The sequence below is a fragment of the Helianthus annuus genome, chromosome 10 (genome assembly GCF_002127325.2).
Source record: "Helianthus annuus cultivar XRQ/B chromosome 10, HanXRQr2.0-SUNRISE, whole genome shotgun sequence".
Classification (NCBI taxonomy): domain Eukaryota; kingdom Viridiplantae; phylum Streptophyta; class Magnoliopsida; order Asterales; family Asteraceae; genus Helianthus; species Helianthus annuus.
Window position 1 is genome coordinate 110314834 of NC_035442.2, and position 70895 is coordinate 110385728.

The 70895-nt window shown below is 37.8% G+C and overlaps 6 protein-coding genes, 1 long non-coding RNA gene, 1 other non-coding gene and 1 pseudogene across 26 annotated transcripts in view; 5 read left to right on the forward strand and 4 right to left on the reverse strand.

The window, feature by feature from the left end:
* The first annotated feature begins 5860 nt into the window (after positions 1-5860).
* Positions 5861-7404, forward strand: LOC110882225. The gene is made up of 3 exons (XM_022130303.1): positions 5861-5996; positions 6162-6874; positions 6955-7404. Exons 1-3 carry the CDS (start codon positions 5861-5863, stop codon positions 7402-7404), a joined length of 1299 nt encoding a protein of 432 aa, XP_021985995.1.
* A 3457-nt stretch (positions 7405-10861) lies between these two features.
* LOC110882227 lies at positions 10862-11950 on the reverse strand. The gene is made up of 4 exons (XM_022130304.2): positions 11513-11950; positions 11355-11429; positions 10935-11204; positions 10862-10870 (listed from the first exon to the last, which is right to left on the reverse strand). The coding sequence occupies exons 1-4, from the start codon at positions 11948-11950 to the stop codon at positions 10862-10864; spliced, it is 792 nt and encodes a 263-aa protein (XP_021985996.2).
* A 7391-nt stretch (positions 11951-19341) lies between these two features.
* Positions 19342-20690, forward strand: LOC110885475. 4 transcript variants are annotated; one of them, XM_022133185.2, is made up of 4 exons: positions 19342-19471; positions 19567-19713; positions 19955-20291; positions 20402-20690. In XM_022133185.2, the coding sequence occupies exons 3-4, from the start codon at positions 19995-19997 to the stop codon at positions 20546-20548; spliced, it is 444 nt and encodes a 147-aa protein (XP_021988877.1). In that variant the 5' UTR covers positions 19342-19471; positions 19567-19713; positions 19955-19994; the 3' UTR covers positions 20549-20690. The 4 variants fall into 4 exon arrangements, with proteins under 4 accessions (XP_021988877.1, XP_021988879.1, XP_021988876.1 ...); XM_022133187.2 differs by having other exon boundaries at positions 19971-20291; XM_022133186.2 differs by having other exon boundaries at positions 19370-19504.
* A 2216-nt stretch (positions 20691-22906) lies between these two features.
* Positions 22907-22978, reverse strand: TRNAW-CCA. Its single transcript has one exon. It is a non-coding gene; the product is annotated as a tRNA-Trp (tRNA).
* Positions 22979-33408: 10430 nt separating this feature from the next.
* Positions 33409-37422, forward strand: LOC110885476 (elongation factor 1-gamma 2). The gene is made up of 8 exons (XM_022133188.2): positions 33409-33519; positions 33622-33666; positions 35280-35429; positions 35498-35558; positions 35639-35682; positions 35783-35884; positions 35975-36467; positions 36931-37422. Exons 2-8 carry the CDS (start codon positions 33658-33660, stop codon positions 37308-37310), a joined length of 1239 nt encoding a protein of 412 aa, XP_021988880.1. The 5' UTR covers positions 33409-33519; positions 33622-33657; the 3' UTR covers positions 37311-37422.
* Positions 37423-40594: 3172 nt separating this feature from the next.
* LOC110885479 lies at positions 40595-45150 on the reverse strand. Of its 16 annotated transcripts, none has more exons than XR_004869008.1 (12): positions 44735-45143; positions 43896-44655; positions 43624-43687; positions 43343-43537; positions 43168-43239; positions 42483-43072; positions 42094-42193; positions 41877-41979; positions 41373-41512; positions 41198-41269; positions 41050-41112; positions 40595-40953 (listed from the first exon to the last, which is right to left on the reverse strand). XR_004869008.1 is itself a non-coding variant. In XM_035978485.1 (8 exons), the coding sequence occupies exons 1-6, from the start codon at positions 44831-44833 to the stop codon at positions 43501-43503; spliced, it is 345 nt and encodes a 114-aa protein (XP_035834378.1). In that variant the 5' UTR covers positions 44834-44853; the 3' UTR covers positions 42838-43004; positions 43170-43239; positions 43343-43500. The 16 variants fall into 16 exon arrangements, 3 of the variants coding, with proteins under 3 accessions (XP_035834378.1, XP_035834377.1, XP_035834379.1); XR_004869007.1 differs by lacking the exon at positions 41877-41979 and having other exon boundaries at positions 42483-42517; positions 42693-43072; positions 44735-45126; XR_004869012.1 differs by having other exon boundaries at positions 43896-43924; positions 44735-45118.
* Positions 45151-45179: 29 nt separating this feature from the next.
* LOC110885477 lies at positions 45180-47838 on the forward strand (annotated as a pseudogene).
* LOC110885478 lies at positions 47772-49147 on the reverse strand. Its single transcript, XM_022133189.2, has 3 exons — positions 48985-49147; positions 48465-48905; positions 47772-48379 (listed from the first exon to the last, which is right to left on the reverse strand). The coding sequence occupies exons 1-3, from the start codon at positions 49115-49117 to the stop codon at positions 47961-47963; spliced, it is 993 nt and encodes a 330-aa protein (XP_021988881.1). The 5' UTR covers positions 49118-49147; the 3' UTR covers positions 47772-47960.
* A 19940-nt stretch (positions 49148-69087) lies between these two features.
* Positions 69088-70895, forward strand: part of LOC110882264 — a 3203-nt gene continuing 1395 nt past the window's right edge. Inside the window, exon 1 of the long non-coding RNA XR_002560036.2 lies at positions 69088-69311. This is a non-coding gene — a long non-coding RNA (uncharacterized LOC110882264). The remainder of the gene's footprint in view (positions 69312-70895) is intronic.

Genomic DNA, 70895 nt, shown 5'->3' on the forward strand with positions numbered 1-70895 from the left:
CGAGTCGGCTTGGGCTCGCCCAAGTCTAGCTTAGCAAAAACCGCATATGGCATGAGGTTTATGCTAGCTCCAAGATCAGCCAATGCATTGCTGACCGACAAACTACCGATCAAACACGGGATAGTGAAACTCCCAGGATCATTCATCTTCTTCGGTAGTTTGTTCTGAAGAACCGCTGAACACTCTTCATTCAAGGTCACCTGCGAAAGCTCCTCAAGTTTCTTTTTGTTGGATAGGATATCCTTCAGAAACTTGGCATACTTAGGCATTTGAGCAAGTGCCTCGACAAATGGTAAATTTATATGAAGTTGCTGAAAAAGCTCGAGGAATTTACCATAGTGTTCTTCCATTTTCTGCTTCTTCAACCTCCCCGGATATGGAATGGGAGGGACATACTCTCTCACTGGCTCCTTGGGTCGTGCGGTACTTGCTGGGACTCGCCTCTGTTGCACCTCACCCGGAGACTCAGCCTCAATCTCCTCATCAACCTCATCGTCGTCATCCGGCTTTGCTGGAACAGCCGGAGGGATGGGCTGAGCGGTCTTGCCGCTTCTCAACGTGATGGCCTTTGCAGTAGCATTTGGATTTGGCTCTGTGTTGCTCGGAAGGCCCCCCTGTTGTCTCTCAGACAACATCTTGGCAATCTGGCCAACTTGGTTCTCAATGGCCTGCATGGAAGCTTTTTGGCTTCTCAACTCACTCTCGTGCCTCGTGAAACGACCGTCATACTCCCTAAAACGCTTCTCATTCTCTGCTTTTTGAGTGTTTTGACCAGCTAAGATTTGACTAAGCATATCATGCACACTAGGATCACTAGAAGGGGGCGTCTGCTGAGGACGAGGTGGACCATATGCTCCATGAGTCGGAGCTGTGGGACGTGGAGCAAATCCGGGTGGATGCTGGTTGGAAGCATCGGGCTTCCAACTAAAGTTTGGATGATTCTTCCACCCCGGATTATAAGTATTGCTGTAGGGATTGTTTTGAGGATGGTATTGGTTTCCCATGAAATCAACATGCTCGTGTGACATCTCTCCCGTCGGAAAATCACCTACCTGATATGCTCCCCCACTCGAAGAACCTCTCGAGTGCATTTCCATCACTCGATCAAATTTCGAAGATAAAGCATCCATACGTGCTGTCATGGCTGTGTAGTCGTCCACATGATGAACTCCCTGCCGAGAACTCTTTCCCCTCGGGGGCTGTTGCGTCCGGTTTTTCGCGGCACATTTTTCAAGAATCTCAAATGCCTCGGTGGCATTTTTCGTGCCGATATCACCACCCGAGTATGTATCAACCATCATCTGTCCCTGACTGTCCAAGCCATGGTAGAAGATCTGACACTGTTGCCACTTGGGCAACCCGTGATGTGGGACCTTTCTCATAAGCTCTTTGAACCGCTCCCATGCCTCGTAAAGGGACTCGTCCTCGTCCTAACGAAAGTTCAGAATCTTGGTTCTCAACCGAACAGTTTTCTCTGGTGGGAAATATTTCTGAAGGAACTTCTCAGCTAATTGATTCCATGTAGTGATAGATCCAGCTGGAAGTGAAAGAAGCCACTCCTTGGCTCCATCCCGTAAGGAAAACGGAAAGAGCCGAAGGCAGATAGCATCCGGTGATGCATCACGAATCCTAAATGTGGCACAAACCTCTAGAAACCCCGTGTTGTGAACACTAGGATCCTCGTGATCCTTGCCATAAAACTGCACCGCATTCTGCAACATCGATATGGTGCCAGCCTTGATCTCGAAATTATTATTGTCGATTGTCGGTGCATTGATGCTCGCAGACAAACCATCGAGTGACGGTTTTCCAATTTCATTCAAGATCCTATTCTCCTCCGCGTCCGCCATGTCTACCCGAACCTCGTAAAAAGTGTCGTCGTCCGCCGCGTCGGTCTCAATCGTCGCGGCTACCACGCGAAACCGCTCCCGCAGTCTCCGGTGAAGATCGCGCTCCGGCTCCGATGAAGGCTCAACGATATCAGTAGCAGGGGTTGAGGACATGCACGACCTGTAGGGAATAAGGAGCACAATGCACAAAATATATACAAAAACAAAAACCACTAGCAAATAAAACAAGTAGACAAAAACTTTGTACACTTTTCACAATGGCTAAATAAGTAACTCGAATCCTTTTCAAGAAGATCGCATCCCCGGCAACGGCGCCAAAAACTTGATGTGCGTGAATTATATATATTTTTAATTAAGTTTTTCTTCACACAGATTTAGTTTTAAAAATGGGTTTTCACCTAAAAACTAACTACGCACACAAAAGGGCAAGTGTACCCGTCGGGTGGTAATATAGCTAATCGGTAAGAACCGGATATCAATCCGTGGATGCGGTGTCTCGATACTAAACTTTTGCTACTTTAAAGCCTTTTCAAATGTTTGGGTTGATTTTTCTAACTTAGCTTGCAAATAAAGAAACTACTAAAAATTCTAACAAGAACAATATCTAAGAAAGGGTTGCCTAAACTAAGTTTCCACTAACAAGCATATGACAACAAGGAGGAAGATTTGTGATGATGCAAGTTCTAGATTTAACTAAGTCCCCAATCAAGGCTTCCTAGTCTATAATTCTTAGGAAAATTAAAAATGAATTAACATTCTAATCACCTAAAAATTATTCTTTTAAGCTCACTTGCTAAGTTGATGTTAATCTTTAATCATGAGTTATTTGTTTGTCAAAACTCCTAACTCTACAAATTAGGGAAAACTAATATGAACAACACACTAATCACCCTAACTTGGTTTCAAGTAGTTGGCACTATCATCATGTTCTTGATATGAACCACAAGCATAGTCATGCTAGCTAACAACTTTGGCCTAAATCATCAACAAAACATGAACACAAACTATAGAATTCATATAAACATACTTTTGATCTTTCCAAATCTAGATGCAAGAATTCACACACAAGCTCAAATCATTGTTCATATCACATTAGCACTCACCATTCCTAGTTTCATGCTATGAATCATACTAACAAGTTAACAAGATTCAATAATCATAATCTCTACATGGGCTTTCCAACACAACATGTAAATACTTATGAGCAAACATTCAAGAACAAGAACTTTAAGCATGCATATGAATTCCAAGAACAAGACTAAGTGACAACATGAAGATTAACAAGAACAATCATCACATCTACTTCCATATTATCATATGTTCATAAGCTTCAACATAGTTTAGACAACACAAGTGTTTAGCCCATAAGGCTCATGACTACCAAATCAAGCACAAATAAACATAAATTGTTCATAATGTAGTAAGCTAACCAAGTTAAAGACAAGAATTAAATGGTGTTTGAGTAGATCTTCAAGTGATTTAATCCTCTTCAAGGCTCCCTCTTGGCTCCAACAAGCTTCCAAGACCAGATTCTTGAGAGAAAAAGTCACCAAAATGCTCCCACTCCCTTGCAAATGAGCTAGAAACTCGTATTTAAATTGCTGGGCGTTTGGCACTACCATGCCACCTTTTGGCACGGTCGTGCTTGGCAAGTGTCAGAGTCACTTTTCGTCTGTCAATCTTGTTTGCTACCATTTCTGGAAAAATCCCGCTCAAATGTTCCCGAGGTCGCACGACCGTGCTCGATGATGCTCTGCTCGTGCGAGCCGATAGTGCTCGATGACGATTGAACTGATCTCGGAAACGGGCTGATCAGGGGCTGATTTTGGTCTGGCACGGTCGTGCCAGTGGTTGGCAAGGTCGTGTGTCTCCTGATTTCGATGGTTTGGCCGAAATGTGCTAGTGCTGGATGAGAGTGCCGACGTCGGAGGGCTTGGCACGGTCGTGCCACTGTTTGGCACGGTAGTGCCATATCTGGCAGTTTGCTGGAATGCACCATTTTAGCTCCATTTTGCTCCAAAAGCTTCCGTTTCATCACCGGGCCGAAGCCCGGACCTGTATTTTCACAAACAACTCAAATGAGTACCAAAATCAATGAAAATACAAAGAGTTTTCGCATAAACGGGGCGTATTTGACGTTTAAAAGATGTATAAATTCTTATACATCAGTCGCTTCTTCGCTTAATTGGGTCCTCTTTTTCTTCAACAAGATTTTTTCTCAATTAAATCTCGTTAAATTGTGTCAAATTACCCTCTTTTCCTTGGTTGTAGTCCATGAAAACATGGCCTTACCGGATTGTTGTTAGGTTTCGGAATCACGCTTTTTAGAATTCTTCTTTTTGGACAGAGGCACGCTCTTTAGAACTTTTCTTTTTAGACAGTGCTAGTTGAGTTTCGAGAATGATTTCAGGCTGGGGCTATTGGTTATGGTAAATATATTGATTACAATAGGCAAATGATAACTAGGGTGGGTGGTACAACAAGCAAACCAAGGGCGTGACTCCATATCAAGCAAGCTTAAGGTCATGTACTCTAGTGAGTTAGCGAGAGGAATCATTAATTGTCACCTTAGTATCATATCATCAGCCTTCTCATTTATTTACTCACTCAATTAACCTATGTTATAGCTCTCATTAATCATTCACCCTTTCACTTAACTTTTTTTTTGATATAATTAATAGTTATTATTTTAAAACAATTACGTAATACATAATACTATAAAACAAACAAAGACTAAAATCCATATCTTTTTGCAAAAATAAATAAAAAATTCAACAATATGACCATTTCATCTTTATTTTTCATCAGACTATCTTTGTGGTCATCATTATTTGGAATATTCTCTTTTGGTCGCTTCTTCGCTTAATTGGGTCCTCTTTTTCTTCAACAAGATTTTTTCTCAATTAGATCTCGTTAAATTGTGTCAAATTACACTCTTTTCCTTGGTTGTAATCAATGTTTTTAAAACCGGACCGGTCCGGCCGGGATCCGGGGCTTCATCCGGGCCGGTTCAGCTCTTAAAACCGTTCCAACATCAGGCCGGCGGTCGGGCCGGGAGCCGGCGGTTGGGCCGGCGGGTCTCGCTTATGGTCGGGCCGGTTCAGCTCTTAAACCCTCCCAGTATACGCTGCCAATTCTTCAATTCAGTTCATCAAACAAACACGCCTCCCTCCCAAGAAAAAAGAAGGAAAAGAGAAAATACCAGTTGACTGTGAATGCTCATACACGAAGAATGAAAATGGGAGAACAATCAAACGGCAATCGACGGCCGGAAAATAGAGAACGGTGATAACAAGGTGCTTGTAGAGTTATCTGAATTTATTGTTGCATAAACGAAAAAGAAGATAAACCAAATATTGGGAATACGCGACTGACTGAAAAGTCATTATTTAATGGGAAAATCACCAAAATGGCCACTGCAACGCCGTCTTTGCGAATTTGGCCACCGGACACCCCTTGCCGAGCCGTTTCAATATCCTGAAACGGCACAAGAATTTTGGTTAACGGCCACCCACTCGCCGTTTGACACGTGTCCGACAATGCCTGTAACGGCTTGAGAAGCAACCATGGAACGCCACGTGGCTGATAATGTAGAAAGATCTTAGCCAAGCCGTTACAATCGGCTCATGTACAAAGATCTTAGCCAAGTTCCTTCAACGAGCCAAGCCGTGTTCCTAGGATCTAGCCAAGCCGTTACCGTACACGCATGGACCCCACTTCTGTCATCCGAGCCGTTACAGCTGGGTCCGAGCCGTTTCCGTAAACTGCTTGTGCCGTTTCAACTGCGCCGATCCGTTTTAGCTGGCTCCAAGCCGGTACAGATGGTCCGGGCCGTTTCAACATACGGTTCGAGCCGTTTCAGCTGGCTCAGGCCGTTTCAATCCTTTATATTTAGTGAGTGGCCATTATATATTTTTCCCTATATTTTTTGTATTTGTTTGTGCAACAGATTTGCTTAAAGTTATAAAAACATTTAGCATTTTGTAAAAGGAAGTTTCCAACTTAAAATTATGAAGATTCGTTTGGTTGTATACAATGGCGGAAAGTGGGAAATCGTTAACGGAAAGTTGGAGTATGTTGCTGATGCTTATTCAAGTAGACGTGGTTTAGAAATTGAACCCAACCTTTCAGACACTGCTCTTCTAAGTAAAGTATCAAACATGTGTAGTTCTACAAACATTACGAAGTTATCGTATCGGTTGTCTTCCTTTAGTGATCCAATAGATATAATAAACGATGAAGATCTTGCAATTTTTTATAATTTTGCTATGGAAAATATTTTTGAAATTTATAAATTATATGTGATTGAAGGGTTTGGTGTTGGATCATCTAGTTTTTCAACTCCAAAAAAATTTTTAGTTCCGGATTTAAATTTCTGTACTGATGAAGAAAATTATGATGTTGTAAACGACTCCCAACCAAATCCTGATAATTCTTTTGAAAATTGTTCGCGATCTTCATCAATTACTTTTGAACCAGGTCACGTATTTAATAACAAAGAAGACATGAAACTTGAGTTGGGAAAAAAATGTTTGTTAGAACACTTTGAGTTTAAAGTAGATAGATCCTCTAAAAGTCGGTACCAAGTGTCATGTTTGGTGGACGGTTGCGGTTGGCGTTTTCGTGCAAGGAGTTTTGGAGATAGTGGGGTGTTTTTTGTTAAGAGTTTTAACGATAAACACACGTGCTCGAAGACGCTAACGTACCCACATGTTCGTCAGGCAAACCCAAATGTTGTTGCTCATTATTTAAAAGAACCTTTAAAAGATAGTGGAAGAATATATCGTTGTAATGAAATAGTGAAAGATTTTAGACAACGATTCCAAGTTGAGATAACCACTAGTCAAGCTTGGCGTGGAAAAAGTCTGGCACTAGAGCTTTTACAAGGATCAAGCAGAGACTCGTTTGTAGAACTACCACTTTACTGTTACAATCTAGAGCGGGCAAATCCTGGTTCTGTTACACATATCAAGACTGATGACGAGCGTCGGTTTGAGATGGTCTTTGTCGCGATTGGTGTTGCGGTAAGTTATAGGATTCTCTGTTTTTATTTTATTTCGACAAACTACATGTTGTTGACTTTTTTTAAATAATTTTGTTTCAGATTCGTACCTTTATATGTAATTTAAGACCGGTGGTGATCATTGATGCTGCACACCTAAAGGGTGAATTTAAAGGGACGTTATTTTTAGCGGTCGGGATGGATGGAAACAACCAAATTTTACCAATTTCCTATGGAATAGGAAAATCAGAGGATGGTGAATCTTGGACATGGTTTCTGTCAAAGCTTAAAGAATGTATCGGTGAAATACCTGAAATGGCCATAATTTCGGATAGAGCGAATTCTATACATCTGGCTGTTAGAAACGTCTTTCCACATGTTTATCATGGGTTATGTTGTCGTCATTTAATGATGAACCTACGTTTACCCTCTGATAAAAAAAAGAAAATGAGAAGCTGTGGTGGAAGACATGCAAATCGTATCGATTGTCTGATTTTAACGAGTCATTTAATTCTCTTTGTCTTGCCGTTCCTAGAGTACGTCACACTCTAACAAGTATTGGGTTCGGTAGATGGGCAAGGGCGCATTGTCCAGGCAATCGATATCATTATATGACATCTAACAGTGCGGAGTCTATTAACGCTTTATCGAGACACTCGCGTAAAATGCCGGTAACACAACTCTTAGAGTTCTTCCGGCAATCTGTACAAAAGTGGTTTTACGATCGCCGTTTGCAAGGTATACATGAAAAACATTTACTTACACAATGGGCACAGAAGAAAATTTTTAAAAAATTAAAGGGTCTAGAACATGGACGGTACTGGGATTGAGTTAAACAGTTATTCTGTAGCAGACAGTGGAAAGGGGGGTTTAGTGGACTTTGTTAATGGAACATGTAGTTGCCGAGTTTGGCAGGTTTCTGGTTTACCATGCGGGCATGTTATTGCCGTTTCAAAATTTTTAGGTGAAACCGATTGCAGTAAGTATTGCTTCCCGTGTTACTCAAACGAAGTCTATAAGAAAACTTATGAAGAAGCGATTTATCCTCTTCCTCATAGATGTGAATGGGAGACTCCAGAAGACCTTATTAATCTTCAACCGCCACATATGACAAAACGCCAGGCTGGTCGTCCTCGAGAAAACAACCGAATCTTATCCTGCGGGGAAGAACCTACTCCCCTGTATTGTTCCCGGTGTAACTCATATGGTCATCATCGGGATGTATGTCGGCAGCCCATGCCGTCAGAAGTTCGTACTCGCAAAGACCCAGACAAAGGGAAAGGGAAAGAAACCGATAATCCTGATCATTTTACACAATCTCCTGCTGATTATATATATCCGTCTTTCAACTTGGGAGACTTTTAATACTTTATTAATTTATTTTGTGAAATTTAATTTAATTTCTCGAGTTACGTAGTAAGTGTATTTAGTTGCAAATAATTAATATTGAAAATCATTTCATTAAAATATGTTATTAATTTTTTTTATATTACATGCATACATAGAACCATTAAACATTAACAGGTGTGAAGCGCCCGGTGTAGAGTTCATCTGCCATGTATCGTCTGTATCTGAAACAAGCATCCTGAAGGTTTCCTTCGGTCCATGTTAAAGAACGATTCCAAATAAGTTTTTCCATTAGCATACATATGATGACTCCTGAATTTCTGCCAATACGATTTGTTTGAGGAGGCCACACGAAATCCCCTACTATTTGCATGGAACGCGTCTCATTTATTTCTGACTGTTGCCAGTACGATATACGTCCGAGAAACCACAAAAATAGAGACTCAAATTCTAGAACAATTTGATGTACTCTTCTGTGCACGCAAAATGAATCTCCGCAATTAATCGTGTCACAAGTATTAGCAAAAAAAATTCTTAATTGTAGTGACTTTATATTTATTTGAAAAAGCAACCAATTTTGTTCGTTGTCCGGTATAGGAATGTATACCTGCAAAAAGTGAATAATCTTAGGTTCTAAATCAATGCTGCAAATAAAAAAACCTAAACAAAAATTCTTAGCAAAAAAATTAAAGGGAAAATTACATCAAACACGTTTAAGTTCTTATTTCAAAAAAAAAAACACCCTGACATTTAACTAATAGCCGGAATGGTCTTCCGCTTCAGAATCATACTCTACCCCTTTTTCCATTTCCGCACGATAAGCTTCAAAACGCACTTTATCGTACAGCCTTTCGAAACAAGATTCCTCGTCTGAGTCTTCGTCAGCAGTAACCGGCAAATTTTCTTGTGGAATAATCTGGTCCAAAGGACGCTGTTGTTCATCGGGGTTAGGTAACGGATCAACCGCCTCACACTGACCTAAACCGCTAAATGGTTCTTCATGTGTTGGCTGTTGCACCGGGTTTGGGGGGTTACGAGTTTGTGAATTGTTTGGTTCGGGGTTATCTGAGGGTGGGTTTGGGTGGTTAACCGGTTGGAAAATGTTGACGTTGATATGAAAGAGTAGATGAATGTTGTTTTCTTGATTTGCCATGAGGTAGAAAAAAGGGGGATGCCAGTTGAGTAGTGAACCAAGACGTGTTTAAATAGGTGTGGAGTAAGAGTGAGAGTCGTGCATCAATATCTTGTTTATTTAATAAAAAACGGATATAATAAAATAAAAAAAGGGATTTGATATAGCCTACCGTATCAATTTCCCAGAATGGAGGATATGTTGGTGTAGAACCATCTGCGTATCTGGTTGCATCAATATCTTGTTTATTTAACATGTCGAAGAAATTTGGCGGTAGAACTGTCCAACGATAATCGTTTGACGACAGTGTCCTTGCATTCTCTCGTTCATACATGAGTTTGTTACACCATGCTTTTACGTGCTAAAAAATAACGGTAATTTATTTATTACAAAAATAATGAAACAGATTTTTATTACGAAAATATTTATTATTAAGGTACCGTTTTTTGAATAAAACATGCTCCAGTAAATCCAAGCAGTCCCCCCCACCAATCTTTTCCTAGTGGTGTTAACCCCGTGTAAGAAGAATAGCAACTAGGAGTATCCCCATCGTAGTAAAATTCAAGAACATTTGGAGACCATTGGCGATCCCAATTCTGTTGATTGATCGAAACGGAAGGAGGAATACTTGTCATTGGTAATGGAGGATATCACATGTGTAATAAAGGTGGAAGTGACACATATATATATACACATAGAGACGAGTAGAAAAATATTTAATGTTTTTAAACCAAAAAAATACAATTACATTTCTAATACAGGATCATCACCATCATCAAGGTTGTTGTCAGTTGTAGTATCTTGTAAAACGGAATCATAAAATAGTAAAGCAAGTTGACGCCGCATACGTTCCGCTGTTTTCTGAGTATCTTTATCATCGTTCAACGGTTTTTTATTTATCAACCTATCAAGAAATATGCAAACCCAAACCCCACAGTCTCCCAAAAATCCGGACTGCTGAGGAGCATCGGTTGCATAAATAAGTCGGAAAGGGTAAGTTAACGGTAATGGTCTGTGGGCATTGTAACCATGAGTTCGTAGCCAGTGGTCAAACACAAAATTTATATGACACACCACATCCGTTCTTTCCTTTTCCATAGCATCTAAAAGGCTAAAAGAGCAACAAATTAACACAGTTAGTAACATGTATCTTGGAGTACTAATCAGTTAAATATGGCTAATACCTGTCGTATATCGTTAGCGTGTAATTGACAAGGTTGAAAACGCCTAAAAACCAGTGAGCACCTTCTATATACAACGGTACGTAAACCTATATAATTAGTAAGCAAAATATTAAATTAATTCAATACGAAATACATTTATTCAGTAATTAATAAGTTCGTTCAACATTACCTCGTCAACAGTATGTATTGATGGAAAAGGGTCAACCTGCCCAGTAAAGTAACCTTTACAGGTATGGTCGACGGCCGTGTACCGAAAATAATTTTGAAAATATGGGGGTAGAATACTCCACCGATCACTTTCATTTCTTGAATGATACATGTGGATCATCCACCCAAATATATGATGTTAAACATTCTAAAGTTAATTTGAATACAATATACAAAAAAAAATATAAATTATTTATTTTTTTATTACTTACATCATCGCTTAACCAGCCGCGACAGTCCATGCCCAGCAATGACTCCCAAAAATTTGGACCGACAGAATTCCCCGCTAGTAGGGAAAGATGTTTACTGCCACAATTTGGATACCAGTGCTTGATGAATTCAATTTGTCTATCCTCGTTTCTTAACCTTTTGGTTTTTCTATCTTTCAATCTTTTGTAAGCCACATACGGGGATAGCACAGCTGCTGCGGGCTTTACAAGCCTTTCGGATCGTCTCAGTTTGATTATTTCAGGATCCTCATTCTACAAATATTGTATATATGTATTAATTTAACTTTCTAAAAAATAATTTCATTAACTTTCATTTACACAATTTATACTTAATTTTTTTAAATTTATACTAGTAATAAAAAAATGATAAGTAATTAAAATATATAGATTGGAAAAACTTACAAAATCTTCATTCACCATCGGGCTCATAGAGACGTGGTAGGCATTATCGTAATTGATAAATGAATCGGCAACAGCCTACAAGAAAAGCATGACAGGTAAATTAACAGTTATTGGTGGATATTGTTATTATAAAAAAAATTATTCATAAAACACCTTACATTATCACTCTGAGTGTGTGCCTCTTCTTTTGGTGTTCGTACGGTCACCGGAGTCCTGACCGTTTTTTGCTTTGGAGAACATCGATATGATTGCGAAAACTCTCCCATGAACATATTGGTAAGTCTCCGGTTGTTCTCGAGCAGCCTCTCGTCCAAGACTGATTTAAACTGTGAAATCAGGTCATTCTCGTAATTTGATCGAAACGGGGACGGAGGGGGAACAAAATTCTGTTGTGGAATCTCATCTCGATCCGTTGCCGGATTATAACCTTCATTCGTCCCATCGGGACCAAACAGAGCCCCCATTACAGACGCAAGCTGTTCTTGTGTGACGACACCTGGGGCGGCCTGCATTTCTTGTTGATTTTGACCCGTGAATCCTGTGGGCATTTGAATGGGTATTTCTGTGGGAATTTGAACCGGATTCTCGCCCGGCATTGCACTGGCATACATCCGACGTTCAGCGTCTAAATAATCTGAACTAGACAAATACCACGCGCTTTGCAACTCATTTTGAGTTGGCAATATAACCAAAGACGGCCTAAATTCACGTTTCTGCAAAATGTTTAAAAAATATGCCCAATTATTAATATATATTAATATAAACAATAAAAAAGTGTATATTTATTTTTTTTAGTATATTTAAAAATAAAATGTATTACGTTTGCAGCTGTTTGTAGCAATGAATCGACACTGCTCCTCATAAACTTCTTGCCTTCTTTCCATCCTAAAAATCTTGGAATCGTCTCACCTTGATACCATTCCCTTGAATTCTTAAAATGAGGAAAAGTCTCCAACACCCACATCTACACAAGAGAATTTATTTAAGGGTTATTTATATTTAATTTTATATGTTTTCAAAAATAACTATATTAATAAACATTTACGGGTACCTTGAACGGCCACACAAATCCAGCTAAAGAAAAACCTTTAGCTTCATCCATTTTCCGATTGCACAAATTGTATATAGCATTATAAGTACTTTCCCAAAAATAATTACCCCATGGATATTGTCTGAATTCTTCTAAATTATCCACAAGGTCTAAAATCATATTATCAACTGCATTGGTTTTTTGCCAACCCAAAAAACCTTGACCGATTAGCATTAGAAGACATATCCTCGTGCCGTCAGCATCATTAAACTGGCTAATGTTCCCGAACATGTTCATTATTTGGCCAAAATTAACAGTTGATCCAGCTCCAAAGTATTTGTTCCTAAATGAGTTCGGATGGTCTATAGGTGACCAGGAACTGTGCCCAAAACGTAGCCCCGTTATTAAACAAAACTGTTTCGGGGTGAATGTAAATAGCTCCCCTCGTAATCTATACGAAATCCCAATACGGGGAAAAGGCGTCGGTATTTGTAGTTGTGCAACGCCATATAAAAGAAGGCTATCACATATGGTGCACCTATTATCTAAATATGGACCGAAACAAGTCTGCCTAATAGTTGTTTCAATCGCCGGAGTCATCACTTCACGCAAATTTTTTAAAACCAACCATTTCTCTCGTACTTTAATGGTTATTTGCTATATAAAAAGAGAAAAAAAATTAAAAATAGTATACGAATTCAAATAAAAAACTTATCTTTATTTTATCGGCAAACATTTTACCGGGCACAAAGGGGGGTCCATGAAAGCATCTTGCATCTCTTGGTCGTTTGGAATCTTCTCGAAATCATTCGGCATGTTCTCGTGTCGGTTGAAGTCCATAGTGGGGGGCCCACAATTAATGTCGAAGAAGTCAGATTAGTGGTCCCGGAAGAGTCAACGATCTTTCGGATGTTGAAAGTTGCGGTCTTCTACTCGTTTGCTTTGCTCCAACGTGGAGAATTGGTTTGAAAATGGGAAAGTGATGGTCACATGGGAGGAAACGGCACTCTCCTTTTGTGGACCCGACTTGAATTTTGTCTGATATGGGGAATAGTAGTTTATTGGAACACGCCGTCAAAGGGCTCGACGTGACATCGGAAACGGCATTACATGACAGCGGAAACGGCTCGTCCTGAAATCGGAAACGGCTCAAACTGACAGCGAAACCATGCAGCTGAAACGGCTCGGTGTAGCAGAGGAAACGGCACGGCGTTGCAGACGAAACGACTTGACATTGCAGTGCAAACGGCTCGGGATTGCTGTAACGGCATAAGCAGGAAACGGAAAAGGCTTGAATATTACTTTATTGAAGCACGTGCCACGAAACGGCTCGGCCAGTTACTTGTAACGGCTCGGGCAGTAGCTTTATTGAAAGTTGTGATGAAACCTATTAAAAAAAACAATTTTTTCATAAATTATTTTGAAGTTAAATAAGATCACAAAAAATTTTCTTAGAACGCCACTCATAGCACTTGAAACAGTCTTAAAACCAATAATGGCTGACAAAAACAACGTATACTGCTCTCAACCAGATAGTAAATCATCAACGTGGATTCTTAAGAAATGGAGAGCACCCAGACAGTCGGGTGAATCTTCCTCGTCTGAAACGGTTGTGCCGCAGGTGCCGGAAGAAAACAACTTTTTAAATAACCGTCAAAGCTTGCACTCAAACAGAGCCGGAAGATGGGCAATTCCAGACGACGAATCTGAGAATTGGTCAAAAGATGTTGCAACATTTTACAGTAATGGGGACGCCCCATTCTATTATTCAGCTGTTTTCACTCGTTATGTGGAGTTGGACAAAAAATTTTGGGGTACTTTGTTAGGCTATCGTTGTAATGGCTACCTAACAGCAACGGTAATTTCATTATAAATTTTTTATTACCAAAATTTGTATTTTTTCGTGTTTATTAATATATAAATATTCATTAAACAGCATATTGAGGGATGGACTGGACGACTAATGGCTTGGAGAAGAAGAAATTTACAAAGGGATCCGACGTTAAATTTGCGGTGGACAATTCTCCCACCTCAATTCTATGACACGTTACTACAATCGGTTCCTAAAAGCGTGGTTGGTTATGGAAATGGTAAAGAAAACCCATTTCCTTCCTTTGTTGACGTGGATTTTGTGTTTTTCCCACTGTCGATTGACAATAACGAATGGATGTTAGTACGGTTAGAGTTGGCATCCCAGGAATTAGTTTTGTACCCGTTTGAAAACTTTTGTGGACGAGGAGACAAATTTAGGGCAGTTATTATTCCACGGTTGACGAAGCTTAAGGTGTATTTAACTGGGTTGCTGGTGCATTTGCAGTATTGGAAAAAGACAGGCAAACCAGAATGCTGCATAACTCATGAGCTAAACGATAACTACGTGATTTCCAACAGGTCAGTCGTAGGAAATGAAGCTGTATATCTGTGTATGCTTATGGAGCATCTCGTTACAGACAAACCCATTAACATTACTGGAGACGTAAAGCAAATATGTTTGTCATATAGACGATTCATGGCTGATAAACTGTATTTTTGGCGGTGTTTACCACGCCCAAATGTTGTTAAATAAAATAACTCTTCTTTGTAATATGTTTAATATTTAACATTAAATCTTCCCATTTTACCCTCTTCAAACCTATAAATACATACATTACTCCCTCCTATTAAACATCATTCTCATCCCAAAAGTTCACACTAAAAAAATGGATTCTTGGACCGACGAGGAAGATATTGCTGCTGTCGTTTCGTACACTGCCGCTCGTGAACTGGGCACTTATTCAGTTTCCGATCCTGCTTTCTGGGAGCAGGTTTTCAACAATTTCTGCATTCACCTACAAGAGACGTCCCGAAGCGTCGAGGCGTTGATGACTCGTCTTTCTTTTCTACGCTTTAAATGTACACGTTTTTTAGGAAGGTGCAAAAATGTGAAAAAAACAAATCCGAACATGGAAGAAAAAGAGATCGTAGAAGAGGCCCTGCTCGACTACGCAATACTTTACGACGAGGACTTTGAACACCTTTCAGTGTTTGAAAGTTTAAAAATCTATCTGTAATTCACGAAATAAGTTTGTAATATTTTTAGATTGTATCGTGCAAGTTAATGTTTGGGCCAAAGAGCCGTTTGTCGATATGCACCGTGCAAAAATTAATTAATATTTTAATTAATTAAACTAATTAATAAAGTTAAATAAAAATAGTAAAAAACGGCCCAAAACAAGCTATAAGTTAACAATATAAAGTTAACAAGGTTAGCTAACTTGGTTAATTAATTAACAAGGAAAGTTATTAGTAATCAAATTAACTGAGTTAGTTAAATATCCTACATAAAGAATAAGTAGGTTAATAAAATACAGTTAGATCAGTTAGTAAACTTATGAAAACTTCAGGGGCCTAAAGTGAAAATTTTAAAAAATGGATAAAAAAGGGGGTTCTTCTTTAAAGAAACGGCCCCTTCATGGATCGAACCTGCGCCCTTCGTATGAAAGCCAAACATGTTAACCAGTTTATCCTCCTACTAGGAGCTGATAAAATTGTTAACTATTTTATTTTTATACACTAGTTTAAAACGGCCCACTTGACAATTCGTTGCAGTCCACAATTGGGCCAGGTTGGGCTTCAGGTTGGGCTTCAGTTGACAAAAATTGTTATACACTACCGTTTTCGTTGCAGTTGACAAAAATTGTTAACTTTATTAATGTTATACACTACCATTTTCGTTGCAGTTAACAAAAATTTATAACATGCAAAATTTTATAACATCCAAAATATTTTTTATATAAATAAGATAAATATTAAACATAAACATAAAAACACTAAAGAAAACATACTAAAAAAAAACTAAAACCAAATCCTAATTGCCTCCCACTCCGAGACATGCTTGAAATCCTGTCCCTCGTCATGACGGTAGTTGATCAGCGCCACCGCCTTCTGATCATCCTCATCAAGGTCCGGCATTTCTCTCTCCACCTTCGTGAAATAGCGGTCAAACCTCTCGCATTCCAACCGCACCACCCGAAACCTGGAAGATAAGGCGTCCACGCTTCGGTTATGGTCCGGACCACGAAGCTGGCCAAAAATCTGTTGAACACGAACCCAAAGGCCCCCTGTCCCCGTGGTGGAGGATTGGTCACTGCCTCCTCCCAGGCTTCGCACAAGGCGATGTCGTCAACTTCGGTCCATGCATTTGCCATGTGAACGGATGAACGGATTGTATTCAAAAAAGATGAAGACTGTTAACAGGGACGGCGTGGAGAAATGAGAACTTTGGGGGGGTTTATATAGTGGGTAATAAGGGAGGTAATAATGGCAATGGTTGGCCGTTTACATGGGAAGATGGAAAGGCAACGGGTAAAAAGCCCGTTTAAAAAGCCCAAAACAGTTTTTTTATTTTTTTTTCCGTTAACTTGTTAGTGAACAGCCCATATAAAAAGCCCAAAGCAGTTTCGTTAACTTGTTAGTGAACAGCCCGTATAAATAGCCCAAAACAGTTATGTATTTTTTTTTCGTTAACTTGTTAGTGAACAGCCCGTATAAAAAAGCCCAAAACAGTTATGTATTTTTTTTTCGTTAACTTGTTAGTGAACAACCCATATAAAAAGCCCAAAACAGAATTAAAAGTGAACGGAACACATAAACAACCCAAACAAATTTAAAACACATAATTTTTATTATTAATTAATACAAATTACATAAAAGATATAACATGTAAAAATTACAAACAAAACTTCGCCAAACCGCTAGTAAAGTGATTCATTTTGACCCATAACATGTAAAAATTACAAACAAAATTTCTCATCGGGACCTTTTCTCATAACCGCAGAAACGGGTAGTAGAGAAAAAAGCTCGGTCTCCAAGAAAGCAGTCTTCAGATAACTTCACCAAACCACTGCTTAGAACTTAGAACCTCCCCGAGAACAAATTCAAAGTTAGGAGTGAATCAAATCCCTTCTTCTGGAATTCGAGTCAAAACGCTTGTAGGAATGATAAAGATGCGTCTTTTGCTCGATAGTTCCATCCGCACTAACTGGGTAAGTAGATACGGCATTTCTGAAGAGAAAGACACTCCAATATGATAAGCAATATCAAAACCGAATTTGATAACTAAAGCCCAGGAACACGTCACTAGCAGATACGTGTGATTTCATAAGTATTTCTTGCATTTGATACACGAAAACATCTATGATAATCACATAAAGAAAGCAAGATAACATTTTATTTGAGATTTAAGTGTGTTAGAGGGATTCGTTAAACAAGCACACCAAAAAACAAGTGGGTAAATATATAGTGAGAACATACGGTCAAACGGCTTGAACAACACGTTGACCCGGCTGGAACAACACATTGAACAGGCCTTAGACAGCTGTACCGGCTTGAATTCAGTTCAAACGGCCTGAGCCAGCTGAAACGGCTCGAACCGTATGTTGAAACGTCCCGGACCATCTGTACCGGCTTGGAGCCAGCTAAATCGGCTCGGCGCAGTTGAAACGGCACAAGCAGTTTACGGAAACGGCTCGGACCCAGCTGTAACGGCTCGGATGACAGAAGTGGGGTCCATGCGTGTACGGTAACGGCTTGGCTAGATCCTAGGAACACGGCTTGGCTCGTTGAAGGAACTTGGCTAAGATCTTTGTACATGAGCCGATTGTAACGGCTTGGCTAAGATCTTTCCACATTATCAGCCACGTGGCATTCCATGGTTGCTTCTCAAGCCGTTACAGGCATTGTCGGACACGTGTCAAACGGCGAGTGGGTGGCCGTTAACCAAAATTCTTGTGCCGTTTCAGGATATTGAAACGGCTCGGCAAGGGGTGTCCGGTGGCCAAATTCGCAAAGACGGCGTTGCAGTGGCTATTTTGGTGATTTTCCCTTATTTAATTGTTGATGTTGCGTGGAAAGGAGTGTGTATTTCAAAAGTGTATTTGATATCAGTTGGAGTCCAACAAATCTTTTTAAATGCCTCATTACTAATACAAATTTCATATTAAAAGATTATAACTTTGTAATCTTCTATGATATAATATGATTCTTGTATTGGAATTTTGTTATTTTTTACTTTTAAAATATAGAAATCTATATAATTTATATATACTATTTTGACATTGTCCGGTTCTTAAATCCGGTTCGACCGGTTCAACCGGTCCGACCAGTGACCCAGTAGTGTGTCCGGCTCATTGTCCGGTCCGGTTATGAAAACATTGGTTGTAATCCATGAAAACATGGCCTTACCGGATTGTTGTTAGGTTTCGGAATCACGCTTTTTAGAATTCTTCTTTTTGGACAGAGGCACGCTTTTTAGAACTTTTCTTTTTAGACAGTGCTAGTTGAGTTTCGAGAATGATTTCAGGCTGGGGCTATTGGTTATGGTAAATATATTGATTACAATAGGCAAATGATAACTAGGGTGGGTGGTACAACAAGCAAAGGATCGGAGCACGGGTAATACACTTGCAAGGGATCGAGTTGAAAAGAATTCGGGTTGGGATTTTTTGGATCCATTTTGTAGAGAATGGCCGAGTAAAGAAAACTATTATTGTTGTGTAACGAAAGATTAAGTTGATATTTGTAGGTAAAATAGTTGATTTTTTTTCAAATAATAAATTTTAACCGCTGTAAAATGGTTATGGGGGGCTCAAGGTCAACAAACTAAATTTCTCTTAAAATTCCCACAAGCGTGAGCTCTTCCACACGATCCCTTCACGCTATTACTCATGCGCAGGAGGTGTGGTGTTCACGTGTGGCTCACGACCTAGTCACTTCCACGCCTCTTAGTCACACGGTATAACACATGCTCTATCGTTAAACAAAAGTTTTACAATCATATTAAATATGCTCAACCCAAACTATTTTACCATGTATTAAGTATTCATCCATGTGATTTATCACCCACCTGACCCGACCCGACCCGACCCTCACATGAGTAATAAAATGCCAGCTCAAGGGTTAGATGAAAAGTAGAAATATAATGCTTTTAAAAAAGGACCAATTGGTCCGTCTTGTTGTGGTTCTCCAGACAACAAAGGCCCATGCTTTTGATTTCTTATAACTTGATTTCTCATTATATTTCTTATGGTTTCTCTAGGCAACAAGTAAGGTATAGTATAGTATTCATCAAGTTAGGCATCAGGTATCATTGCACACAACAATATATTTCTGCTTTCTTCTCCCTAACATATAATAGAATCATAGGTGGAGTCTTGTCTTCTCATTTCTCTCCAATAACAAAGGAATTTCTTCTCCAAAACCGTGCTCGAAAGGACCAAAACTCGAATATTGCATTGTGCACCGTAGCTTGACGAGGGCTTAAGCGCTACACCATCTTCGTTCGAAACAAAGGTAACTATTTTCGGCTTTCTTTGTATAAAAACATACCCTTTTCTCGTCTTTTAAGAAACAACAAGATTTGATCTTGTTCGAACTTGTCGATGATGGTTCCCCGACAAGGTTTAAAGTGATTGAAACAACACAATATTTTACAAGGTCTAGGGTCTAGGGTTTAGTGGATGGTTACCTAATAAATTTTTAGGAGATGTGGGTTCTTTTTCTTGTATTTTTATCTTTTTGGTTTTATTTCAAGGGATTTGATCTGCTAGGAGAGAGGATTACAAAGCACAAGCATGAATGAGTTCAATTCAGAAAGATCAAAGGCATGGAATATGTACACAGATTCGCCCAATAGCCCGCCTCAAGTGGGAGGTGACGGTGAAGGTCCATGGAAGAACTTCGGGACATCGATGAACGCTATATCTTTTGGCTTTGTTGCCACGGCGGTCTTAATATCTATGTTCCTTATAATGGCGATATTCGAACATCTCTTCAGACCAAATGCTTCATTCCCTTTGCCACAACATGGCACTCATCGCTCTCCCGAGGACTCGAGGCCAATGCACAAGCTCGTAAATAAAGAACCACATGTAAGTTCACACATACATCATTGTTGCAACGATAGGTTGTAGCATACAACCCATCGTTACAAACTTTTACAGAAAAATCCACTAACAATGCGTGGATTGACTTGTGACAGGTACAACCGACGTATGTGTCAGATTTTTCGGTTTTGATGCCGGGGCAAGAGTATCCTACCTACATTGCACATTCTGCACCTCTACCTTGTTCAAGGGAAGGAGTGCATTGGCCTAACCATCATCAACATAATCATGTGTTTCCTTGAGAATGATACAATAGAAGTTGTTTCCTTGTACATAAGGGTGGATATAACAAATCACAATATTTTTCTATCATGGGTTATTCTTGTAAGTTGAAAGTGTAATGTTTCCTTTTTCATAAATTCTCAAACATATTTATGAAATTAATCATGATACACGTAGTAATATTCGGCTTTTCTATTTAGGTGGCATTATTTTCTTCATATTTGTGATACTTTCATGATCACTAATAAATTAATAATTACATCTTTAACACCTTCTACATTTCCCTCTTTTCCTTTACAAAACATTAAGATATATTGATGAAATAATATAGAGATTATGATTAACCCAACTAAAAGTAAAAAGATTGATATAGAATACCTCAGGATATTTTTTTCTTTTATCAAAAAACAATGCATTAATGCATACCTAGAATCTGCCCTAGTTCACTGAGTCAGTTATTTTCAAAAAAAAAAAAAAAAGGTTCACTGAGTCAGTTCATATGTAAGTTGTCTGACCTTTGGACATCCAATAAATTCTATGTTATAAACTGTCACCATATGTAAGATGACTGACCTTGGGACATTCAGTAAATTCTATGTTCGGCTTATTTATCGTCATGACACATATAACGGTGGATATGTAACATTTTGAGCAAAACCCACGGTGGATTTTTTTTCTATAATTTTGACAAACTCAACACATCCTGTCATCGTCTGCACCATGACCCGTCACAAGTGTGTTTGCCGAATTGCCGGCTTTTTTTCCTACATTTTTTGTGCATGGGTCAATTTTACCCTCCAATCCAGTGGCGGAGTCACATGTAAGAATTTTTTTTATATATTTCTTTTTTTTTTTTTTTTTTGGGGGGGGGGGGGGGGTCCTAAAAATTTAGTGTATTTTGTAGGCAAAAATCCTGATCGCCTCCCTTAAAAGTTCGGTTAAACCCCACGCCCCCAGAAAATAAATCTTGGATCCGCCACTGCAGTCCAACTGAACCCATAACCGAAAATGTCGGTTATGTGGATTTTCAAACTGATCGATTCAGTTGAAATGGGTTTAGGATCAGTTAAAACAATTTCAGTTATGTACATGTATAATGAATTCAGTTAAACTTTCTTTTAGTTAATCAGTTATGTACATGCATTCAGTTTCAGTTAATCCAGGTCAGGTTTGGTTAACCGCTTATTGGGCCAAACCAATACTGTATAAGAAGAAAAAAAATATACTCAATTTGGCAATTTGAGCAAAAAAAAAATAAAAAGATTCAAATAATAAAAGCTACTTTGAGTCAAATATGCTAAAAAGCTAGATGAAGCAAATATGTGTGGATCTCATCTCATCTCTTTTTATAGTTGGTTTCTTTTGCAAATTCTCATAAGGGTGCCTATCAGCCTATGTGGGATATCAAATAAATAGCTTTTGCTGTGACTACTGTTCAAGAAGAAAAGAAACATCTAAAATAATACACATTTTGAACCAAGATTTTCTTAGTACAGTTATCAGTGGTTGTGGTTCAACTCAACCCGTCCACCACTACAAACCGCCACCTCAGCATGTCACAAACCACTACAAACCTCCACCTCACACTTCACTTTTTATATAAAAAAATATAAAAATAACATTTTTTGTGTGAGAAGGGCCCACCCCAGCCATTTCGGACGGGTCCGCTGCCAAGGACTCACCATCCGTGGACTAGGGACCTCCAATTATGGGTTGTGATGGTGGTTTGAGTTTAAGGACAGGTGATGTGGCAACCATTGGAGGTGCTCTAAGCATATGAATAATATTTATAACAATTGCCAACAAGTTATGGAGTTGGGTTCAGTTATTTCAGTTGTCCCAAGAAACTTAATGAAATCATATCTTACAAGTACTATGAACTTTAACTAATAAAATTATGTTTTACAGGTTGCACCCATGTTTTATTTTTCCCTTTTTTTAATCAAATCCTTGCCATCATCAAACTCTGTCAACCCACACTAGATGTGGTGGACCATACATGATTAATTTACTCCTAAGCAACAATCATATTCGGATTTTGGATATTCAACATTAGTAACAACAATGTCAGATTTCACAACATTGTGTTTCTCGACCGTCTATCCGCTACTTTACTAAACTGCAACCCTCTAAACCCGGTTTTAGGTTAAAATGGCAAGGTGGATGACTCGTCCACTTCTTGCTCCGCTTTAGTTTCGACCCGATGATCAAACTATGGACATATTAACCCTCACCGCATAGACATTACAAAATTCTAGCTGTACTTTGTAAGTTAAAGTGGACTGGACTTTAGTTGATTATGGGGTCATTTTGGCAATTCAGGCGCAGTGTGAGGGTGTGTGTGAAACAATTTTATGTTTCAAGAATTAAAAAAAGTTTGAACCTGACGTGAATCGAACACGCAACCTTCTGATCTGGAGTCAGACGCGCTACCATTGCGCCACAGATCCTTGGTGTTAATTATCTAAAGATACAATCTTTTATTACTACTCGATTAATAATGAACTAATTGATATACTTTATTCATTTTTTTTTATTAAGAAGAATTAGAGGAAAACATGATAGACCTGTTCTAAATGGTATATCTGTAACTAATGACGAGTTAAATTTGAGAGATCACTCTTTTCAACATCAAATTTGCAACTATCAAAGCCCAAAATTTATACAAATCAGCCCAATAAAGTCGATAATACCAGCCCAAGTGCCCAACTCCCTAACAATTGAAATAAGTTTCGCACATGTGGGTTTTGTTAATAACCCATTTTGGTTTTCAATATGTAAAAAGAATAATTGGTTTTGTCTGTAAAGCAAGTAGGTTACGGGGATGTTTGTTTTTTCTTCAAACATCTTCAAGGGAGTTGATGTCTGCAAGTGTGCAGACGTTACCCTTAAAGACTGTTTGTTTTTTTCTTTTAATTAGATATGAAAATGGCTTTTTTCAGTTTAAAAAAAAAGCTATGACAACCTTTCTTCAAACATCTTCACAAAAAACCCTACTCCCTCATATACCTTCTAAACTCAAATTTGAACCAAAACTGGACCACCACCACTCTCTCGGCCATTTCATTCCTCAGCCCCTCAGCCCTAAAAAAGAACACTCATCTCCGTTCTTTCTCAACTCCACGTCGCTACACACTCTCCCTCACAATCCAGGCATCGCAACTTCGCATCAACCGTCCCTTGTTTCGTCGGCGGCCACCTTCTTGTTCCGTCCGGCCTTCTCGCTCTGGCCAAGCGGCCACCTAAGGTAAGAATTAGGTAGCATGTTCAATTTGGTTTGTAATTAGGTTATTTTTTTGTGATGTTGTGCAAGTTTGATGAACTGATGTGCAGTATTAGGTAGCATGTTCAATTTTTTGCTCTCACTATTTGGTTTGTAGTTAGGTTATTTTTGTATGATGTCGTGAAAGTATGATGTGATTTAAGGGGTGTTTGGGATTGATTATTTTAGCCAACTTATTGATTTGGAAAATAAAACAAAGTTCATGTAGTTTGTACAGACGGTATCAATTTATAAAAACAAACAGTCTTATATTTTCAGCTTGAAGAGCTTCAGACCACATAATCAGTTGCAGACATAAAAACAGATGAAATCAGCTTGCATACAATTTATGTCTGCAAAAACAAATAGCACCTATGTTAACAACTTGGATATATGTTTTTGGAGAATTTTAACACAAGCCGAACTCCAGTCTTGTTGAACTCGAAAAAGCTTGATATTAACGTACTTTGTTACTTTTATATGAAACATAGTGTAAAGCGAATTTTACAGGTATAATTATAAGAAATTAATTTTACATTGAACCAAAGAACTTTAAAATGATACTTAACAATCCCGTATAACATCTTTCGGTTATTTAAGTAGATTCATGATACATAATCTTGCCCAGGATTGGTTGAAAGGAAACTGATTTCATCATTCATTTCTGAATTGAACGAATAAACAAACAATTGCAAATGATCACCACGGGTGGTATTCATACTCGCGGATATTGGCTTTAGAGCGGCGCGTTGATTAGCATAATTTCATGTATAAGAATTGATATCAAAACTAAAACAAACCCACAATATTTGGAATCTCTCTCTTTTATCATAACCACAAAATTACTCAAAACCAATTACAATAAAACTCTCATACCAAAACCCTAAACTCACCAGGTATATATGGAGATAAAACAAACTTGTAAGACATGAAACTTAACCCTAATCTCATCCCCTAAACCGACTTGTTTAGACGATACATGGGTCGGCCCTTACACCTCACTATGATGGGCCTAGAACCGGAAATTATCCACTATTCACCCCCTAATTTCCCTTTCGAGGTCTTCAACTCCAAGCAACGTCCTCATTTCTCTAAACTTTACTCGAGCAAGTTGTCACACCCCAACTGATGGTGGAAACATCGGAATGAGACGAAATAGATTGCTTGAGACATCATAACACTAATAATTGTGACAAGTATTTAAATAATAAATTTCATTCCATTTCTAAAGAGACAATTACAAGGATTTGAAGCAAATGTAACAACATGAATAATGAAATACAATACAATAGGAGTACAAAATTTAAAGTGTGTATCTAAACATCCTACTAGATTCCATGCATCACCAACATCATCGTTAAACCTGCAACATGTTTTAAAAGCATAGTTCAATACAAAAGTATTGGCGAGTACACTAGTTTTAGACACATGGCATAAGTATAAAAGTATTTTCAATCCAACATAGCAATTTGGTATACAATGTCAAACTATCATGCACAACTAAAAGTCAAACCCAAGTGTCCACAAGAATAATAGCATCCCTCGATATAGCAATATCGAGACCATAAAGAATGAATAATAGCATCCCTCGATATAACAATATCGAGACTGTAAAGAATATAACTTAACAAAAACCCCGTCGGGTGGTGTGCTACTCCTATAGCGCTATAATTGTTAAGGCGGGTTAACAAGTAGTATGAATTCTAGCATGAAACTATGCATAACAAAGCATGTATAAGGATTGAATGAATAAAGCATGTTTGTGAATCGTGCATTTTAACAAGTAAAACATGTTGCACCCAAAGTGTATTTAAAAGGAAAATGGGTCAAGTGTACTCACAAATTTGCTAAGTCTTCCGATTATCCAAGTATTGACGAGTTAATGAGATTTAGTGTATGAATGGGTTTGGATTGAATATTAAGGGATGTGTAGATTTGGAATTTAAAGTATAACAAAGTAAGTATACACGGAAATAATCATCTAGACTTAGTACTCATTCTTGACACTATAAAACCCATAGGGGTTAGAATGATTCCATTGGTTTAATACCCATTAGAATCGTAACAAGTTATTAAGTCTTAGATGATGTAATCTAATACTTTGACAAATGAACACAAATTCATCATCAAAGGTTCGATTATTTGGATAATATATAAGTATTTTATAATGTTAATATTGTCATATAGGTCAAGCATGAGGTAGGAGGATGAATCCCCCATCTAGGAACCTCTTTGTTTATCATAGAAGTCATGTAGGAGGTAGGAAGAACAAGTCTTCCATTTAGGTACCTCTTGGTGTTCACCGCTACACTTGATGTTATAAACATTCAAGGAGGGTCATGAACATACAATAAGAAAGGAAATAACACAACTAATCTAAGAAATCATCAAGTAATGTGTGGAATTTTAGTAGGATAGCCCAAGCTTGTCCTATAATCACACAAACATCAAGCTTCAAGCTTGAACACTACTTGTGGGTAAAACTGTCACACCCCAAAAATCCACACGCGGAGTATCACCGCTTGGAGGCATGACATGATCAGGATCAAGCCACCAATCATATTGAACACATCAAGTAATAAGTAAAATTCAACCACACAATATGAAAGGTGTTTCAAATCAGAGACATAGTTAAGTGTTTAGCGGAAGCATAATTGTAAACCCAATGTAAGTATTAGGTACGAAATAAAGTAATGTTTTTAGCATGGCACACACTGCCATGTCCCACAACGACCACGCCTCCCTGTGCAAGCTCCATGAGTACCTAACGACCTGCAAGGCATGTAACAACGAGTCAACAACAAAGTTGAGCGAGTTCACAGTTGATTGTTTAGTTATAGTATTCGTTTCGTAAATCATATATTTGTTTTGTAAACCATGTATCGTATTAATTCGTATCACGGTCTCCAAGACATGTCTGCGAAGATTAGTGGGGGCTTCCCATGTGTTACTAGACCGAGTGTATCGACTGCTACGAAAATGTAAGAGGTGCCCTAAGTCAATGTCTATCAGCATTGACCCTTTGCCCATAGTCCATTAGTACATGCCCGTTCGAACGACACGGTGTGAGGTTTGTTAAACCTAATAGCGCTATTAACTAATGACCCGCTCGCCATAGGCCTCGGCGATTAAGTCGATATAAATGAGGGACTTCAATGATAGAGGTTTAGTCCAGTGTGTATTCTTGGCATCCTACTCCCAGAGGATGGTTGTAATTACCGTTTAGTTCATTTACCCATTCCCAACCCTTGGGAATCCCATGCCTTGGAAAAAGTGTGAACTCACCTTGGTTTGCTCGGCAGATAAACAAAAGGTAACTTGAGCTATATGTGGTCAACCACGTCCTAACATGGTTACCGAAGAAGTCAGGTTTTGCTTCAAGTAGTGCACATAGGTTTACACAAAACTAACAAGTAACAATCATGGCATACACTTAGAATTCGCTAAACAGATCAGCTAACTAGGCCCACGATTCACTTATGCGGTCCAAATGGTTTGGGCTGAACCATTTGTACGAGTCACTACCGAAGCCCAACAACGTTCTTGCCCAACATGTTGTGCGTTCAGCACAACCTTGTGCGATCCACAACATGTTGTGCGATCCAATCATATACCGGCCCACACGAACAGAAAGCCCAAACATACATGCACGGCCCAATTAATAGCAAAGATTGGTCTTGTGCGGTTCGGACAGAATTGTGCGATCCGAATGACTTGTGCGATCCAGTTGGATTGTGCGAGTGGATATTGGGCTTTAAGGCCCAACAGTACGATTGTTTGTGTGTGGCCCAAGCCTTGTGCGATCGGCACTGTCTTGTGCGATCCACAAGTCTTGTGCGATCATGCATGTCCTGGTTGTACACTGTGCCTAATGTGATTGTACCCAGCTTGTGCGATTCATCTTGTGCGATCAGATCAGGTCTTGTGTGACCTGATCTTGTGCGACCGAGAGGAAACTTGTGCGATCCGTTTTACTATCCGGATATTATGCTATTCGGTTACAATCATTCAACAGTTTCCAAATTTACAATTTATCAATCAACAGTTTCTAACTATCCATTTAGCATACAATCGATCAAATTAAGCATATTCCAATCGATTCTCATGAACCCTAAATATGAATAACACACGAGCAATAATCACAACACTTAAACATATTAACAAGATTCATGTTCTTGGTTACTAGTATGCTTATTAACGTAATAACCCAACCAATCATCCATATATATACTTGTCTACAGCCGATTAAATCATGCAATCAATTCTAGATCATCAACAACTTCATGTGATTAACAACCCTATATTGATCTACAACACTATACATGTGAGCCGATTTCATACCAAAGTCGATCATGTATCATCCTTAAATCATCACATAGAACATGTATATCACAACATCACATAACATACAATCGATAGTCAAACACTAACCGGTTAGAAGGTAACACAAAGGTGATCCGATCAAGAAAGCTTCACGAGATGAGGCTTCGGCTATGAGGATTGCCGTCGAACAAGAGAGAGGGGGGAGTAGAGAACTAGGGTTTTGTGTGTGTGTTGTGTTTTGCAAGTTATGAGGAGTATACCCTTTCTCCTAAGTGTTATGCATGTAAAAGAGAGTGGGCCGAACCCATCATGGGCTGCCTTGATCCGAATACAAGGAATATGGCCCAAATGGGCTTGTGCGATCGGGTTATTATTGTTGTGCAATTGGTTCGTGTAATGTTATCATATTACATACATACGTTCGTGACACATAATCACATAACACATAACATTCAATTAATCAACAAGTTCACAAAATCACATAATCAAAGTATAATGAGAGGTTTGAAATACGAGTTGTCACAAAAACCCTAAACAAAATAGAAAGTTTATGAGGTTTACACCTCTATTTTTACATGTCTCAACCTTGTTTAAACCCAACTAACCATTTAATTGATTATGAGCATAAGAACATAGGAATGAGATGAGATAACTCAGGTTTAACTAAGTTTAACAAAGTTTGAATAAAAAACAGAAAGTTCAGTCTACTTTGGAGCCTTTTTGGTGACATTTCAAACCTTGGTTTTCCATGAAAAACCTGTGGAAATGTTCCTAAGGTCAATCTAAGCAAGTAGGAAAAAGAATCAAAGCAAAAGGTTGAGAAATGAGTGAGATATGCTTGTTTTAGTAACTTGTGATGAATCTGTCCAACTTGGCGAATTTCAGCTGATTAAAAGTGTTTGAGGGTGAGTTTGAGGTGTTTGAAAAGTGAAAAATGCTTGGAGATGGGTTGGATTTTATAGGGAAGTGATTAGGGTTAGTGGTTGTGAGTATTTATGACAAGAAACACACTTAAAACTCAAGAAAACACAACAAAACCCGCCAATCAGCAAGGCTGATTAAGTCAGGTCGCGGATCCAAGTCTGTGGCGGGGCGCAAAGGAAGAGGCAAGCTCCGTCGCGGGTAGCCGGGGACCGTCAGGCGCGATTTTATGTTTTAAAAGTTGTCATTTTGAGTCCCTTAGGTTTATTTTGAATGTTTTAAGGTATTTCAAGGGTGTATTATGTCATATAAGCATATTATAAAGATAGGACAAGTATGAATATCATCAACCAAGCATGGTGAAGTATAATTCAGCGTATGAATGTCGTAAATAAGTGTCATATGTATCCAAATAACATATGATTCGTATGTTTCATGTATTTGCAAGTTTAACCCATAGTTTCCAATAATTATGAACATTGTATCAATTGTTTCACGAATTCAAACGTACGAACAAGTATGAAGTATGTATAACATGAATTTAAAGTAATACGAATTTTATTTATGATCCAAGTCTCGGACTTTACAACAATTATAACGAAATGACGATTACAAGAACACAAGACTTCCAAAATTGGAAATACAAACGAGACTTTCTATTTGTAGAAAGTACGAAAAAGCAGGGCGTTACAGTCTCCCCTCCTTTAGGAAATTTCGTCCCGAAATTTATTCAATCTTGATTGGCAAAGTGATGTAAGAGGTTTAACCAAACATGGCCTTTGATTGGCAAGAACCCTTATAATCAATCTTGGATCCCGAGACTACTACACACTCTAAAGATGGATGATGGATGATGGTGGTGGGTGTTGGTGTTGTTGAGGTGGTGGTGTGGTGGCAAAGTGGGAGAGTAGTGGTTTGCCAAGGGATGCCTTTAAAGTGAACCAATCACCCCTATTTATAGCCTGCACAGAACTCTAGCCATGGCCCCGAGTCCAGCGGACACGCCCCTGTGGCCAGCCTTTTCTCTTCTTTCATTAATTGCAAGTGTCAACAGAGGGCCCCACACGGCCCTGTGTCTCCTGGGCACGGCCCCGTGGTCAACTTCGTATCTGTACTATAAAGATTTGCTAAGATTCTGCGTATCTTTGGGTTGACCATGCCCCGTGCTGAGCTGGGCACGCCCCCGTGGTGGGCGTGGAAACTTCTACATGTTTGTCTTTTGTGCAGGTCCCTAACCACGCCCCGTGTTCAGCTGGGCACGGCCCCGTGGTCAGTCTTCTGATTCCTTGTTTTTACTTTGGGGATGCTGCCGAGGGGTCGGGCATGTCACGTTTATTCTTTTTCATTGCATTTATGCTGGTTTTGGCTGCTTATTTGCTCCTTTTGTTCGTTTAAGCTCATTTAGTCCTGTAAATTCAAAAGGAAGACAAAAACACGCTTTTTTTCCAACATTAATACTAAAAAAGTGTTAGTTTTATGCCTTATTTGATTTAATTTATATGTTACATTTTGCACACATCACCTACCACCTTTGTAAGGGCATTAGAAAACTATTCTGATAAAATAATATCAGATTCTAATGCTGACTCTTGCAAATCAGGCAGTTCTGATAAATTTTATCAGCCATCCAAAAGCAGCTTAAAAGGAAAAGGGATGAGATTCAAAACTTTTCTGAAAAACCAAAAGAAATGTATCCCAAATTTCTACGAAGCAAAAAGCTTCCATCACAATCACATTTGTCTAAACATATAGACAAAACAAGTTGTATGTGTTTTGAAATTCTGAAGCTAATTCAACGCCATCTCTCCAAAGAAAACCATTATTTTAATGGCTCAACATTAAATAGAAGTTCTGATGAGAATTATTCATCCCGCGAAGAAATATCTAGTGTATTTTCATAAGAAAAAGTACCCAAACAGGTTTGGGTACCAAAAAATCTCTAACCTTATCATTTCAGAACCGTCATCTGTAGCAGATCTGGTCCTGCGACTCTGGAAGCTCCAAGCACATGACAGGGGATAGGAGCTTACTTAGTAATTATCAAGAAAAACTGGGTAAATTTGTAAATTTTGGAAATGGGGTTAAGGGAAGAACCATGAGTTATGGTACCATACAACATGGATCATTAACCATTGAGAAGGCTGCCTATGTTGAAGGTTTGAAATATAACCTACTAAGTTGTGGGCAATTCTGTAACAGAGGCTTCCAGGTAACTTTCTTACCAGAAAAATGTTTACTGGTTGATTTAGATGATAACAAGGTATTTTGTATCATGTATTGTTTTGTTTATTTGTATTAATTACAAAATAAAATCAAATACAAGTATTTTGTATCATGTATTGTGACACCTATGTGATAATGGCGTGACAACACTTTTTTTTTTTTTTTTTCATATTTCACCCCTTCTTAAGACTAAGTGTAATGGGATGGCGCCCTTGCATAGTCAACCCTTTTAGGACGTCAAAGGGTCGTAAAAGGAGAACACGTTAATGTGGTAATGGGTGTTAGTCTAATATGCGTGGGTGGGTGTTGATGTGAAATTAATTTTACAGCCAATTAACTTTTCCCATGCAGACATGAGCGTCAACCTACTACACATGATATAACATATAACGGAACAAAATTATATATTAGGCATCCATCATAGAGACTAATGTAGTGTTTGGTATACATGAATGAAAGGAGGAATAGAATGAACTATACGAGGTAATGAAACAAAATGTGTTTGGTTGGTCAAGGTAATGGAATTTTCCATTACATAAGGCATTTAACTCTTTCAAGTTCATTCCATCCACACCCTTTCTTTCATTCCATTCCGTCTACCCCTCTACATCAGAAACACCGCCCACCACCATCACCACCCACCGCCGCTGCCTCCACCAACGTCGCTGCCACCGACCACCGCCACCCAACGTCGCCGCCACCACCACAATTCACCGTTGACCACCGCCATCGACCACCGCCACCGACCACCACTGTCGCCACCGCCCATCACGTTTGCCACCTGTCGCTGATGTCACAACCACCATCCACCACTGACACCCAGTCACTGCTGCCACCCACCACTGCCACTGCTGCCGCCACCTGCGCTACCACCTACCATCACTGTTTCCTACGACTACCACCCATCACCGATTTTATTCCCTCGTCTTTCCTTGCCAACCAAACAACACAATGTAATGATTTATTCTATTCCCACATAGTAGCCAACAAGACCATTGAATGGTAATGATTCATTTCATTTCTTTGTCTATTCCATTACGTCTTCCATTCCATTCACCCGTTCATTTTTTTACCCCATACCAAACAGACCCTAAATTTCTTCACACTAAACTAAATAATAAGGACGGGATATTTGTAATGCCAAATAAGGGAAATTTCTAGGTAACTTAAATTTTAGTAATTTTTATTTAGGTGACTATGCCTTTCTATAAACAACTTTTGATTTATGTCATTGTGCCTTTCTATAAACAAGTTTGGACCACTCCAATACCATTTGTTTCAAAAGCATTTAGAACCTTTCTAGAAAATTTGGTCCCAATATAACAACTTTAGGTGGGCATACATCTTTCCCAATTAAATGCGCATAGTAAATTAACGATTGAGTAAAATGTAATGTTCTTAAAAATGTTATTAGGGGTTGGGGTGGACGGGGATTTGTTTGTTAACCTTAAAAAATTCTAAATACACAATTATTATCTTATCAAACACTTACTCTTATTCAAATTAAAGTTTTTTTTTATCGCAAAGTACAAATTAACCTTTTTACTAAGTAATGATATTATACCTATGTAATATTTATTTTCAAGAGCTTTGGTCTCGATACCAGTAGATTTTCTTGACACTATAAGAGCCTAATCGTAAACAACTTTTACACGTGTTTATTTGGTAACTCTATTCCGTACAATATTGCAGCGAGAACAATTCCACTACTTCAGATTAGGTGTGCACAAAATAACGGTTAAATAATCGTAATTGGTTATTAACCGAAACTGTAACCGATTAATAACCGATTGAAGAGTAATCGGTTAGTGGTTATTTTTAACCGTCGGTTAGTAACCAGTTAGGGATTTTTTTAGAAATAACCGGTTATTTTTAACTGATGTACCAGCTAACTAACGGGGAAAAATCGATTTTTTTTTAAAAAACTGGTTACTTAACGAAAATAATCGGTTATTAACCAAACCAGTTAAAATAAATAAGCGAACCAGTTAAAGCAAAAATCTAAAATAAACCAACAGTTTAATTAACCGAATAGAAGAAATTAACCGGTTTGTGCACATCGACCTTAGATCCAAGGATCCATAATCCAACATTGACGAAAACACAAGAAATGAAGTTGGGCCTATAAAAAGGCCGGCCCAAGATATCGATTCGGCCCATCGTCCACTAGCGGCACACAAGCGTACAAGTATCTCCCCACTCTACCAAAAAACCCTAGATCTGCCTGCATTATTGCTGCGGGAGTAAACGCTTCGTATACAGGTAGTTACCTATATTTGCCTCTCTACTCAATTATCTTCATTCATGCTTTTTGTCTCCTTGATTTTGCTTTAAATACTCATTTTACTTATTATCTCACTCTAGATCCATATCAAAAGGCGATCGTTTGTTTCTTAAGCAATGGCCCTGGTAAGTTCTTTTTTTTTGTTTTAATTCGTGTTTATATTGTAATTCACGTTGCTGTTTTTGTTGATTCTGTGATGGATCTTTCTGTTGTTAGTGAAGTTAAATGATTTACGGTTCTGATTTGCATCTATACTGTATCGATTATGTTTAGGTTTTCTTTTAATTAATATAGATATATAGTTTTGTTTATGACGAGTTTGTAGGGGGTGTGCATGGGTCGGTTTGGATCTGTTTTGGTCAAAACCCATAACCTATAACTGTGATGTTGGTTAATGAATAATCATAACCATAACCAATCGGTTGGTTATGGTGGTTATGGTTAATTGGTTTTGATGGTTATAACGATCGGTTATGGGTTGGTTAAACATGAATTTACATCTAGCTAAAAATAACACAAAAAGTTTTTTGACCTTGAAATAAATTGTTATTACACTTTTCTATATAATAATATATTACATGGATTAAAAAAATACTATAATCTATAATATTAATACTGATTATTACCAAATATTTGAAGAAAAAGATATTATATAAACAATAAATTCAAACAAAATTTGACCAAAACCGCTATGATATAACTCACAAATTCTAACAAATATTTAACCGAAAGCATCAAATGTTAAAAAAATGGTGAAAAGTCCAAAATCCGACAAAAATATTACTTCATGTTGGCTCAGTTCGGTTATGGTGGTTATAGAAACATTGGTAACCATAACCGACCCACTACTTTCGGTTTTCAAAAAAACAATTAAACGACCCACCGGTTTTTAAATTTGGTTCGGTTTTGTTGGTTAATTCGTTTTTTTGCACACCCCTACTTTATTGTATATTTGTGACCAATATCTTGTTTTGCGTAATCGGTTGTTTTTATGGTTTTTGTAATGATTTTTTTTATCTTTGTATCTGAATATTTGATAAAATTCTTTAATTTTTTAATTTTTGTAAATTAGCTGCTTTTTAAGTAATGGACTTGAAATTGATGTAAGCTTAAGTAACTTGTCACTTCTTAGCATGGTTATTTGTGTGTATAACTGTATATATGTTTGCGTTTATGTGGTATTGTAGTTATAGGGATAAATTAAAGCTGGTATCTGTTTTCAAATCTTATGTTTTTATAGAGATAAATTTTATGACATTTACATCTTTTTATCTGATTAAATCTGCTTCATTTTTATTATTATTATTATTTAATTTTGTTTTTGATGATATTTTTCTAAGCAAAGGCCTTTTTAAAACTAGTTTACTGCTAATAGTGTCACTTAAATTTCGGGCTAGGTCTGAGTTGGTTATTTTTTTTGCATGTTGTGTTATTCTTTTATTTTATGAACATAATATTCTCTTGCTAGTATATATAGTGTGAAATGAGCTAATATGAGCCTTCCAACGTTTTGACTTTATTTCGTATGAAAGTATACATACACACGTATATTGTTTAAAGTTTTGTTACTGTTGCATATCCTTTTTGGCTGTGTTTTAACCAGTCTTGTTTTATTTTACATAGTAGTCAACTAGTCATCTTAGCTTTTGATTTATAGAAACTAAAATGTGTTGCTTGAGATCATTTGATCACCATATTTTTGTCAGTTAGTTTGATGAATTATGTGATTTGGTTGCAGATCTTTCACACTCCCTCGAAAAATAAGAACGTAAACAAGGCCCTAATTGCTGCAGAATATGTTGGTGTTGAAATCAAAATGGCTGAAAATTTTCAGATGGGTGTTTCAAACAAGACTCCTGAGTTTCTTAAGATGAACCCTATTGGAAAGGTATTGTTTTTTAGTTTTACACAACTTCGTTAAAAGTATTACGGTCTTATGATTTCTCATTGTTGTAGATTCCTGTTCTTGAGACTCCCGAGGGTCCTATATTTGAGAGTAATGCAATTGCTCGCTATGGTAAGCGATAATTTTATTTTAATTAGTTATGTTGGTTTTGTATGGTGGCTCTCATATTTTTATATTTTTTTTTGCTGCAGTTGCTCATGGAAGTTCTCTCTACGGGTCTTCCAAGATAGAATACGTTAGTTATTTTTCCTTTTTTGTGATACATAGATATTTGATATATATATCGGAAGCTTACATATATATATGTATATATATATATTCAAATATATGCACAGGGTCAAATCGAGCAATGGATCGACTTCTCTTCATTTGAGCTTGACGCACATATTAGTGGATGGTTATATCCAAGATTGGGATATGGCACCTACATTAAACCTGTTAGTTGCACTTTTTCTCTTTCATATCATTTATTCCTTTTGTAATTCTGATAAGGGTTTAAATGATTTATTTGAGTCTATGTTGTGAAGGCTGAAGAGAGCTCTATTGCTGGCTTGAAGAGAGGGTTCGATGCTTTGAACAACTATCTAGCTTCACACACTTTCTTGGTCGGTGACTGCGTCACTTTAGCTGACATCATCACAACATGTAACTTGGTGTTGGCTTTTCAACATTTAACGCCAAAGAGCTTCACGTCCGAGTATCCTCATGTGGAGAGGTACTTTTGGACCATGATTAACCAACCGAATTTCAGCAAGGTGTTTGGTGAGGTCAAGCAAGCAGACGCCGTTATACCTATTACCTCAGCAAAGAAACCCGAGGCCAAAAAACCCGAGCCCAAGAAAGAAGTTAAGAAAGAGGAGGCACCCAAGCCTGAGGTCAAAGCTGCTGAGGAAGAAGAGGCCCCGAAACCGAAGCCGAAGAACCCCCTCGATTTGTTACCTCCGAGTAAGATGGTTTTGGATGACTGGAAGCGACTTTACTCCAACACTAAGTCTAACTTCCGTGAGGTTGCGATCAAAGGTATATATTTATCTCTTTTAATTTAGAGTTAAATGCCATTTCGTTTCTTGAGATTTGGCCAGTTTTGTGATTTTCGTCCAAATGCTTGTTTTTCCACATCTTGATCCTAAAGGTTTGAAATTTTGCCATTTTCATTCGGTTGGTTAACTCCATCCTACTTCTCCGTCAAGTTAGGGGTATTTCTGTTTTTTTGGTTAACATAAAGGTTTGTTTTTCCACATCTTGATCCTAAAGGTTTGAAATCTTGCCATTTTCATTTGGCTGATTAACTCTATCCTTTTTCTCCGTTAAGTCAGGGGTATTTCCGTCTTTTGGACCTTTTGGATCCAGATACGGAAAAACAAACCTTTGGTTGAAAGTCGAAAAACTGGCCAAACCGTAGGGACGAAAATGACATTTACTCTTTGATTTAGTTATATTGAATTTTGAGTATGAAACTAATGAATTTTTTTGACACTTGCAGGCTTTTGGGATATGTTTGATGCAGAGGGTTATTCTCTTTGGTTTTGCGATTACAAGTACAACGATGAGAACACTGTCTCTTTTGTAACGATGAACAAGGTTGGTGGATTTCTGCAGCGTATGGATCTAGCTCGCAAATACGCATTTGGAAAGATGTTGATCATTGGAAACGAGCCACCATTCAAGGTGAAGGGTTTGTGGCTATTCCGTGGACCAGAAATCCCAAAGTTTGTAATGGATGAGTGCTACGACATGGAACTGTACGAGTGGACTAAGGTTGATCTTTCTGACGAAGCACAAAAGGAACGGGTGAATCAGATGATTGAGGATCATGAGCCTTTTGAGGGGGAAGCTCTTTTGGATGCTAAGTGCTTTAAGTGATCTTAAGTTATATCTTGTTGGAGGTTTTTGTTTCGGGTGTGATTTAGATACTTGTGAACTATGTTTTGTGATGTTTTAACATACTATAAGAATTCCAGTTTTGATTTTTGAATGTTGTCTGTTGGGTTGGGTATATTAGTTTATGAAATAATCCAAATCTATTTTGACTGTCGTCAAATTTAGTTTCAAAAATAGTGTACGTTAATCTTTGTGAGTTTTAGCAGAATTTCGTGATTCATGATTCATGGCTGCCATATCCAAAATCCTCCTTCCATTGCCCCTCCGCACATCTCCAAACCTAAACAAAACCCAACCTGCATAATCGCATCAGCAACTTTTACGGACTGAAATCTGTTTGTTTAATGTGGATTAACCAACTGAAATCGGTCGTTTATGTTTACATGTTCAATCAGTTGTTTACCTCCCATTTTCCAAGTTTAGGGCAATGTGTACATGTTTTTGCTGTATGTCCTTACTCATCTCCTTCTAGGGATGTAATGTTCGGTTCGGTTTTTGGGCAAAACCGAAACCGAAATCTCGGTTTTTAAAACCGGTTTCAGTTTTTTCACTGGTTTGGTTCGGTTTTTCGGTTATTTCGATTTTTGAAACAAAATTATGTAAAAATTCAAAAATAAAAAGTATAATTTAAAATTTAAGAATCTTTCTTATATATTTACATTTAAGTTGTTATTCTTTCTTATATTTTTAAAACAACACCAGTGACTTAATTAGAACACTTTTAAAACTTGGTTACTATTCCGTGAAATATTCCCTTAATAATTTTTTTAATTAATGATGTTCATCTAAACCTAACCTTCTAATCTATTTTTTATGTTTCTCGAAAATAAATAATCTCAATTATAAATAAACATGTCAATGTTTTTATTATAAATACTTAATATTTAAGAATAAATGCTTTTATTATAAATACTTAATATTTAAGAATAAAATTAATAATTTCTAATAGTATGGGTTAAACACTTAAAGAGCTTAAGCATAAAAATATATGTTTTTTTCGTTTCGGTTCGATTCGTTTTTTTCGGTTATTGAAAATGGTTACCTGAAAACCGAATCGAAATTTTTGTTTATTAAAAATCCGAAAACCGAACCGTCGGTTCATGTTTCGGTTCGGTTTTGTCGGTTATTTCGGTTACGGTTCTTGGTTAGTTCGGTTTTGTGCTCACCCCTATCTCCTTCACCGGATGTTTTATTTTTTAAACACTAGTGAGTTTTGATATCTAGTCTAAAAGTTGGCTACAAAGTCCAAATTTTCTAAAAAAGTGCAAAAGTAATAAAACACTAAAATGTCAATCATAAAACAAACCCAAAACCTACAAACAACAAAACAAAGATTATTAAAACATCATATATGTCGGTTGTGTTTTGTGGCTTGGATGATAAGACTCTAATTATCGAATGACAGACATTATTGTGTTTTATGTTGATTGGCATGTTGTGTTTTATATTCATAGTTCTACAATTGTATGTTTAAAGTTTTTATAGACTATTATGATTTGAATATGGTATTTTAGTGGTCTTCACTCTATTATTTGTGAGTTTTAAATGTGTTTTATGGCTAAAATCATAGTTTTTATGACTTTTTACACTTTTTAGGAAATTTAAACTTTCTAACTGAATCTTACCCTTGATATCTATTCATTTATGAATAACTGCTGGGATTTTTTTATGCTTTATACCATTTTTTAAAATATAGTTGTTATGGGGAGAAATTTTGAAATTTGTTGAAGTCGTTAGGGCCTGTTAGGTCGGTTGACTAGGGAGTTGTGAGTTCTCGATCTAGGTGGGGAGTACTCGGAAAGTATTGGACATGTAAATTATAAAGAAATTAATTTTCAGGAAGATATACATACGTCAAATATTATAAGTATAATAGTATTTAAAAAATGTGTGAATATAAATATAAATCAAAATTTTACATGTTAAAATACTAAAGTATTTTAAAAAATAATATTCATTTTTTAATATTATAGACATGGTAATCATCTAATTCACAACTTCCAAAGGTATCTCCGTTAAAAAAGAGAAAATTGCACTTTTCATTCTTTATGTTTCAACAAAGTTAAAGGCGTTATCTTTTAACTATAAAAATTATAATGTCTATTCTTTATGTTTTCACATGATTGCAGACGGTCTTCATTTTACCTAACTCAATCAAACTTTTAACGTTAAGTCTAAGCATGTGCCTCTCACACGAGAACAATATCATTTTTTACAACATTAAAAGAAAACCAAAACACTAAAAGAAAACTAGAAATAACATTCTTCCTCTCTCTCTCAGTGTGCAAGTGTGCAACACCCAAGAACCCCACCATGGATTCTCTTCAATTGCTAAGACCACACAAAAGCTACGTTGTAGATCTGGCGATTATGCAACATCAATCATATTAAAAAGTTGACGGTGGTTGTTAGGGGTTGGAAATAAGCTAGGTGGTGATTCAGATGAGGAGTTAGGGGTGTTTGGACTAGCTTTTTTTATCTAAACTTATAGCTTTTTTAGCTTATTTTTACAAAATAAGCACTAATGGATGTTTGGTTTAGCTTTTTAAGCTTATGCTTATTAGCTTATATAAGCTAATTCCAAGAAGCTTATGAGAATATGGTTTTTTAGCTTATTTGAAGAAGATGGTTTTTACTCATTACAAACAATGATATTATACCCCTTCCCATAATACAAAATAACTTAACAAACAACTAAAGATTAATTATTAATTATCAACTTGTAGAATATAAGCTAATCCAAACACTTAAAAATAGCTTATCAAATGAAAGAAAATAAGCATAAGCTACTTTAAAATATAAGCATAAGCCAAAAAAATAAAAGCTAGACCAAACACCCCCTTATGCTTATTTAGTTAAATAATATTATCATATTATTTTCATTAAATAACTTTAATATTTATTCCATTTAGTTTTAATAGGTTTGATTTCAATTTTTAACAAAAAGTTAAAAACAAATTTAAACCATACCAAAAGGTTTTGGTTTGATAGATAACTGAAAAAACCAAACAAAATAGCCATAAATAAATGGAATTCGGTTTTAAAAAGTTCCCTTAATCAAAGTTTCGTATTGCATGGCAACCCACTAGTATGCAATATATGTAAGAATTATTTTGTTTCCTTTTCTAATATTAAGTTACTAGTCTAAGATCCCGCGAGTTTCGCGGGTGGCTTAACACAAACATATAAATTAGTAAACTACAATGAGTTGAAAAAAGGAAGTAACGCAAAAATCACAAGTCATTAAAGACTTCTTTATACACCACATTTGACATTATTATTTTGCTACTACGTTTCATGAAGAAACTGCTCAAGTCAAAATCCATTACAATGGATGATAATTATAAAAAAAAAACAGATGCAGGACCTCATGTTCCATTTCATTCCTTCTTTAATCAGCACGAAGTTAAACAAATATATATCTAAAACCAAATTTTTTTCCAGCAACCGAAATGATTAAATGCAATGAAGGGTAAAAAACCTTATCGAACCAATTTCATGATCAAATGAGCGCCCGGACCCCAACTTGTTGCATATCTCTAAGCTTCCAAACTGGCATATGAGAACCTTCTTCTGCCTCCGTAAGCTGCATCGCCCACAAATAATGAACTGTGTGGATAGTATCCTGCAAAACCAAATCATTGACCAACAGGGTCAAAGTCAAAGACAGTCAACCAACGAAAGCATGACCTTCTTGACACTGAAACTTGTAGCAAATTACCTTGCCTCCTTCTGTTATTTCACCAAGTCTATCTCATACATAATACACCTGTTTTGTATGAAACTGTACAACCAAAGTTACCCCAACTCAGTACAAACTTAAGTACCTTTTTTTTTCTTTTTTTAATCAAATTGAAAAAATTGCGTACCCCGACAATAATTAAAGGACTGTCGCCCATCATTTTGGTCTCTCTTATGTCGACTTCAGATATATGTAATATCTGCATCATTAGAGACATTAGCAAATTCAGCCACAACTCTTAACTTAAAATCTACTGTATTTGTTCTTTGCTTTGTGGAATATATAAGTAATTAACGACTAACCTTGTTGTCATAAAAAGTGCCCTGCATCTCACAAACTTGATACTCGGCTTTACATCTCTCAATTATTTCAGGGGAACAATATTTCTCCAGTACCTCGGTTTCTCCTCTGATGTAGGCCTTGAGGACGGATTTCACAATTTCTTGGACATCAGACACAAAGTCAGTACTAATGAAATCATTACTATGGTCTTGCCTCCTAAACACTAGCATGAAACTAAAAAACTGAGCATACGCAAACACTCTTGTAGGTTAATAATCAATCTTGAAGCTAAATAAACATCTATATTAAAGGTTTATCACATGAAAATCACATGGTCAAAGAAAGTTTAACGACTAATAGTCGAATGAAAATATTACTCTTGAATAATGACAAAACTAAGGGAACTGTATAGAAAAATCAATGATTCAATTGTACCATAATTTGTAATTGTGGCATTGTTTGTTTCACGCCTAACTGGCTTTTAAGTAGAATTGAGAAAACAATCACTCGGATGAACGACTTACACATTCCAATATAATGAACGAACTTTAGTTGAGACTAATAACATCAATAACAACTCAATATAATCTTGAATTTCTAACTCAAACACTATCAATCCTTAACTTCCTGTCAATCACATACATAATTAGATTCATTAACAACAGAAACCGAAATAAAAAAACACAAAGAACCAATAAATACGTAGCTGAAAACTGAAAAAAAAAAAGGATATAAACTTACTATATTTGCATCATAGAACTCAAAGGACTTATCCAGCACAAACAACAGTTTTTTGCAAAAGCTTCAGATAATCGATCACATCAGTTTGAAAGCCAGGTACCTGTATAGTTGAGATGATTTTCAGTTTCTATATCCTCTTCAACAAATGGTTGTCTTTGAACTCTTAAAAACACCTTCTACAGGGTCTAAAACCAATAATTATTAAAATGAAATTTTTTTTTTTAAAAAAAGGCCAAAAATTATCTATTGATACATTCAAACAAAACTTGAATATTATATAAAACTACTGCCTTTCTCTTCCCTTTTTAACATGCTTTTCTACACCAATCACATTACATAAACATAAAAGTAAGCTCTGCAGCTCAAGTGTACATTTCCAAGAATCACACCTTACTAAGCTCTCCAACTCATGTTTATCTTGTCCCTAAATATCAAAAGATATCAATAATCAAATCCATTTATATGCAACAGATCAATCAAAAAAGTTGTACACAATGCATGAACATTTGTACCCCGCAACATATCCTAAATCTTTAACCTTCATGTGATTCAAGATTTTCAAGAAATACAAATTGTATAAGTTAAAAACAAACTTTTACCATTCACCTAGCTTGCATATTATTATAATATTAGAAGCTTCAAAGCGAGGCCTAGATGAGAATTAGGGTTTGGATACGGCTGAATAAGGATGGATGGTGATATTGAAACACGAACTGCGATTTCAGAATCATAATCGGAAAAACATGAAAACATTTTCTTTGTTTATTAATTCAAGATTATCCAGGTATGGAAGACAAAACATCAAAAGAAAAAAACTTCCCTTGTTGCTTGCAATCAAAAGCGAAGAGTTCTAGTGGTAGGTCCGCCTGAACTTCATCGGTACCCTCCACTTTTAGCAATTTTCTACAAAACTGAACCATTCAAATCAATTAACTACTCTGTTTCTCGACTTCTTTCTAATCCAAGTCACCAACACCATCTACAACAAAATCAACATCATCATTTTGTTTTAAATCATTAGAGAACTTAAGTACTTTTTTTTCTTTTTTTAATCGAATTGAAAAAATTGCGTACACCGATAATAATTAAAGGACTGTCGCCTATCATTTTGGTCTCTCTTATGTCGACTTCAGATATATGTAATATCTGCATCATTAGAGACATTAGCAAATTCAGCCACAGTTCTTAACTAAAAATCTACTGTATTTGTTCTTTGCTTTGTGGAATATATAAGTAATTAACGACTAACCTTGTTGTCATAAAAAGTGCCCTGCATCTCACAAACTTGATATTTGGCTTTACATTTTAAACAGTAGCTAGGGCATCCACATGTGACCTCCGCATACCCATCACTGCTAATCTTAAACCCATAAATCTTCCTCACTTCTTCCTCGTTATACATCTCCTTCAACGCCACCACCTCTTCCGCCATCTCTCTCTTTCTCTGTTGACCATAACCATACATATAACATATAATGAGAATTATTATTTCAATTTCATACAACAATTGATTGTGAAAAAGAAACTTACTCTTCAAGAAATCGAGGTTTCCGGTAACTGCAGCATTCAACAACCGTTGGATCTTTTTCTTTCACTGAAATCAAAATTGGATAACTAAGTAGGTACAATTACAAAACACCGTAAGCATATCCAAGTTTAAGTTATCCGGAGCACCTGCTATTGCCAAAAAAAAACATGAAAACCGCACATGCTAGAAAAAAATTGAAAACAACTGTTGGTGTTGTAACTTTTGCCTATATATTTAAGCAAACTAATTACAAGAAAATATAAGCATAAGATACCTGTTGCGCCTCCTGTTTGACATGCGTCCCTGCATAACAGAAACGGCCATTTCATATTAGTTATTAACCAATAAACATTACTGACCGACCAATTGGAGAAGGCTTGACATATATTAAATAATGGAACTTTATAAACTCGTTGTCAATACACTTCAAAACTGATTATTAAATATATATGTTTGGGAGTATTGTAGTTAGAGAAATTGCTCTTCATCAATCCAATCCAATCCAATCGTACCAAAACGTATCAACTGCGAGTCAAAGTTATTATTATGACATCGATTGCTCTTCATCAATCCAATCCAGATTACATGTATCTGCAAATTAACTCAATCCAGAAATTTCACCATTATTTTTTTTTTCAATTTGACTCTTTATATCTTTAAATTGTTTGATTTTTTCTTCTTTTTTTAATTCCAAATCTTCTACCAATGGTGTCAATAAAGACCCTGTAATTTAACTGCAAAATAGATTATTGGTTATAATTCTTGCTATATTATCAATTCAATCAGTTTTTATCAATCATACTCGTTTAAATCTTCAACAAAACGACATAGATGTATCATCTATGCTAACTAATCTAAAATTAATAGGATCACTCAAACAGGGTAGGGGAAATAATACAAAAAAAATGCGAACTTGAATGAGGCGAGTAACAATTTGAATCAAAAGAAAAAAAACTAAAAAAATCTGAAACATATCTGTTGCGATTGAGAAACCGACGACTGATTAAGGGTTCCAACAGAAAGAGATGCAAACCCTAATGGAAGAACAAAGGAATGGTGAATATAGATCTAACAAAAAGAACTTCATAAACGAAATAAGAACACTTAAATTACCTTGAAAGAATCACGCATACAGGTGGTGGTGGCGGCGTTGATTAAGCTCGTATGAAGATTTAGGGGTTTTTTCATCAGAAGATGCTGTGATTCTCTCATGTTTAGGGCTCAATCAATTTTGAAAGATGAAGCAGATACAGAGGTTGTAGCCCGTGGAAAAACAAAACATGGGAAAGATTGAGGGTTTATAATTTGATTATAGGACCTGCAAGAGAAGGATTTCATAACTATGGAAAGATTGAAACTGATGGAGAGAATTTATGGGAGGCGGTATATGATTTGAAGGAGAATTAAGAGATGGCGTCTAAATTCCCAATTCTCTGGCTAGAGAGAATAGCCTCATCAAATTAAATAGTCAGCCATTATTTTGCTTTAGTATAAGAGATAGATTATAGAGTATATATTAACTTATCATCTTTTTCCGTTCTAGTTTTCGAGTCTTGTTCGAAGTCATTCACAGCAAGAACAATGGTGCCAAAAAGTCAAAAAAAACATCACCATCCAATGGTCACGATCCACCAAAGAATGGCTTTTTGGAATAGGTGGAATGGTCTGCATGTGACGCGTGTAGTTTTTTTTCAAACATAAACATCAAAGAAGATGCCTGGCCTGTTTCATTTATAATAATAATCTTGCTTTTGGAGTAAAAGTTCTTCTGTCATTGATTTTGCTTCAAACACTGAGTTCAGTTGTGGAGATCGAGAGCTATGACTCTTGTAAGACTTTCGTTTCAATTTGTGTTTATTTTGTTTCGTTGCTCTTTTATTATGCTTCTAATTTGATGATGAATCTTTCTCTTCTTATTTAAATTAAACGGATTTTTTGGGTTCTGATGTTTATTTTTCTTCTAACCAATCCAGCTATTTACTCTTGTTTGTTTATGATGTGCAGACATCAGTCGACTTTTATCCCTTGTATTTTTGTCACTCAATTTTGACTTTTTTCGTATAATCGATTGGTTTTTTTTTTTACTGATTTTTTGACCTTTGCATATGACATTTAAGAATTTATTTAAATCTTAAGCAACCTCAGTTTTGATACAATAAAACCAAGTGTGTATGTTGCTTTGATGATAACAATACTTTTTGTGTCAATTAGTCGCCCTCATCATCTCAGTAAATTTCATTAATAGCAAAACTATGGTAGTGTCTGATAACAATACTTCCAATAAGACCCGGCTCAATAGTAGTTTTGTATCAAGCCTTTGGACATAAGACACATAACACTCAACAATTGGGACAAAAGCCGATTAGAGCATGTACCCTTATCTTTCGGCTATCAACGCCACCAAATGATGCATGATTAATCATCCCTCGTTTTTAACGATATTTTCATGAAATTAGTAAAATAACGTTAAAATTAGTTCACTTTCACTTTGCCCCCGAGGGCTCACACATTTTGTGTCAATTAGTATGTTTGATTATTTGATGTATAATGTGACATGGTTGCAGATCATACATTCTGTAAAACAAAGTAAGAATGTGTACAAGGCACTGATTGCTGCAGAATATGTCGGTGTCGAAATCAAGGTGGTTGATGATTTTGAGATGGGTGTTTCAAACAAGACCCCAGAGTTTCTTAAGATGAACCCTATTGGAAAGGTATTGTTTTTTTTCCTTAAATCTAAGTTAATATGAGTCGGATTATACCGGGTACGTTTGTTTGTTTGTCCAATCAACAATTGTTGATGAATGTACAAAACTTTATTAAATCGTTTACAGTCACGATTTTTCATTGATGTAGGTTCCTGTTCTTGAGACTCCTGACGGGCCTATATTCGAAAGTAATGCAATCGCACGCTATGGTGAGAATGAGATATAAGTTTATTTTTGTAGTTTTGTTGGTTTTGTATGGCGGTTCTTATTTTATATCTTCATGTTGGTTGCTGCAGTTGCTCGTGGAAGTTTTCTCTTCGGGTCATCCCCAATAGAATATGTTAGTTATATTTCTTATATGCTAATTTTACGCGATACATGGATAATTATTACATATATACTAAGCTTATATATTTCGTAAAATATATATATACAGGGCCAAATCGAGCAATGGATTGACTTCTCTGCATTTGAGTTTGATCTGAATATTAGAGGCTGGTACATACCAAGATTGGGATACGGCAACTACATTAAACCTGTTAGTTGCTCCCTTTTTTCGGACCCCTATTTCTTTTTATATGTTTGATATATTTTTCTATCCTGTTGACTCTGTTTTGAAGGTTGAAGAAAACTGTATTTCTGGCTTGAAGAGAGGCCTTGATGCTTTGAACAAGTATCTTGCTTCACACACTTTCTTGGTCGGTGATGGCATCACCTTGGCCGACATTATCACGACATGCAACATGTTTATGGCTTTTAAATTATTAACACCAAAGAGCTTCACGTCGAGAGGTACTTTTGGACCATGATTAATCAACCTAATTTCCGCAAGATAGTTGGTGAATTTAAGCAAACAGAAGCTGTTATTCCTCTTTCTTCCGCAAAGAAAACGGAGGCGAAACCAAAACCCGAGCCCAAGAAAGAAGTTAAGAAAAAGGAGGCACTGAAGCCCGAGGTCAAAGCTGCCGAGGAAGAAGAGGCACCGAAGCCTAAGCCGAAGAACCCGCTTGATTTATTACCTCCGAGTAAGATGGTTTTGGATGACTGGAAGAGGCTTTACTCCAACACCAAATCTAACTTCCGTGAGGTTGCGATCAAAGGTGTATATATTTACTCTTTTTTACTTTTTTGTTGTAATTATATTATTACATTTGAATATGAAACTTGGGTATTTTTGGGCACTTGCAGGGTTTTGGGACATGTTTGATCCAGAGGGTTACTCACTCTGGTTTTGTGATTACAAGTACAATGATGAGAACACTGTCTCTTTTGTAACGATGAACAAGGTTGGTGGATTTCTGCAGCGTATGGATCTTGCACGCAAATACGCTTTCACTCACCATATTTTATAAGACCAAATGCTGATAGCCATATGATACATCCAAGAATGTATACAACTTGTTTAGGGAGGGAGATACAGGAGTCAATGGGTTCAATCAAGATCAGAATAATAAGCCACTGCTTACATATATATAATATAACTATCCATTGGTTAGTACATTACACAAAAGACCAAGCCCCAAATAAACCTTACAAATCTTCACTAGATGATTGAGGGGCACTTTGATTTAATTTCTACCTATTAGTTAGAGACTTAAAGCTAACATTAACCATATCCATTGATTATCTAGCTACCGATACAGACTAAACACGCGTCTTTTAGCCTTCTTTTCACCGTCTTCAACATGGGGAAGAGTTGCCTTATACACTCCATCCTGCATCTCTCTCTTGATCATACAATGCTCCGTACAGAATCCCTCAGGCACACGAACCCCAGCAATATAGTGCTCATCTTCGCGTTTCCCTTCAATAATCAACGTATCATACTCAAACCCCAAATCCACGTCCTGTATCTCGAACCCGGGCATGTTCAATGACACACACAATCCCTCTCCAGTCACCACTATATTCTCCACCCCAGGCAAATTCCCTTTCATATATATGCTCTCCCCAGTATCCTTCTTATACATTGTGAAGGACTTACTCTTCACCCCCGGGTGGGCTATCACTTCGCAAAGTTCCTTTCCTAGATCCGATCTATCAAACACAACTGTAACCATTCACAAAACAACAATAAGTATAACATTGTTTCTAGAACTAATATCAATTGCAACTAAGATATTAATTATTAGTACCACAGTAAGGCGTAGGGCGAGGGAGCTTAACCATGGTGTCAACGAAATCAGGCATGATGTAACTATCGGTGTTTTTGAGTACCGGAAGAGTTATATTAAACACTCCTTTCGAAATCAACACATTTAATTTACCGTTTAGGTCAAGGTTAGGGGGTAACTTAATGCCTGCAAGGTAAATTTGTTTGGTGATACTTGTTTTGAGATAGATGAGTAAGTTGTTGTCCACAACAAGCTCCCTATAAGCAACTGCTTGATCTCCCCCCTTTGGCATTCGTAATCCGGGCATTTGTATGGATAGGCAGGGGCCGTTTTCGGTCTCCGTTTTCGACATCCCGGGCACGTTTACGGTCAGCTCTTCATCGTTGGCCACGGTGATTAGCATGGACGGAACTCCCGCCATGTTATCCATTTGGTATTTGAGAAATGTGAGGTCGAATGTGACTGAAATCGGAAAGGAAAACATTAACAGAGAAGAAATTTTAACATATATAGATGTTATAGGTTAAGAAGAAAGCGGTACCTTTGGGTGGCGTATTATCCGCCGGAGAACAAAACGACCTCATCGAGTGTTGACGGTATGCAGAGACAGCAAAGGCTACCGCCGGACGGAAGCGGAGAAGGGAGGTTGTGAAGCGGAGTAGGGAAGAGGCCATGATTTTGGGTGAAATTTTAGAAGCACAGTCGCCTGTGTGAAGTTGCTTGGAGAGGAAGGGTAATTTCTTTAATGTTATTGCCAACAACAAAATTGCATTTTCATTTTCAATTTCCCGTATAAAACAAAATACATCTTACACCATGTGTAGTGGTAATGGACGTTTTACGTCATGTGCAGCTCAGTCAGCAATGAGATATTATAAGACGTTTTCTAAGATGAGTGTAGTGAGAATGTGGGCATTATGGTGTAATAGAATTAAATTAGAAAAAAAGAACCATAAAATGTTATTGGACAAAAAAGGCATGGAAACAGATGATTGGCCAAAACCTTTTGCTCGAAGGCGTTGAATTAACAACGCTCCAGCCCAAAATCACCAAAAAACACCCATGGGGGCGGAAGCTAGGGCGTTTGGGGGCGTTTATTTGTAAAAAAACGCCAAAAAAGGCACCACTGCGATTGGTCTTAGGGCATGTCATCCACCACATCTAAGGTTATTCGATTTGCGTAAGAGAATATGGTTCTATCACACAGGTGTGTGCAGTGGGGTTATACTCTTCAATTATATATATATATATATATATATATATATATATATATATATATATATATATATATATATATATATATATATATATATATATATATATATATATATATATATATATATATATATAGAGGTTAACGTACGATGAGACCTATTGTACGTTACACTTTATATATGTGTGTGTCTATGCATGTGTGTGTGTGACAAATTGTCGTATGGCGCCGTTATAATTTTCACAGAGGAGGCCGGAATCCGGGATATGGTGCCCCTCGGGGCGGTGTTTGCCGGCGCCATAAGGCACTATGGCGGGGGGTGGCTCCATACCACCTGCGATTATAGAAGGTCTTATATATATATCTAGGAAAAAATAATACTGTGTTGTTAGGCATGTGACCTTATACGCGAAACATATCAAAACAACATAGTTTTGTTTAAATCTACCTTAAATATTTTGATTCGTGGTTTCTCTCTATCCCATGTGGTTGTTTCATACAGTTCTATTTTGAAATCCAATGTTTTATTTCAAGCGTTCATCACAGATCGATCATACGCCCTTTTTAAAAATCCTATAAAGTTAATTCAAGTTGTCCGTCTAGCTTCTGTTTTGATTAGGGATGAGCTCGGTATCGTCCGGTACCGGTATCGAAAATCCCCAAAAGTGGGTACCGGTTCGGTACCGGTATTTGAGGGTAAAAACCGGCACCGAACCGGTACCGTACCGGACCGATACCGAACCGGTACTGAAAATGTCAAAAGTCGGTACCGAATTGGTATCGAAAAAATACCCGGTCCGGTAAATTCGGTACCGGTACCGGTTCAGTACCGGTTCGATACCGGTACCGGGTCTGATTTGCTTATCCCTAGTTTTGATGTAACTTTGCAAGAGTTTGTAGAATATAAATAAAAAATGAATTTCATTTGAAATCAAAATAGATACCTGGTAATGAGATTATTGTGATTTATATAAAATCATGTATTCAACTCTTGTTAGTTTTCGTATATGTTCAAAGGGTCAAGTTATTCTACAAAGTCTTCTAATTGTAAGAAGTGTAAGAAGGATTTATAGAGTGATAAGTGTCTAATAATCTAAAACTAAACCCACTACATCACCACCAAAAACCTAAACACCCATCCCCACCCCCCCCCCACCACCCAAAAACCTAACCCCCCCCCCCCAACCAAAAAACCTAAACCCCCCCCCCCACCCCGGCAAAAAAAAAACAAAAAAACTATACCTCACAAAAAAACCCCCAAAAAACCTAAACCCCCCACCCCCACCCCCCAAAAACCTAAAAAAAAACCTAACCCCCCCCCCCCCAAAAAACCTAAAAAAAATCTAAAAAAAACTAAACACCCACACCCACCCCCCACCCCCACCCAAAAACCTAAACCCCCACCCCCTCGGCAAAAAAAAAAAAAAAATAATAATAATAATTTTTTTTTAAGGGTGGGTGATGTGTGTGTGTGTGGGGGGGGGGGGGGGTTTAGGTTTTTGGTGGTGGTGGATGTTTAAGGCTTTTTTTTTTTTGTAGTGGGTTTTTTTGTGTAGTGGGTTTTTTTAGGTTATTGGACACTTGTCACTCTATAAATCCTTCTTACACTTCTTACAATTAGAATCCTTTGTATTTGATCCTAATCCTATGTTCAAAAACTTGCTTTTTATTGATTTTCATCTCTCTTACTACTTCGCCATCATTCTATGTGCCCGATTCTGCCAGATTTAAAACCGAGTATCTTAAGTATATAATTATCACAAAGTACAACAAATAACATGAAAATAAATGTAGTGGAATAAACTGATTCAATAATAATATAACTAAACTAAAACTAAATTTCATCTAACCTAATTAATAAAATTAAAGCGTAAGAATGGCTACTTTAATGAATGAAAAAACAATTGCCACCAAAATAGTTTCAATTGTAAATGACAACTATTGATTTCGTGAAGAATTCCATTCACCGTGTCGAACTTGCCTATCGACAGGGAATTGATTTGAATTGAACAAGAGCATGAAGAAAGAGGCGAAAATTGGTTGTGATATTGTTGTGAAGTACACTTCCTTTTATGAAAGTGTATGTTTCAGATTGTTTGAGTGTTGGACGTGTGTGCTTTTGCTACCACTAAAGGCTTTGCCTATAAGGCTTTTAAGCCTACTTTAGTCTTGAATAACCGTCGTCAACTGTTTTGGGTAGCGAATGCTTTGTTATTCGAACTGACATTGATGGGTCAACCTTTTGAACCATAAACCGACCTAATACGTAACATCAAAAGAACAAAATAAACAACCTATCAATGCTACTCCCTTTACGTATACTTAGATGCTATTATACAATGCTTTGCTCAGTGGCATATTACAGATTCATTGAGTTTACGTTGCTTATTTTACATTGTTTGTTTGTGAGGACGTATGTGGTCGATGATTATCAGGACAGTCTCATTTGATACCTTTTTTGTGATTCAGTATGTTTAACTGAGTGTAAGCTTTGTATTTACACAGTAAGTCTCCTGTTTGGTTACTATCTAAAGGCTATGAAGACTTCTTTATCTTGGCATGGCAATAAAGGTTGCTTCAAAGAAGCCACCAGCTGCAGCCGCCAGCCGATAATCGGAGCCTATAATTCTATTTTCTTGCTCATATGTTTTGATTTTTTGTTTTCTGGTCCTTTCTTTTTTTAGTTTACTGTGTGTATTGCAATGCACCCTTTAACATAATGGACGATCATTGTGAACTAACAGTTGTGACTATAACTATGTTGATTTATTGTATACTTATTGTTTTCGTTGTAGAATGTTGCGTTCAAACTTTGACACTAGCGGAGTTGAACAATTGAAAACCCATTATTTGAAAACATATGCGCTACCTGTTATCATGTATACAGTTCTCACAACTATTCTACAAGAATGCACCGTTAAATCAATGTAAGCATAATGTTTTTGGTTTTGCTCATGTATATAATTATTAATTTGGTAAAAAAAAAAATATGACATTCAAGGTATGTTAACTTTCTCTGTCATTAGGCAAAGTTGGTGCCTAAAAAATTACATGTTTAAATTTAAAATGAAGAAGATAACTAACTTGAGTGAGAGGCCCTGCAACGAACAACATATCTGGTGAAGAAGCAAGTCCCGAGCGGGTCGATACTTCTACGGTGATGGATACGAAACATGGCCACACCTCGTCTTCTCGTCTCATCCTAGACCTGCAAACAAGGAGAGAGAAACGTGGGCAATGTAGAGACGGCCGGTAGAGGAAGAATCCCCTATTTCCAGCTACAAAAGTGTTGCCCTCTATCTCATGCCCTAATGAGGAGATGAAGACCTCCTTATATAGGAGATATGGGAAAACCCTAACCTCAATGGGTCAGGTCCAGTTAGGGGTTGTCTCTACGAGCCCACAGCCTAGTGTAGTATAAACTACAATGCGCTGGGCTTCGCGGGTTAGTACACAATAATAATAATAATATATAATTAATATAAAAGTGATAAATAGCATAAAAGTCCGACCGTTCGGGTCGGGTCCAGTACCATACCTCGTCATGTCCCCCAGTCTAGTGTTGCTCCCGCGTGCAAGCGTGGGAGGAGCACTTAGACTTATTAGGAGATCGGGAGTGAAAATTATTAACTTTAGGCTTACATGTTGTCCGGGTGCTAGAAAGTTGTTGGCCACGTTTGTTGTGGTTGTCGTTGGCTGTGAGTAAAGATAATGGAACAATGAATAGTATACGATTGTTCATCGTGGAAATTGGTTGGCTAAACCTGACGCATGCTGGTTGGTTATAGACAATTGCCATTTGTACTGGCGCATTACCCTGAGCTTGCCAAGGCTATGCGTATGTGGTTAGATCTCATGCATGAGTCTTGGAACAGGCTGAGTTTTGGCAGTTAAGTACCTCGCCTTTGGATGATTTTTCAGGTGTGGCCCTGCCTTAGCGGTGCGCACACAGTCGTGTGGGCTACTGTAGAATATTCACCCTTTGATATGATTTTTTTCAGCTAGCATATGGTGCGCTAACGACATTCAACCCATTGAAAAAGTCGATGTTGATGTGATGATGATCCCTACCACGCGTCCGTGTCACCGGGATCCCCGTTGTCGTAATGTGCAGCCATTGGTGGTCATAGACGCATATACGGATATTATGCCACCTTAGGCGAATGTGAAACCGCTGGTGGTTGTACCAGTCGTTGTTATTGATAATCCGATTATAGCAGTTATCGTTGCCATTAGAAAGAATGATATACAATGCACTCCTGCAGAAGTGCTTGTTATGCTCAGTTACCTCAGAGGGGTGCTTAGAGCATTTTTTATGCTCCCCACAATGTTTGTATAATTGTAGGACAAGTACTTGGTTTTTCATCAGTGGTTGTGCATCTATTACCAAGATACCCACTGGAGTAGTAGTGGTTGAATACATCTATTACCAAGATGCCCACTCTTAGCGCTGTATAATTTGATCATCTGACTTTGTTATTATGAAAAATGTTTCGTGTCAGAGTTGTTTTTTACCGTGATATGCAGTTCAAATGCGGTGGTATGTTGTGTTTACAAATGTTTATATGAACATTTGTAGATATCAGAAAATGCTTTATAACCCGCGCGACGTTAATGAACACTTGAACAACAAAATGCTTTCTACGCGCTTGGCGTGAGTGAACACTCATTAAGATAATAAAATGCTTTATACGCGTTAGGCGTGAATGAGCACTTTATGTAAGCTACTACGTGCTTTTCCTGGACGCGCACTGGCGTGTGGAATGCTTATAGTAGGTGGCATGTCTATTTACCTCGCCGACTGTGGCGTGAGGGCTTTCTTTTATCCATGTCGCAAACTGGTGTGGAGAATACACATCCGAATAAGTATTTTTACTGTCGCATAGCGTGTTGAATACTTATTTGAATGATCACGCATATTGGTTTTGCCGTGCGTTTGTTTTGACTACCAAATTGCCTATGTCGTATCCAGTGGTATAATCGTAGGCCAAATGCCGTGAAAAGTATAGATATTGTCCGGCGTATTGAAATATCCACATTATATAAGAACCGATGCGGGATGATGTGCAGTGGACGTCATCTTAATGGACAGCCTAAGAGAAGATGATCACTTTTAAAGCGTAGTGGTGCTATACCCTGCTAGTCCCCCAGTTCAGTGCTGCTAAATAATGTTAGTAGCATTGAACTTTAGCAAAAAGTGATAACGAACCATCATACAAATGCATATCTAAATATGTCGCATAACAGAAAAAATATAGCCCTCTTATCATACGCGCGGGTCTAGACACAATTTGTCTTGAGCTTTCTTGTTTAATTATGCCCAGAGATAAATATGAACTCCTGGATCAACATATCATACAACGTTTTGGAGGTTGAATAAAATTAAGGAATTCGATAGATTCCGCTTATTCATTAAACCACTTCTTTAGATGGCTTTATTCCCAGTGCTCTATATCTGATTAACTTGATAAAATTAGGCTAAGGTATAAAGCATGGACGTGCCTATCACAAATGAGTGTAACAAACAAAAGGACATATATATATTTGTGATTTGTCGCGTTTGTCTTCCATTGGACATGTGTTGTCATCTTACGACATTATGTGGTTGTACACAGGTATGGGAATGGAAGCGAAAGCGATACTTTATGATTAGTATATGAGCATCCTGTATTTATGGGCTGGCTCATTGCAAAGTTTGTACGCCATACTTAACATGTAAAGAAAAGAGGCTGGAACTTACCGATGTCTCTTGCACGTGTTCCACAAAGAGTTGGTCCGTTGAGCGAGTAGTATGGTCAAGAGGTAGCCGGGACACGAAGTAACCCAGCGAAAAGGTGGCATGGCTGAGTGTTGGCATAGGTGGCGCGGTAAGTTGGCAGGGGTGAGAACAGGTGACCTAGATATAGCATAACAACATATGTTCTTTGTAGATATGACTCGTGACTGATGCTTCGTTGCTGGTTTGACTCGCAACTCATGCGGCGTTGTCGATAGTAACATCTATAAACCAAAAGTTCTTCCCACGGTGACGGATGAAGACATTCTTATCCACACCATTACTAATATATCACGTGCTTACATCTAAAGCCATTGTTACCTGCGTTGTTCTTGATTTTGTTAAGGAGCCAAATGTAAATATTGACTCATAAACACCTTTGAAGGAGTATTTTTCCAAAGTTGTGTCTTTGAATGCGAATCATTTGGTGTGCCAACCAAAATTTCTGGCAATCATTACCGAACAACGTCCATAACACCTATCATCATTCTTGAATGGAGACACTTGGTGTACAGCGATTTAATGAGGATCGGTAATAGTAACCTTACACCGTGTTGATCCTCATTTCGATGCAAAGGCGTGCTTATATGGTTGCTCGTCTGCAAGGTCGTACCAACTTTCGTGTTATCCTGTATAGAATCAATACTTGTTTGCAAAAGTAAGTGGTAAAATGACAATAATTCCTTTATCTATATAACGAAAGGCAAGGTTCATCTCCTTGCAAAATCACATGTGTGAACATGCTCTAGGTAGAACGTATTGTGTAAATTTCTTACGAAAATGAAGATTCATTGCCCTTCAAATTATACATGGTTAAAAATAGGAATGCATGATAAGCATGTTAAATTATGGGATGACGTACTGCTTTCAATATTTAATGAAAATAACCTGATGTCTTGAAGGCAGATGGCGTGAACCGGATGGTGCAAAAGCCCATAATTTCCGCTTCATTTTCCATTTGGTATGTAAGCCATGGTGTCCGAAGCGTATTTGCCGTTTTTGATGTAGTCAGATCACAACAATACTATACTATGCTCGCTCCCAAAGTTCAAGGCAGCCAAATATGTTAGAATTATTGCGCAGATAACATAATTAAATCAAACTTTTATTTGAAAGCCATATAAAGCTACAAAATTTACTAGAGCCCGTGTAAACAAAGGATTCACGTAATTAAGCTTTTCAAAAAGAGATGAAATGCTATTTATACACCCATGAATTAACTACACATGTTGCCAAGACTATGGATGTTGATAGGCTTAGCTTCTAGAGCTGTATAACCACCTTATATTTTTTTATTCTTGCTATCATTATTGTATCCGCTAGATCGATCGGAGGCTTTGCGACTAAGGAAGGGCGCCGAATTAAGTAAGAGTGACGAGGAGAACCGTCCACCGTGGTCACCGAGCGGACAAAGAGTACACCCGTCGGGGCCACATTCTCCAGGTACAAGTTTATATCACTCGGTGTTATTGTATCGACGTGTACCGATTATCAACAAAACTATGGAGAAAAATTTTAAGCAGCATGATGGATTCCATGCCTTTTCAATGTATATGTGTGGATAGAAATTAAAAGACTTATCTGATCTGACTTGAAACTAGGCGATCAAAATCCTTTCTGGTGAAGACGTCAAGCCCATTTATAACTTATGCGTGAGGGCTGGTGGTCTGAGTGCCGGCGGGCGAATACACATGACGTAAAGGGTCGGTGATGAAAACTAGGTGGCGTGAGGGTCCAAACGCCGGTAGCGCGTAAAGGAACGATATGATAGCCATCACCGTTTATCTAGAAAGGTGGTACCTTGTAGTGATATGTTGCGGTATGGTGGTCATCTAACAAACGTTTCCTGTGTGTGGACAATCTTTATTGAACGTTGGTGGAATGAACATCATCGCGCGGCTCCCTGCGGCATGAACTAGGTTACCCCAAGGAGGGCAAATTTGGTGACGGTGGTCCGCTATAGATGGCGGAAGTATGGTAGTCCGCTGGAGATAGGCCATGGGCGAACGTGATTGTAACCCGGGGTAACCCGCCGGAGTTGGGGAAGTGGGGTAATAGGTAGCGGTAATATGATGGAAATCCGCCAGAGCTGGGCGGAATGACTATCAACCACCAGAGATGGCGTGACCAAGATAACCATCTACTTGAGATGGCGTGACCGAGACAACCATCCGCTTGAGATGGCGTGACCGAGACAACCATCCGCTTGAGATGGCGCGACCGAGATAACCATCCGCTTGAGATGGCGTGAGCGAGATAACTATCCGCTTGAGATGGCGTGACCGAGATAACCATCCGCTTGAGATGGCGCGACCGAGACAACCATCCGCTTGAGATGGCGCGACCGAGACAACCATCCACTTGAGATGGCGTGACCGAGATAACCATCCGCTTGAGATGACGTGACCGATATAACCATCCGCTTGAGATGGCGTGACCGAGACAACCATCCGCTTGAGATGGCGCGACCGAGACAACCATCCGCTTGAGATGGCGTGACCAAGACAACCATCCGCTTGAGATGGCGTGACCAAGATAACCATCCGCTTGAGATGGCGTGACCAAGATACCATCCGCTTGAGATGGCGGAAAGAAAGGTCATGCTCGGGAATTTTCCGTACGCGACTTGAGCAAATTCGGCATACGCTGGTTCCCGCGGAAGCGTAATGCCCGTTCTCCGCTTAAATGGCGGAAAGAAAGGTCATTGGGAATAATGTTAAGCAGTTTTAGAAATTTTACGAAGGAAACTCGCGTCTCTAGGCTTACCAAGAAACGTGACCACAAACAATTATGGGTATAAGTGTTGTCCAGATTTGAATTTTGACGGGAGTTGGTGGTTTACTAGGCAGCTTATGGCACAAGGTAAGAATATATGCCAGCTGGTGTTGGACATCCATACTAAGGCATGTTAGCTCTAATTAATTAACTCCAAAGCAATGGTCAACGTGAGTTGGTTCAAAGCCCATGATATTCTCTAAGTTCATGAATTATAATAATAAGACTTAATGTTTGACCAAATTATGGCTTTACATATGGTACAATTCAGCGCTTTAAAACCTGTATGTTCCTTTTCAAGTGAATGAAGAATTCGTTGTAACCCACCTACACTAATCAACCCTTCAGAAGGCATAGAACTGATTATTCTTGATTCAACGGATCGTATGTAGATCTCAAAAAACCAAGAACTAGAGATTTAAGTGAAAAAGGCTAGATGTGACCGTTGTTGGTCCCACGGACAAGCGCGTCTGACAGGCGAGGTGTACTCGCACGGCGACAGAGAGTTTTCGGCAAGCAGCGTGTACCCGCGCGCGCGACGGAGTGTGTCCGGCAAGCGGTGTGTACCCGCACGCGCGACGGAGTGTGTCCGGCAAGCGGTGTGTACCCGCACGCGACGGAGTATGTCCGGCAAGCGGTGTGTATCCGCGCGCGACAGAGTGTGTCCGCAAGCGGGGTGTACCCGCGCGCGACGGAGTATGTCGGCATGAATGTACCCGTGCGGCGGAGTGTGCCCGATGGGTGGTGAAGAAGCGCAACAGAGATTGCATGAAAACTTTGATACGCCATTGGAACTCGATCTGCTCGGGGTCAAATCGAGTGTTTGGCTAAGGTCTGGGGTTTCAATGCATAATTTGTGTAAAGGAACTTGACATAATTAAGTCCCAGCCATGCATATTATTAAGCTTATTATGTAAATTATTATGTAAAAATTCTGAGTCACACTATAAAACTGATATAATATAATAGAACGAGTACCTGTGACGTGGGCCTGTGCCAGCCATGCCCTTTAGCAGGCTAGACGATAAAAGTGGTCCACCATATTCAAGAGTTATCATGCTTGTGAGGCGGATTTGGATAGTTTTGGATCTCCAAGTATCGCTCAGAATTAGGCGAACTTATTAAGACAGTTATGACCCAGAAATCATACGTCAATGATGAAGGAACCCATGTTTGGAAAACCTTTACCCATGAATACCTTCTTCAAGCTCTAATAGAAACGAAGAGAACAGAGATGTGATGAACAAGATTTCGGGTCCCACGGATGGCGCCAATGAAGAAACAAGTCCCGAGCGGGTCGATACTTCTACGGTGATGGATACGAAACATGGCCACACCTCGTCTTCTCGTCTCATCCTAGACCTGCAAACAAGGAGAGAGAAACGTGGGCAATGTAGAGACGGCCGGTAGAGGAAGAATCCCCTATTTCCAGCTACAAAAGTGTTGCCCTCTATCTCATGCCCTAATGAGGAGATGAAGACCTCCTTATATAGGAGATATGGGAAAACCCTAACCTCAATGGGTCAGGTCCAGTTAGGGGTTGTCTCTACGAGCCCACAGCCTAGTGTAGTATAAACTACAATGCGCTGGGCTTCGCGGGTTAGTACACAATAATAATAATAATATATAATTAATATAAAAGTGATAAATAGCATAAAAGTCCGACCGTTCGGGTCGGGTCCAGTACCATACCTCGTCATCTGGCTTATCGGTAAAGTCTTATAATGAAGAGTTCAACTTTTCAAGGCAAAGAGGTGTAGCAAGGAAGCTAACTGAATTTAAGATTAACCAAATTTTTGTGTACCGCAAGCTAGCTTTTGTTGGTATTACACAAATCCCAGTGGGGATATAGCGGTGGTACACAAAAACTTTGTTGGGGTTCTTAGATTTTGTTAAAAAAAAAAAAGAGGACACATTGTTAGAGTACATAGGTGGTATAGGTTATGTCTTATTGAATGTTGATATACGTTATTTATTAGCTGCAAAATTTTGTGCGCGTATTGCGTATTGACTTACATTTCGTGTGCGTCTTTATAAGTTCTTTGTCGAGCATAATATATGTTCATATTAGGTTAAAGAAATTGAAAATCCTATTGTTTGTCAGTTCGCCTTTTAATTCGTATAAGCATAACGTTTCTTAACAACCTGTTTTATTTATGAGTCACGTTTGTAAACCTATTTCTCACACTTTTGGGAGACGCACCGCATCGCATGCGGCCCTGAATACTAATTAAATAATAATTATTCATAATTACGTAAAAGAGAGGGGCAGAAAAATCAAAATGTCAATAACCTAAATTATTGACAAGTGCCCCCGATGTTTTCATTTTATTATATAGATATAAATATATTTTAAAGTTATTCATATTTTTTTGAACGACAATGTTATTTCAATCTATTTTACACCAATAACTCAAATTACTTCCTTTGCTACAGTTTAAACTTCGGAACTCCCTTTTAAAAGACAGTGTCTCTATCAAGTGGGTTAGCCTCACAGTAGCTAAAGTTATCCAATTAATAAGAATTTTAACAGTTAAAGGTCTATTGAAATCAACCGATGTTATAAAATATCTTTATAGTTTGTAGTCTAATTCTTGAGAATATTTTGAAACTTTTTTACAATTAACTTAACTAAACAAAACTTTTAATTTGTCGCTCTCTTCTTCTTTATGAGCACTAGTGGGTTGAACGATGGGTATTACTGAGGATCTTTTAAAAGCACAATCTAACTCTAAGATTACCTGTAGTGGGGCGGTATTTTTAAAAAAAATTAAAAAAACGCTCTAAAACGTCCTCACCCCCATTACACTAAGCGTTATTAGGCGTTATTTTTGAAAAAAATTGCATGTTATTTAAAACGCTGAAGTGATCAAATGGATTATGCATGTGGCCAATGGGGAGTGGTCCAAGGTTTGACTAGCCAATGAGCAATTGTTTTTTTTTTTTTTTTTTGTGTTTAATGATTGGAAGGGGCATTATTAGACCGCCCGTAGTGGGGCGTGATTTTTAAAAAATTTTCAAAAAAAAACGCCTTATAACGCCCCGGCCCCCATTACACAGGGCGTGACCGGGCGTTATTTTTGAAAAAAACGAATGTGGCGTTTTTAATTAAAACGCTGAAAAATTCTTGGGGATCCAAATTAGACCGTTGGCAAACGGTCAAAATAGTTAATTTTTTTTTTAATTTAAAAATTTACCCACTATATATATCAACCTACTTTATCATATTTTTTATACAAAAACACCCACTTTCTCCTACTTTCTTCTATTTTTTATAAAAAACACCCACTTTCTCCTACTTTTTTATACAATCATGCATCCATTCCGACCCCCTTTTGGTGTCCCCGCAAGACCCACGAACCCGAACACAACCCAACCGCAAAACCCGTATAACCTTCAAGACATGGACCCGAGCTTTTTACCGTACGCGGCTTACTTGACTGGCGCCACTCTGTTTGTACCTCCCACCTTCGGCTATGGTCAAGCCGGCGGGTCGCAACCGTCACAACAACAACCCGAATCCGAACCCGATGTCGATGTCGTGCCAGAGACGCAACCCGAACCAGTGCAAGACAAATCAAAACGCGGCAGAAGGTCGCATAAGAAGAAGGATAAGGACGAACCTCGACGTACAAAAACTATCATTAAATGGACGAAGGAGGAGGAATTCACGTTGACTCGGGAGCTACTACGAAAAAGTCCAAAGTGGGCGCTAGTTAATCCAATGACGTCTAGTAGTAGACGTCGAGCTAAAAGGTCAAAAACATCATCCTCCGTTGACCCGTCAACTCCGACATCGGATGCCCGCAATGTTGATTTAAATGAGGCGGTGGACGTTGACGAGGGAATTCAAGAAGAGTTGACCCGACCCACCGGTAGAAGAAAGGGAATCGGGAAAAAAACGGTCGAGTCGTCTTCCGATCTCGAGTTAAAGGAAGATTTCGAGGAGATGAACCGTCGTCTCCAAGACATTCGCGACCTCGGCCACCAACGTTATGAGATTATGAAAGAACGAGTGGCCGAAACCAAAAAGTTTAACGAGATGCAAGAGGCAAGACAAATGGAAAAGGACATTGAGTTTTTGTCCAAACCTATCGACCACCTACAAGGCGATGCGTTGATCCTTGCGCAAATGCGTCACCAAAAAATTAGAGAAAAATATGGACTCTAGATCATGTTCTTTTTTTTTTAACTTTATTTTTTTTTCGGTTTTTTTATTTTCTGTTTTTTTTTTCAGTTTTTTTTTTTATTTCAAGTAGTGTAATTTTTATTTTAAAATAATGAAGTTTTTTATGTTTTAAATTAAAAAAATAATTGGGAAATGATTGCATGGGTGTTATTAGAATAATGCCCCACTACGCCACTTTTGCTATAATGCCCAACGATGACTAGGATGCCACGTGTCGGATAATGCCCCATGGTGGGGGCATTATGTTTGTTCACCACTACACATGGTCTTAGGCATTATTCCCACTATATCACTTTTGCAATAACGCCCCATGCTGACTGGGATGACATGTGTCGGATAATGCCCCATGATGGGGGCATTATTTTTCTTAACCAATTGTGCATGCATGGTAAAAGGGATTGGTTGATTTACCTTTTAAACTTTTCATATTTGAACATAAACTGATTATGAAATAGGCTAAATCATTGCAACATATAGTTAAATTTATATTTCTATCTATACTACTATATAAAAGATTTGAGGGGGGGGTACAATTGTAATTTACTCTCCATTTTAAAATGCCCTACTCTCCATTTTAAAATGCATAGTATTCATTTTGATGTGCAAGGTATATGTGATCCATGCAATTGTTCCAAATTTGTTCTCGCTTCTCCTAATTAAGACGTCATTCATTTTCTTTCTTCACGAGTTTCAAAGTCAAAAGCTAATATTTACAAGATTTTTTATACTTTTAATCATTTTTAACACATTGCTTAGTTAGGGTGTCCGGGGCACCCTCGGTGACCCCCTTAGGTGACTCCATTCACCTATTAGGTGAGCATTGCCAACACTTAGGTGAGTTAGAGAGAGAGTAGAGAGAGAGGGTGAAATAGGTGGGGAGTTGCCGAAGAGAGGGGAGGAGAGAGGGAGGAGAGAGGAGATCTTGACCAATCAATGCTTTTCTTCTTCTTTTTTTTTTAAAAAAAAACCAATTCACCTAAGAGGGGAGTGCCGCCATCAAAAAGGGGTATTAGGGGAGTGTTAGAGGGGAGTTGACGTGGCATTTTATGGTTGGTTATGTGTAAGAGGGGGGACTCACCTAAGAGGTGAGCACCCCTTACACCCTTATAGAAAAACTAAGAAGTTTCAACTTTTTGATCTATTCCTTGATTGGCATCTTTAAGGTTTTCTTTTTTCATGTTTTTTGAAGTTATTTATGCCGTCCGTCACTCAACCTAACCTGAGTTAGTTTTGGTTATGACATAAAACTGAACCGAATCACACCCTACACATCCCTAAAAACATCAACCTAAATGTTGTGTCCCCCAACGCATCGCACGGACACCTCACTAGTATGATAAAAAAGGTCCCAAGATTATACAAGATGTAACACCCCCAAAATTCCACCTGCGGAAACCTCGCGAGGCGTGTTACGCATCAGAGTTCGAGCCACCAATCACATTGAACCAATGATAGATATTAAATAAGTCATGACATTAACTACTATTATAAAATGTCAACATGTTATCAATTCTCAAAAGTTGTGTAGCGGAAGCATGTATTAATTCGTTTAGTAATAGTTTCACGATAACATTCAAAATCAATGTAACGTTTATAAGTCACCCAAGAGTCTCGATCCATGACCACTCCAGCACTCCCAGATAGCAAGTCCATGTTCCAAACGTTAATGACCTACAAGCATGCAAACAAGTGTGTCAGACTACGCTGGTGAGTTCAAAGTGTTGCTTACGTGTTGTGTTACCAGTTATATGTTAATGCGATTCAATGATACGTTACGATGTTGCTCAAGTTAGTTACCCTAGGGACTATGCCCTTACGTAACCGAGGAGTGTGCCTCTTAGCAACCCACTATGTTGTCCAGTTAGTTTCCCTAGGGGAACCGCCCTTACGTAACCGAGGAGTGTGCCTCTAAACAACCATAGTGAAACCCAGATAATTAGTACCTAATAGCGCTATCAACTAATCACCCCCATTGCCCTCCAGGCAATAACCAAAACCGATTAAGTTATTTACCCAATGTTTCCCTTCCAAATGTTTACCAGTTGTCCCAAACCACCGGGACGCATGCTTGAGAAAAGTGCAGTGAACTCACCTGGGGTTGCTCGGTATGATACACGAAAAAGGTTCAGTTAAGCTACAATGTGATCAACCACGTCCTATCACAGTTACCATACAAGTCAGGTTTGGTTCAAGTAAAGCACGTATGTTCCACACAGGTTAACACGTTGCTAGCACGTATATATCATGGTACACTTAATCAATCAGGTAATGCTACAAGAAGCCCAAATAATATTGGCCCAACCCGTTGTGCGATCCGCCTACTTGTGCGTTCCACAAAGGGTTGTGCGGTTCAACTAACGTAACCCAACCAGTACCCGGCCCAATCATGGCAGCCCAATAGTATACGGCCCAAATACTAAACAAATAAGCCAGCTTGTACGGTTCACACATCTTGTGCGACTGAAGTTCATATTGTGCGATCCAGACCTTTTGTACGATTGGACTGGATTGTGTGTGCTTGTGAATTGGGCTTCAAGGCCCAACCGTAAACAAATAACAGCCTTGTTCGTTCTGGTTAACCTTGTGCGTCTGATGAGCCTTGTGCGAGTGAACTGGGTTGTGCGACTAGCCTTTGGGCTTGTCCGGCCCAAACATACTCTTTTATACCCAGCCCAAAGCGTGACCAAACCCATCTGAAACGCCCTACTTATGCGGCCCAAACGCACGCAGCCCAACAGTTAATTATGGCCCAAGTGTTTATAAGCTATTTTGATGTTCGTGGGCCGGTATTTTATCAGCGATCCCTTACTCTAGCAGCCATAAAATTGTAGCATGCCATAACAGATCATCTACTCGTTATTATACCATCATCAATCCAAAACAATTAACAAGACACCTCTAATTTCCCAACAAGAGTAATCGGTTCATCATCACATTTATAACCCATGTTATCGCACAAAATTGCTAATCATTAGTTCATGTTTCTCAAACAGATTCATCATACAGTCATTCATCATCATCACTCTAACGTTTACTAGCCTATAACCCTGGTTACATGCATAGAAAATAGTGTACTGATATCATGGAATCATTACCCCATGTGACCATATTCCCCATGCTCATTTGTGTAACTATCACGTGCACAAATCGGTCCAATAAAATACATAACATGCAACAGACTTTTTGACTTTGTATATACACCAATTGATTGTCCTTGTTTCCACAACAATATCTATCTTATAAAATCGTTATTAGTATGATTAGTCTAGCAACACTTTAGCATCGAGCAAGCACATCAGTGAGTTTTTATAACACATAATCATCGATTACCCATGTTACACAGTCAATTTAATTAGCACCAAGGAACTAACAATTATATTTAATCAGCTTATGTTGCATCAAGTGTTATACATTCATGACAATTAAAACCATCTAATCGCTACATCACAAACTAATCTTCGAATTCATTATATACTCGATTCTCAATACCAACAATTGATCTGATTCTACTCGATGCGTATCTAAAACCCTAGATCATGTTTTTAACTCCACATATGCAAATTAATTTACTGGCAAGCAATACTAACCAGGAGAACGAGGGAAGGAAACGATGCTTCGATGATGGGGGAAAGGTCTACTGCCGTCACCATTCAAGAGGGGAAACAAGCTTTAGGGTTTGCGATCAGGCAAGAGTTGTGCAACATGCCCATGTATCTACGTATACATAACAAGAGAGGGGTTTTGGGCCGAGTTTCATTACAACAGGTGGATTGGGCCGAGTATAAGTGAAAACAGTGGCGGCCCAATGTAATTTAACAATCAGTGCGGTCCAAGACTACAAAATGCATTGTTAATCTCAATAACACACTACATTAATCAAAATTATTAAAGGCACGAGTGATAGACAGATTCTAAAAAAAATAATGAACGTGTAAGGGAGAAGTAGTGAGGGATCAGAATCGCAAGACTGAAAGGTACTAGTCTTGAAAGTTCGGGTTGTCACATCATCCCCAACTTGAAAGAAATTTCGTCCCGAAATTTGACAAGTAAGAACTGAGGAGTGAAGTGAGGAAATTAGGATTATTGCGGATTTTGCTCGGGTGTCACATCCTCCCCATGTTACAGAAATTTCGTCCTCGAAATTTAGGCTATATTATACTCTAGGATCCAATTATGAGTTTGTCGATAATTCACTAAACACGTAGTTAAATACGGTTTCACGAAAGTTCACTAAATAATATATAAGTCATATAGCATATAAAGTCAGATAACATATAAATTCACATAAGTTATATTTCTTTATTTGTTCAGGAATAGTGTTCTAATTGTTCATCAACGTTCGAGTACAACCCATATGTAATTCCGTAATTCCCCGAATTACCGTTATGTGAGTGTTATGCATGAATGAGTGTTTGAGGTAATAGAGTTTGTGTTAATTGTGTTAAACTAAATATGTCTTGCCCTTAAGTAGAAACACAAGTTGAGTTAATAGGAGCTTGATAATGAAGAATGTTGTGACAAGTTATGCTAAGCTCAAGAGATGCTCACAAAAGTTGAAATACGAGTGTGTCATACATCTGTATGGCATTGCCTGATGCATTCAACATGTGCGACCGGGGGGGGGGGTTGTTGCACTAAATATAACTTGGGTGAGCTATACGCCTTCGAATTTGGGGACTTGCAAAAAGGCAGTGTTTAGTTATCATGGATGTTGTATATTAAGTAGCCAACACTTCACGAAGCAAGTGTATCTAATGTATATCTAGAGCTTACCAGAATTGAGGCGAATGTCGTACATCATAAACGAAGGGTCGACGAAATAAACCGAACTGGAAATGTGTTAAGGTAGTTTGTTACAGGCTAAAATGCTCAACCCTCAAATCACGTGTGTCGGGTGTACCACCAAGATTTTCTCGAAGCAAAATATGTGAATGTGATAAAGTGAGTGTAAGAGATATATGTTTATATATGGTATCGCTACTGGCGATCAGAACTGGTGCAGTCACCCCTATCGAAGATCAAAGGTGATGCCATCGTATGTAAGAATTCGAGAAAGAAAATATAATTTCTTGGAACAGGTGATTCAAGCAATTCAATCAATCGATTGAATGAAAACTCAAGTTAGGCATTAATCCCTATTTCAGACTGGTATCATCTTGACTCGTTCGTTCAGAGGGAAAAGAGATTTTTAGTTGATATTGATCGTGATATTTTGGTCGCAGTTGGTTGTAGTAGATGACCAGCCTTCGGTCAAAGGGAGATAAGCATGGAACAAAGAGGTCGTTGAAGCTATACATGAGTATGGTGCTTTCACACAAGAAGGAATTTTGACCTTGGCATACCTTACGTAAGTAATAATTTTATTTTTATGTTCTTGCACTTGATGATCTTAAGTATGACTCATTCCTCGAGTGACGTTCGTAGAGAGTGATTTAGCCAAGCAAGGATTGGCGTATAACAGGGCTAGGCAAGAACTATGGTATTCATTTTAGCACAACAAGATAAGACGCGAAGAATATACCAAAACGCGGTTATCATCAATCCGTTCCATCTAATTGTTTTAGAATCATGAGTAAAGTAGTAAACCCGATGATGATGGTGTAGTTGGTTGCACACACAAGCGGTATAAGTAGAAATAAGGTGACACTACCGGTCATTGGAAGCGTTACATTGAGGGTGTTGGCACAATAAGAATTATGTTGAAGAGTAACGGTTGGTCGAATTCATAGTGATCCGGTTTATTCGGAGCGTTTTCCACAGTCATCATGTGACAACTGGCAAAAAATAAAGGTAATTCCGTACAACTTAAACACGCAATTTAACGTTTAATTTCTCTCGTTACGATTTAATTATTGCATGATTAGGTCGTAGAAGTTCTAGCAATCATCGGACATGGTTAAAAATGCTAAACAATATTAACACAATCGCCATGTCGCGAGAAAACCGCAAACTATGTCCTAACATGTTGGCAAAATACTGAAAAACACTATTCACCTGCCAGCTAGTTCTAAAAGCTATCCAAACAAGCAACGAATGGCACGAAAGAATACTATAGTTGAGATATGAATGAAAACCCCTAATTAGGGACACCAAACACAAAAACACATTTACTTTCCGGTAAATGCATTTAATTGCACTTTATCCATTATGCGCCAAAATACAACCGAAACAGAATGTCTGCGGCACTAGAAATTAACATTTTAATGTCCGTAGGGCTTATAAATATTATAATACACCGTAGTTAGGCTTGTGGAGGCTAATGGATTATCCGAATCACAAGTTCCGGTGTTATGTCCTAACGACCACAACTTTGCCATTTTTGCGCTAACTAGCTAGTTAATTTTTTTTCGCCACCCAAACACCTAAACTAACAACCTAGTGAACTAGTTAGCAATATTTTGGTGTCAAAAATATTGCCGCAACGCTAACGGTGCAAGAACTACCTTAAACTTAAACCCCTAAACCTTTTTATTTAACTTTACCACTTACTTATTTATATAACTTTAAAAAAAAAAATAATATAAAACCTAATACCCCTAGTCATTTACGGTCAACATGGGGTCCCACCCCATGATCTACTAACTTGAAATATTGGCAAAAGAAGTATGGCATTGGAAGATTTGTTTATGACATGGAAAGATCTCATAAATTAACATCATCATACTACATCCTTAGCAACCACACCCTTTATCATTTTCACTTAAAATATCAACCAAAAACCTTCTCCTCTTTCCTTTTGATCTCGGCAGCCCTATCCCCACATAACCTCACCATTTTCATTTCAAGATCACCTTATTTTTACTAAAATTAAGCCTACATAAGACCTTCTAAGCATCAAGATCATATGGAGCATCCTTAGAGCTTGGTTTGGAGCTTAATCATCTTCTTAATCATCCTATAATCTTTTGCAAAATTGTAAGCTCTCACTAACCATCTTTTTAAGCTTATTATTATGTCTAGATCAAGGATGTACAAGTTGATCATCTTGAAATCAAAGAAAAATTCCACTTAAAACCCTAAACCAAAACTTAACAACTTACTAAATGTGAAGTATTATGTGATTATTATGTGTTATAGAGTTGTATGAGTTGTATGATGTTGCTTATCTTGGTTAAAATAAGTTGTTTAAACTTATAATTTAAGTTGAGCATGTTGTTTATTAAGTGTAGTAACTTAATAAGTGATGATCTTGTTATATTAGGCTTAAAAATATGATTTAAACAACTAGATGTTTAAATCAAGAAAGATCATCACCCTTAAACTCATGAGCTTTATATATATATGTGCTTAAACTTGAAAGATTAAAGATTTAAAGGACTAAACTTGATGATTAAAGACTAATAAGTGTGAATTTTTACTAAAAACAAGTGATTTAATAAATGGTTATGAAAACTACACTTAAAAGTCTTGGATTTCAAGACATAAAAGTGTTGGATTTTTTTTAGAAACTTTATATATATAAGTGCTCATGATTTAAGAAAATAGTAGTAGAAATTTGTTTACTTAAAGTTGTATTTTGAGGAGATTAATACATTGATGATGATTTGGAAATTTAAAAATGGTTATTAAACATGTTTTGAATACATGGGAAAAATGCCATAGTTTAGGGAAACTATGGCGAAATTTTATAAATATCTAATCGCGATTAAAATGAGATTAACGCGGTGATTAGCATGGTTAATCGTGATTAGTGATTTTAATGGTGATTAACAACCTTAATCGTGATTAGACAAACCCTAATGACAAGGGTTAAGTCTTAACCATATATGAGATATTTAAAACACAAAAAGGGTTTATTAAATAAAATGGGTAAACTAAGAGTGTATAAATCAATATAATTTGTGGAGAAAAATTATATATATTTTCAATACTTTATTTGGTGTATAATACATGTATAAGTATGTGTATGTACTAGTACTAGGAAAATGTACTAAAATAACACATACAATTTTTATAATAAATATACACTTACACTACGACCGAAACCTTACAAACATTCACAAGTGTGATGTTAGTCGCGGACCGTCGCGCCTACTAAAAATGCACAATTGTAATACCATAACTTAAGGCGCGAGCATCGGACGACGCTTTTTTATAATCGGCAAAACGGACCATCTCCACACCAAAAATATAAAAACAACTCACGGCGACAATTATAACAAACAAACATATTCTAGGCAATCAAAAACTTACATACACGACAATGAAAAACCGAAACGTTTAATGCCAAAAATAGCACTAAGTATAGTTATAAAAATTACTAGTATGATTAGTAAAAGTTTACCAAAAATGCATGAATATAAATTGTGGGCTAAAAACCACTATGGGCTTAAAATAACATACATATTGGGCTAGGCCCAACATCTTGAATTCATGGGCAAAGGCCCATTCCATAAACACCAAATAAGCCCACTCTAATAAATAAAATGGGCTAAGCCCAAATACAATATTAAAATGGACTAAGCCCACTAACTTAAAGTCATGGACTAAGGCCCAATG

What these genes read in the sequence shown, in the direction of transcription:
- LOC110885479 (XM_035978486.1), bottom strand. Translation starts at nt 44,833, where the DNA reads ATGAGAGAATCACAGCATCTTCTGATGAAAAAACCCCTAAATCTTCAT. An exon ending in TCAAACAGGAGGCGCAACAG is followed by an intron (nt 43,805 to 43,895) that starts GTATCTTATGCT and finishes ATTTTTTTCTAG; the next exon opens with CATGTGCGGTTTTCATGTTT. An exon ending in AAACCTCGATTTCTTGAAGA is followed by an intron (nt 43,538 to 43,623) that starts GTAAGTTTCTTT and finishes TATGGTCAACAG; the next exon opens with AGAAAGAGAGAGATGGCGGA.
- LOC110882227 (XM_022130304.2), bottom strand. Translation starts at nt 11,950, where the DNA reads ATGCCGGGCGAGAATCCGGTTCAAATTCCCACAGAAATACCCATTCAA. An exon ending in CACACACTCAGAGTGATAAT is followed by an intron (nt 11,430 to 11,512) that starts GTAAGGTGTTTT and finishes CTTTTCTTGTAG; the next exon opens with GCTGTTGCCGATTCATTTAT. An exon ending in CGATGGTGAATGAAGATTTT is followed by an intron (nt 11,205 to 11,354) that starts GTAAGTTTTTCC and finishes CAATATTTGTAG; the next exon opens with AATGAGGATCCTGAAATAAT.
- LOC110885476 (XM_022133188.2), top strand. An exon ending in AGATGAACCCTATTGGAAAG is followed by an intron (nt 35,430 to 35,497) that starts GTATTGTTTTTT and finishes TCATTGTTGTAG; the next exon opens with ATTCCTGTTCTTGAGACTCC. An exon ending in ATGGCACCTACATTAAACCT is followed by an intron (nt 35,885 to 35,974) that starts GTTAGTTGCACT and finishes TATGTTGTGAAG; the next exon opens with GCTGAAGAGAGCTCTATTGC.
- LOC110885475 (XM_022133185.2), top strand. Translation starts at nt 19,995, where the DNA reads ATGAATGAGTTCAATTCAGAAAGATCAAAGGCATGGAATATGTACACA. An exon ending in TCGTAAATAAAGAACCACAT is followed by an intron (nt 20,292 to 20,401) that starts GTAAGTTCACAC and finishes GACTTGTGACAG; the next exon opens with GTACAACCGACGTATGTGTC.
- LOC110885478 (XM_022133189.2), bottom strand. Translation starts at nt 49,117, where the DNA reads ATGGCCTCTTCCCTACTCCGCTTCACAACCTCCCTTCTCCGCTTCCGT. An exon ending in GGATAATACGCCACCCAAAG is followed by an intron (nt 48,906 to 48,984) that starts GTACCGCTTTCT and finishes TTCCGATTTCAG; the next exon opens with TCACATTCGACCTCACATTT. An exon ending in TCGCCCTACGCCTTACTGTG is followed by an intron (nt 48,380 to 48,464) that starts GTACTAATAATT and finishes GAATGGTTACAG; the next exon opens with TTGTGTTTGATAGATCGGAT.
- LOC110882225 (XM_022130303.1), top strand. Translation starts at nt 5,861, where the DNA reads ATGAAGATTCGTTTGGTTGTATACAATGGCGGAAAGTGGGAAATCGTT. An exon ending in TTCAGACACTGCTCTTCTAA is followed by an intron (nt 5,997 to 6,161) that starts GTAAAGTATCAA and finishes ATGTGATTGAAG; the next exon opens with GGTTTGGTGTTGGATCATCT. An exon ending in TTGTCGCGATTGGTGTTGCG is followed by an intron (nt 6,875 to 6,954) that starts GTAAGTTATAGG and finishes ATTTTGTTTCAG; the next exon opens with ATTCGTACCTTTATATGTAA.